At 48.1% G+C, this 69,558-nt stretch overlaps 2 protein-coding genes across 7 annotated transcripts; one reads left to right on the forward strand and one right to left on the reverse strand.

The window, feature by feature from the left end:
• The first annotated feature begins 928 nt into the window (after positions 1-928).
• LOC128809662 (NADH dehydrogenase [ubiquinone] 1 alpha subcomplex subunit 10, mitochondrial-like) lies at positions 929-27,769 on the forward strand. Of its 6 annotated transcripts, none has more exons than XM_053981794.1 (11): positions 930-1,067; positions 1,855-2,023; positions 2,431-2,646; positions 2,730-2,816; positions 3,770-3,891; positions 5,363-5,442; positions 8,511-8,565; positions 11,590-11,739; positions 12,476-12,561; positions 17,744-17,852; positions 27,332-27,769. In XM_053981794.1, the coding sequence occupies exons 1-11, from the start codon at positions 963-965 to the stop codon at positions 27,398-27,400; spliced, it is 1,248 nt and encodes a 415-aa protein (XP_053837769.1). In that variant the 5' UTR covers positions 930-962; the 3' UTR covers positions 27,401-27,769. The 6 variants fall into 6 exon arrangements, with proteins under 6 accessions (XP_053837774.1, XP_053837775.1, XP_053837769.1 ...); XM_053981797.1 differs by lacking the exon at positions 930-1,067 and adding an exon at positions 1,663-1,733; XM_053981795.1 differs by lacking the exon at positions 11,590-11,739.
• A 30,265-nt stretch (positions 27,770-58,034) lies between these two features.
• On the reverse strand, positions 58,035-63,009 carry LOC128809945 (maestro heat-like repeat-containing protein family member 6). Its single transcript, XM_053982377.1, has 13 exons — positions 62,527-63,009; positions 62,194-62,342; positions 61,789-61,936; positions 61,401-61,585; positions 61,181-61,318; positions 60,797-60,911; positions 60,488-60,625; positions 60,079-60,255; positions 59,804-59,959; positions 59,555-59,656; positions 59,091-59,193; positions 58,759-58,815; positions 58,035-58,453 (listed from the first exon to the last, which is right to left on the reverse strand). Exons 1-13 carry the CDS (start codon positions 63,007-63,009, stop codon positions 58,317-58,319), a joined length of 2,088 nt encoding a protein of 695 aa, XP_053838352.1. The 3' UTR covers positions 58,035-58,316.
• Positions 63,010-69,558: the final 6,549 nt, after the last annotated feature.

A 69,558-nucleotide genomic window follows, 5' to 3' on the forward strand; every position in this document is an offset into this window, starting at 1 on the left:
GCTCCCTCCTGTGGGGACCTGCGGGCAGACATAGTGCAGGCATCCTGTCCGTCCCTTATCCCGTCTGATGCCTAACCCGGCTGTTCATTGTCCCCGCTTGGTCCTGGCCCCACCTGTTCCCTAACCGGGCTGTTCCCTATTCCCACCCGTTCCTAACCCGGCTGTTCCCTATTCCCAGCTGTTCCCTAACCGGGCTGTTCCCTATTCCCACCCGTTCCTAACCCGGCTGTTCCCTATTCCCAGCTGTTCCCTAACCCAGCTGTTCCCTATTCCCACCTGTTCCCTAACCCGGCTGTCCGTTATCGCGCCCGCTCCCAATCCAGGCTGTTCCCTGTCCCACCGGGCTGTCGCCGGTCCCGCCTGTTCCCTAGCCCACTGTTCCCTAACTCGGTTGGGCCCGGTCCCGCCTACTGCCTGTTCCTGTTCCGACTGCCATTCCCCAGCCAGACTGTTCCCTGTCCCGCCTAGTCCCCATTCCTAACCTGGCTGTTCCCTGTTCCACCTGCTCACTGATTCGGCTGCTCCTAGTCCCGCCTGACCCCTGTTCTTAACCAGGCTGTTCCTGTCCCCCCTAGTCCCTAACCCGGGCCGTTCCCTATCCCGGCCGTTCCCGGTGCCGCCTGTCGCTGTCCCCGCTGTTCCCTGTCCCCCCTAGTCCCTAACCCGGGCCGTTCCCTATCCCGGCCGTTCCCGGTGCCGCCTGTCGCTGTCCCCGCTGTTCCCTGTCCCCCCTAGTCCCTAACCCGGGCCGTTCCCTATCCCGGCCGTTCCCGGTGCCGCCTGTCGCTGTCCCCATTGTCCCCTGTCCCCGCTCCCGCCAGAGCCCACACGGACCGTGGGCGTGGCCTCTGGCGAGGGGCGTGTCCGGGGGCGTGGCCTCGTAGGGCCTTCCTCCCCGGGGCGCAGTGCCTCTCCCGCCTGACGTCATCACCGCGCGCCGCCGCTCTCCGCCCGGCGCCGCCATGTCCTTGTGGGTGTCCCGGCTCGGCCGGGCCGCGGCCGCCCGGGGTCGGCGGGGGAGCTCCGGGCCGGGCAGCGCCGCGCTGGGCTCCGCCCTGCCGGGGGAGGTGAGTGGAGGTGGCTGGGCAGGGCTGTGTCCGGAGCTCCGTCCTGCTGGGGGAGGGGGTGAGCAGAGACAGCTGGGGGCCGGAGATGCCTCTCCCCGGGGCCGGGCTGTTCCTTGGGAAGGGACATTGCCGGCAGGGAGCTGGGAGAGGCGGCGAAATGCGAGGCAGACTGGAGCAAGTGCAGGAGAGTGCAGTGACCTTCGGTTGCGGCTGTGGGCAGTAGTGCTGCGAGGAAAGGAGTGTTCGATAGAAATGACCGCCCCTGTGTGAGGGAGGGCACTGCAGTGCTCAGAATGAGGTTTGTACAATGTTTATCGGGGCCTGGGGGAGGCTCTGAGCGGGGTCAGAAAGGCCCTGCCTTCAGCCCCATAGCCTAGGTGGGTCCCTCTTGCCACCGCTCAGAAATGGTGCATTGAAAGCTGTATTGAAATGAAGCTGTAACTCTCCTGCGAGTGGGTTTAGTGTTATTATGTGCCCAGAACCACAGAAAGTACGAGCAAAAGTCTAATGTGTGGTCTCTCTTGGGAACTCTGGGTGTGTTGTGTGTCTGGCCTTCAGACTGAAAATTGTTCCATGTTTTTTTCTGTCTTCTCAGCCTTTAATTTGATGAACAGCTTTCCTGCCTAACCACTGCTGCAGTTGCTAAGCTGAAATGACGGTGCTAAGGTTACTGAGTGAAAACTTGTATTAGATGCATAAGAGTGTGTCCTGTGTGTGTGTCTGAAGAAACAGTGTTTGAGCTGAAAAATCCCTCCAAAGCTGCTGATTTCCATGTGTTTTTCTCCAGGCAAGAATCCACGCCAGCCCTGAGCAGAGCCTGCAGTATGGGTGGCTGGCCTATATGTTGGGAGAAAGGACCAGCAAGAAGTTCACAGAGCACAGCAAAGTCTTTACAGTAGAGGGGAATCTGTCTTCTGGGAAGGGCCAGCTGGCCCAGCAAATAGCAGACAAACTGGGTATGTCTCACTCTGTCTGTTTCCCCGAGAGCTGACAGAGTTTAGTCGTGGTTCTTGTGCAGAGGAAGTTCATCAGAGCAGCAGTTCCTGACTGGGAAATGCTGGAGGGAGTGGGGAGGCTCTGTGGGTGATGTTGGTGAGGTTTGGGATGGGGATTTGTTGTGAGTGAAGCTGCAGTTCTAATGGAGTCTGTGTGCTCCCCGGGAGCTTGGCTTTTCCACGTGGATGTGCTTGGAACAGCTCAGCTCTCCCTGGGCCGTGGCAGAGCTCGGAGTTGGGGTTCGTTGCCCTCTGCTGTGATGGGCAGGGGAGCTGTTGAAGGAGCAGCTGTGTGCTCAGTAGCTGAAGAGGTGTTTGCTGCACATGAGCACAGCTTATTTCTGCTGTGGGTTTCTTCTCTTTCTCAGGGATGAAGTACTTCCCCGAGGCAGACATCCACTACCAGGACAGGATCTCGGGGGAGGGCAAGCTGCTGCCTGAGAAGTTCAATGGCTTCTGTAGCCTGGAGAAGTTCTACATGGACCCCGAGTCTCCCGACGGGCACTCGTACCGCCTGCAGTCCTGGATCTTCGGGAGCCGAGTCCTGCAGTACGCCGACGCCTTGGAGCACCTGCTCAGCACAGGTTGGGGAATCATGGAATGGTTTGGGCTGGAAGGGACCTTGCAGCTCCTTTTGTTCCAACCTGGAGCCTGCTCTCCCTTGCAGGTCAAGGCGTGGTGCTGGAGCGCTCTCCCTACAGTGACTTCGTGTTCCTGGATGCCATGTTAAAGCAGGGATATGTCCACAAGAGATGTGAGTTCCTGCCAGCAAAAGGAAGCTGTTTGGCCATAATCTCTCAGGAGTCTGGTAGTTAACTTTACTTTAAAAAAGAAACAAAACATTCCTGCTTGGAAGGAGGGATTCCTTTAAAGGTTCAGTGTTCATGTGTTGTACGTTGCTGGGTGGAGCTAGTCTGGTTTCAGTGGCAGCGAGGAGACAAAAGATAAAGGGCAGGGATTGAAATGCAAAGCGTTTCATTTGTAAGGAAAAACCCTTTTTCGCTGTGAAGAGAGTCAAACCCTGGAGCAAATCACCTGGGATCTCCCCCCTGGAGATACTTGGAACGCTGTGGGTGGAGTTCTCAGCAGAGTGCTTGAACCGGGTGATTTGGGGATGTTCCTGCCAACCTGAGTGATTTGGTTTGGGGTTATGGGTGCTGAGCTCCTGAGCTGTTGCTGCATGTTCTTAGCAAATCTGTTCTTTTGGCTGCTCCTGAGGTGGACATAACTGTTTTCTTGACTGCCTCCTGGTTTTGCTGTTGGATTTAAGAGGTGTATATATTTGTTTTTTGCCACCTGCTGTAAGTTACTGGATGGCTTTGAGAGGTGATAATGATGACCTGTGTCTGCATTGCTGAGGCAGCAAAGCCCAGCAATCCACAGTTTAATACAAAATCCCAGTTTGGATTGTACTGGAATCCTTAGGGAACAAAAATCTTGATTACAGCTACTGCTGCTTATTGTCTCTAAATGGTGGAGGAAAAGCTGAGATTCCTGTAAACCCGAGCCAGGAATAAAGTCCCTCTTTGCTACAACTGGGTTTAGATTCTTAGATCTCAGTGCATGGAAGTTTTCTGGAGAAAGTTTTTCTGTAAACTTCCTGAATTCTGTTAGAGGAGAGGCATACCCTGAACTTGCTCTGTGAGCCCAGAAGAAGAGACTCCAAATACAGAGGTGGGGAATGTGATTTGTTTGTGTTTTACACAGGCCTTGATCACTACAAAGAGGTCAAGGAGATCAGCATTTCTGAGTTGCTGCCACCTCACTTGGTCATTTATGTAGACGTGCCTGTCCCAGAAGTGCAGAAGAGGATTCAAGAGAAAGGCAAGGTAATTTGATCTCTAATTATTGCCTAGTTCTTTCTTATCTTTATTATTACTTGTCTCTCACAATTGCTGCCTGCTAATGTCTGTTGTAATCACACCTTATGTGGAGTCCTGTGGGGTTTGCTGCTGAATGCTGCTTCTGAGGAGCTGCTTGTCCTCTGAGGTGTGAGATCTGTGTGGTGGTGGTGACTCTGTGGGTATTCTTGTATGCTTGCTTTAAAAAGGCAAAAAAAAAAAGCAAAAATCAACTTTTTGTGTGACTGCATCAATATGCTGTCATTTGTGGAATGAGAAATTGTTTTAAGAGCAGGTGAATTTTTGTAGCTGCCACTTCAGGAGCTGTGGGCAGGTGATGTGCTGCTTGCAATGCACTTAGAGATGATATATTTCTTATTCCTGAGTGCCAGGAGGCCAGCTGGGGTCCCTGGCTCCTGCTTCCCAGTTGACTGCTGCCTCAGTCCTGTGCTGGGGTTCATGTGTGAGTCACCTGGGATCAGCAGGTTCACTTAACTCCCTGGATTCCAGCAAATCACTGCTGGATGACTGCATTACTGAGCTAGTCTTGGCTCAGGAAAGCTGTAGGGTGCTTTTGGGGAATGACTAATGTAAGTAAGGTTTGTAATTTGGGGTTTATTTCCCCTCTTTCTTTGATACTTAGATGTGTACTTGTAACTGTTTGCAGATGTGTTACGAGGATTCAAGGATGTTTGTCTTGCCTTGTTGAAAGGCTATGGGAAATGCAGTTTAACTCTGGGAGACCTGATAGATTAAAAGAAGGCTTTGATTTATTAGAAAAAAGTTCTCAGTTAAGAAGTTCTTCATGTACTGGGGGAACCTGTGAGTTCTTGGCCCTTCCGAGCATGAAAATCAGTGGCATTTCTTTGAACAGAAACTGCTGATGTAGCTTGTGACTTTTTGGGTGCTGGGCTGTGGCAGTGCTGAGCTCTGTAGGATTTATTTGGGGAACACATGGTAGATGAGAGAAATTCCTGGTGTTTTGTAAATGTGGCATTGAAAGTACACTGTGTGGAAAGCAAACTGGTTAACAGCAGGGATGATATCCATGAAATTTCTCAGGAGTTTGGAGTGGGTGTTTGCCCATGCACTTGTCTGAAACTGTGGAAATAGGTGCAAATTTGGCCTCCCTATAGAAAAGGTGGACTCGGACAGTCTTCTCCTGTTTTCTGGCTGGCTATTACAGCTCCCTGGAACGTGTAGTTAGCAAGGATCAGTCGGTCCTTGGATAGCTGGGGGCTGCTCTAGATATTTTACGGCATGTAAGGAATTCCAAACACTCCAAATAAAACTCTTAATTCTTTGAAACTTTCACTCGTGTGCATGTGGTTCACTTGGATGTTTGACTGTTTATCCCAGAGTGAGCCCTTGGCAGGTGGTGGAGCAGACCTTGGAGTCTGTGCTGGTGGGAAAAGAAAGTAAGCTAATTCCACAGCTTTTTCTGTTTATTTGTTTGTAGCCATATGAGAAAAAGGTGTCTCCTTCCTATCTCCAGAGCATTGAGGATGCTTACAAGAAGACCTTCCTACCAGAGATCAGGTTAGCAAAGCAAAATGTTTTACTTCTTAGATCTTTGAGCAAAAACGTGCGCAAACCTTAAAATCTCTGCCAATATCAACAAATCATGTGAAAAAATCCTCCTTGTGCTGCAGGGTACAGTATTGTGCCCTCGTGAAGGGGTGCTGCACTCACAGCATAAGAACTGTGTGAGTGTAGTTACTTCTGCCATCCCAGAAGCCCGATGCCAGTGTTGCAAGATGAAAAGGGGCTCAGGAATGGTGTGCTGAATGCCACAGCTATGGCTGTGTGTGTTTGCACGACCTGAGGAGAGAGTGATGCAATACAAGCTTTTCACAGGCCTTTTTGGAAGGCTTTAGGGCTTTTCTCTCCTCAAGAAGTGCTTTCAGTTGTCCCAGAATCCCAGAATGGTTTGGGTTGGAGGGACCTTAAAGCTCATCCAGTACCACCCCCTGCCATGGGCAGGGACACCTTCCACTATCCCAGGTTGCTCCAAGCCCTCTAGGACCTGGCCTCTTCCCTGGACACTTCCAGGGATCCAGGGGCAGCCACAGCTGCTCTGGGCACCCTGTGCCAGGGCCTCAATGGTTCCTCCCTGGTTCCTTCCCAATATCCCCTCTAACCCTGCCCTCTGGCAGTTGGAAGCCATTCCCTGTGTCCTGTCTCTTGCTGGGCTCCCCTGGCTTCCTCTAGCTGGGAAGCAAAAACGTGTGCCCTGTAAACCTCGGATGAAACAGAGCTTGCCAGCTCTCCCAGCTCTTATAAAAGAGCTCTAGGAAAATTAAAATTGTCCTAAAAATCTGAGAGCAGAATTATGGTCCCTCATAATTCTGGAAGGGAAACTCTCAAAGGGTATCAGATGAATTAACTGTGTAAGTTCTGGTGCGTGCAGGATAGAAATCAGAGTAGATTCCCAGGTGTTTTGTAGCCTGCCTGTGTCCCCCTGGGGCTTGCTGCATCTCCCAAGGTGGATCAGTGTGGTGGCTCTGCCAGCTCCTGAAGCGGGTAACTCGATATTGAGCTTGTCACTCGTGCAGGCAGGGGTTGTTGGTGTCACGTGTGGTCAGCGGCCTCCCCGTGTGTCCCCACAGCCAGCACGTGGCTCTTGGAAGGGAATGGGAAGCCTTGGGAATGTCATCTCCCTGAGAGCAAAGTGCTGCAGTCACTGGTGGGGAGAAAACTGCTGCTTGTTCTCTGGAGCAGATCAAGCCCCAGGTGCATCTTGTGGTGCTCAGTGAGGCTAAATCCTAAATCCTGCTGTGATTTCACCTCCTTGCCCTCTGTGCATACATGGTCAGTGCCCCTGTTGGGCAAACCCCCTCTGCTCGGCATCCTGGCAGCAGATGGGCTCCCAGCAGCCTGTCACACTGATCTGTGCCTCTGTCCCCTGGCTGTGGGGGAGCTGGGAGTGTGTGAATCCAGCTCTGTGCGCCTCAGGGTGGCTCCGATCTGGGGTAAATGCAGAAGCCACAGCTGCCTGAGCTGTTTGTTTGCTGGCAGTGGCGCAGAGGGCTGTGTTCATGCTACCTGTTACCTCTTAGTCTGCCTAGTTTGATTCCCTGACTCCTGGTAATGCCCAAAATCTGGTCCAAACAGGCTAACAAGAGTTGCTATAGACTGCTGAGCAAACTCCTGCCTGCTTTCCACGTTGGCGTTTGTTTGCTTGTTCCTTGAAAAGCAGTTTGTTACTGGGCAAAACTCCTGTTACCTTGTGCTGTTTCACTGGAGCGGCCTGATGCTGCCTGAAGTGGTTTATAGTGGATTTTTGCCTTAAAACTGATGCTTTCTTTCTAGTTGACTTGTTACGAATGTCTTTAATGTTTTTATTGGTAGTGAGATTTGTGAGCTGGGTGCTGTGGCAGGTACTGCCTGGTGATTTGGAACAGTGTTTGGGTTCTGTTTGATTTTTCTCTTTTCCTGGAGCAGAGCCTTAAGATTGGTAATGTTCTCTTTCATATCCAGCACTGCTTCCACTGAGCAGCTGTTTTTTCTTAAGGAAAGCTCTGATAATCTGCAGAGTCACTGAGCAGCTGCTTTCTCTTAATGAAGCCCTGATAATCTGCAGAGTCAAATCAAGAGATGGGATGAAGTGATTTGATCGGTGTCCTTAATGCAGTTGCTGGTGTCAGGCTCTGTTGAAGGCTGACCTCTCCCTTGGGCTGATATTGAGGAGAATCTCTCATTCCAGGTGCCTGCCCCATGCCTGCAAGTGTCCAAGGCCAGGTCCTACAGCACCTGGAGCAACCTGGTGTAGTGGAAGGTGTCCCTGCCCATGGCAGGAGATATGGAACAGGGTGAGCTTTAAGGTCCTGTCCCACCCAAACCATTCTGGGATTCTACCAATTTTTCTCCACACTCCTAAACTTTGTTGTGTGATGTTTGGTATAACGTCCACATTGGGCATCTATTCCAGGACCTTCCAGCTTCTCCAGCTGGAAACAGCTATTGCTGAATGTGGCTGAACATGTGTGGTTTGAAAGGTTCGTGTAGGAGCTCCTGTTGTGGCTCTGCTCTGCAAGTGCCTTTTCTCTGAAGGCTGCTGGCTGATGAAAAAAAGCAATCTTCTAACCAGGAAACATTACCTTTTAAGAAAGTTTTTGCACTTACAGATCATGCTGCCTACACTTGTACTCATTCAGCTAGCTCAGCCTGAGTAAATAGTGACAAATGAATGCATTCTTCTCTTGAAATGACTCACAGCTAGTCATGCACTTGGAAAAAAGGAAAATCTACCACAGTTTTGGGTTAGACTGAAAATTTCACTTATTTTCAAGTAGATTGGGCAGTTGTAATAGGGGCAAGTATCCACACGAAGTAAATGAAAATAAAATCACATGTGTGGTTTAAAAAAAATTTTTCCAGCTGAAGTTACGTAGATATCCAGGCCATTTGCCCTTTAAAAGCAACTTTCCACCAGCAAAGAAGCAGCTGACAGGTGCAACAGGAATTCTAGGAGCAGTCTAAAAAATGGCAATGATTCTGGTTTGGTGTTTATGCCTTTTAACTTCATTTCTGTCCCTTTTGGAGCAGCAGGGGAGGATGGGTACAGCAGTTTTATCAGGGGAATTCAATTTCTGTGTTCTTTGCAGTGAGAGCAGTGAAGTTCTGCAGTACACAGCAACTGCAGCTGAGGATGTGGAGAAGGTAAGTTTTGCTTTTCTGGGAGTAAGTTTAATAGATTTCCCTTAGTTCAGTGAACTTTCCCCCTCAAGGAGGGTTATTAGCAGGGTAAGAGAAGCCTTTTGCTTCACCATTGTTAACTGTCCTGTCTAGCTGCTGTTCCCTGAGGGAAAGAGCACCAAGGTTTTTGAGACTCTGACCAGGTTTTGGGCCCATTTTGGTTCTAGGGATAGATGTCTGTTAATAACAGTAATATGATGTTAACTGGATGATAATAATAATCCTACGTGGAAGCTTGGCAAGGAATCATCCCCACTTGGGAGGAAGGAGAGGAGAATTACCCATGGGCTGTCTCCAAGGGCTTTTTGGGTCTTCATCCTGATGAGATGAAATTTTTACCCTACTTATACACAGCCCAAACCCCCTCTCCTCCTATGTTATGTGCAGTGTGATCTTGGCAGAGAGTTGAGTAATGTATACATATGTGTGGTAGCCTGTACCTGATTAAGCTTATTAGCATACTCAGAGCGTGTATTTTAATATTTCACTGCCCTAATCAGACTAAAATTACATTTTTGCCTGAGGTGTCCTTCAACGTTCTGGTTATATGACTGTGTGAAGCAGAAAAGATTGATAAGGACTTCCCTGGTCCTAAAATTAAGACTCCATTTGCCCCCACAGGTGCACTGCTGTTTGTCTCTAGGCCTTTGGGTTGCCTTTATAAGAACAGGGTTGTGTGCCACATTCTGGGTCCTCTGCTGTTGTGGATGGATTTTTGGGTGCTCCTGCACTTGATAATAAAGGTTATCATTAATAACCAGTAGACCTGTGGGATGGTGTGGGTTTATACCCCTAAAAAATGGCTGGTGGCTTCAGTGTGACAGCAGATAATAAATACAAAAATGCACAAAAAATCAGGCTGAAATGAACAAAAAAGCTGAGGTTGTGATGTGAATATAGAGAATAATATGACTATATTGTTAATATTATTATATTTTATTAATGAATATATTATTATAATAATATATGAATATATTAATAATATTAATATCTTTTAACATATCAAAATAAAATAATATATAAAAGATGTATTAATAATATTAACATATTAATGATATTCAAAATAGATTATTAATATGATTAATTTATCAATTTATTAATAGTATTGACAATATTAATATAACAATATATATTTTATTAATATATAAAATAAATTATATTTAATTTATATATTAATATATAATATATATTAATATTAATATATTAATATTAATAAATTATTATTTCATGATATATTTTAATATTGTTTCTTGATATATTTTAATAAATATTAATGTATTTTAATTGTAATAAGTTATATAAATAATATATTTTTCTGGATAGCGATATAGAAGCAAGGATAGGAGTTGAGAGCTGTGGTGTTTCAAGATGGGTTCTTGGTGAATTAAAGGAAAGTTGGGATGGGGGTTAAATGCCTGATTTTTTTCCCGTTTCCTTCTCTCTGGACACATCTCCAAGTGGTCAGAATAAAGCAGGTTGTTTGGTCCCTAGATTTTTTTGTAGGAAACCCCATTATTAGAGATTTGATTTTAATCCTTTAAATCAGGGTTTAAAGTCAGTCTGAAGCTCTTAGTGTTCAAGGAGGGACTCTCCTGAGCTCAGCAATCTTGTCATTGCTCTAAATAGGGTCATCAGATGCACCAGTGCAGTCTTTGATTTGCTTGGACAAATCTGGACTAGGGGAAGAATTATTATTTGGAAGTTAAAGTATAATGCCACAGAATGGTTAAGGTTGGAAAAGACCCTGTAAGATTATCCAGCCCATGATGTTGTCATTGTCAGTGACAATGGGTATTGCTGGTAGATACTGATACTTGAAAGAATTTGGTTGTTTTTTCCCCCTTTTCTGTTCAGATTCAGTTTCCCTCTGGGATGACACAGAAGAAATTTGGAAATAAGGATTGGCAGGAGAGCTTTGGCTTGTAAGGTGTGTATTTACACAGGTGTATCCTCTTGACAGACAGCAGTGTTCATTAGCCCACTCCAATCTGTTTGCTTAGGGATTTGGGAGCTGAATTTTTATGGCCTTACAGTTTAATAACTTTTGGGTTGTTCAGAGCACACATACACAGCTTAGAAACGATTTTTAAAGTGTCCTAAAAAGGTCAGTTGGGGTTTCCTGTTGTAATTCACTTTGCTTCTAGTGGCTGAAGGAGTAATGAGTGCTGAAATGAGCTTCATTAGGATGTTTCACACTTGTTTAGCTTGAGGGTGAAACTGGGAATACAAAGTTAGCTCTATGTTTAATTTCTTTTAAAGCCTTGGATATTTGCTCTTAATTCCTGGGGGGTGCCAGGGCATTCCGTATAAATTAAGAAGTTCTTCTGTCCTGGTTGTGAAACTGATGCCATTGTTAAGGAGCTGCTGGGAGAGAGACCTTCTCATGTGATGATAGCAGTGAGCAAAACTAATTTGAATGCAGATTCCTTTCCCCCTGTAGCACATTTTGAGCCCATTGTAGCAACTCTGTGATTAGTGCTGTTACCAGGTTCAGAGAGTTTCCAAAGCTTTGCTGTGGAGTGGAGAAGGAATTGCTTGTGTTCAGCTTGTCAGTTAAATAAGTCAAAGAAATAATGGCTGTTTGAACTAACTTAACTTACACCTCTCTTCCTCTTATCTTGGAGTTATGTTGCAGCAGTTTGTGCCTCAAAAGTGTTTATTCAGTCATGTCCAAATCATTATTTCTTACCAATTCTGGTAGGAGTGGATCTTTATAGTTAAGGCTACTTTGTAATAGCACTTGGTTATAATTTTTTAAGTGGTAATATCTGGGATTTAGTGTTTGCAGGGAATAATTACAGTGTATTTAAAGAACACAAGGATTTTTCTTTTCTCATCCTGTCACTTCATCGCTGACATGGGCTCACCTGTCAATGGGGTGACAGTGTGCCATCAGGAATTTGGTCATGACCTCAGCTTTATCCTTTCCCTATGGAAAAGGTCTCTGGAAAGGGATGTTTGGAGCTGTAACAATCTGCTCCTTCCCAGGTTGCTCCTAGGTGCTGTCTCCATCTCATCAGGCACCTGAAGTGCATTTTCCTGACACCAGGGCAGGTTTCTCTCAGCTCCAGGCAGCCAGGTGTGATAAGCAATTACCTCCTGGAGCAGCAAAGATCTGTTTTCTGGTGGATCCAGGCTGTAAGTGAAGCTCAAACCAGGGATTGATAAGTTTGGGGATGGTGAAGGAATGGATTGCTGAGGTGGCATTGCTTATTTGAAGGGTTCTGAGCTGTGAGTTACCTTTCCTTTCATGCATGGGTGGGTTGTGGTGGATGGTGAAATCCTGAGCCCTTGGACTCATCGCTGCAGCTCCTGTAGGCCTGAGTTTTCCAGCCTGAAATGTGCCTTTGTTTCTGTGCTGTGAAGCACACAGCACTGAGGCAGATGCCACACCTGCTCCCCTGCCTATCTCTGAGGATGTGTTACTGAGCCTCTCTGGGAATAAAACTGACCAAACCTTATTTTTGTAACACAAAGGAGTTAAATTTAGACTTATCTCCATTTCCTCCTCCTTCTTCCTCAGGGGTGAGGTTGTATCTTCTTGGCTTTTCAGCCCCAGTGGCAGGTTAAAGAAGAATGTCTTGGATCTGGTAAGAATTTGGCAACAAGGCACCTCTCGGCCAGTTTATTCCCTGCCGTCCAAAGCTGAAAGCACGGGATGTTAGGAGATCCCCCACGTGTGTGCCCAGTACTCCTGGCAGGGCCACAGCCTCCAGAAGTAGACCTGGGAGATGATCATGTTATCTCTAGACATTTATCTTATTACTACAGCTTTAGCAGTGAAGCCTCTCTCATTTGTTTAATGAACTGTTTTGATTCTTTCATTGAGTTTTGGATCAAACCACCCTTAGAGAGCTTTCTTTTCTGATTCCAGGTAATTGAAGACATTGAGTACCTGAAGTTTGACAAGGGGCCATGGGTGGAGCAAGATGATGTTTCTTTCCATCACTTGAGACTTTAGTAAGTGTGATATCATCCAGCCACTGAGCAATTCTTGGCATTAAATCCCAGGGAAAATGGTCAAAGCCATGAGTTTTTGAAGGTGGGGTTATATTTTGTGATATTGATGCTTGGCACTGGAACGTGGTGTAGCATTTTTGCTGCTGATTGTTGAGACAAGAGGCTCCAGACAAGTTTAAGAGTGGTTTTTATCGAAGATCCTTGTCTGCCCAGTTGGAAGAGATCAGACTCAGACACTGGAAAATAACTTGTTGGAATAGAATTTAATTTGATTTTAATAATTCTTTGCAAATGCATCATGTTTAATTTGTCAGTTTCTTTATATAAAATACAAAGATGTATATAAAGAATATAGCTGCACTTGTAAGGCTGTTAATACCAGAAGTGAGACAGGCTCCCCATTTTGCTGCAACTTCATCTTCATATTGAACGTGCAGCTGGAAATTTCAGTATAGTTACATTTCTAAAACAAAACGTAAGACTTATATTATTTTCATTATTTCATTATTTCATTATCTCACAGGTTAATAGAAACACAGATTTTTAAATTGAGTATGTGTCCCTAAGTTTGTCTTTGTGACAGGCATTGGAGAAGCAAGTTAAACTTTTTTTGCAGAATTGTGACATTTCTTGCATTTTACTTTTCTGTGCTGTTACTTTAAATACCTCCTAAAGATAGAGATAATGCTCCTAATTGTATGGTTTTTCTATCAAGGAGTGAAGATAAATTGCAGAAGAGCAGTGCTGGGTGGTGTCTGAGAGGATCAAGTCATGATTTGGGTGCATTTTCTGTGTCAAAGATGAGGTTTCTTTGTGTAGTGATTGGATGATAAAATCTGGTGACTTAGGCCCTAAAAAATGATCACAGTCAGACTTCCTTTGAAAGAGGAAATAAGTTGCTTGTTTTCCTATAGCTCCACACTACTAATGCAGTATTAGGAAAGGATTATTAATTGTGATGAGTAGGAGGGAGTTGAAGGAAACCTTACAATTACAGAAGTGTGTGAAGATACTGTATGAAAATTCTATTTCACAGTTTTAGAAGGGAACAAATTGCTTTAAGGACTGAAGTTTTCATTGAACCTTGGAGGGGGGTGAGTCTACTGCACGAGGCTCTTGTCACCGTAGGTAATAAGAAATTTTTCTTTTGGCAAAAACACGGGGTTGTTTGAAGATCCTAGAATGCAATAAGCTGCTTATTTAAACCACAGAATCATAAAATATCCTGTGTGGAAGGGACCTGCATTGAGCCCAGCTCCTGGGGTTTGCTTTTGATTTTTTTTTTTTTTTGTGCTGGGTTGTCAGAGCATCGATAAAGGGGTGACAACACATCCTGCGCCAGCCTTGAGCTCATGTTTTGCTCAGCAGAGTGAGGGAATCCTGGGCAATGTCTCGGGCAGCATGGGAAGAGACTCTTTGTAAAAGTGTGTGTTTGGACATGATTTTTCCCCATGGTAACTCCAGAAAGGCAGGGAGCCTGCTGCAGGTTGGCCGTGTTGGAATTGCATGCTGGATTCAATGCCCAGCTCAGGTGTGAGTCCATGAAGCCTAAAGCTGATGCTTTTCTCCCTTTTTCCAATGCCCGAGTAGCAAAGAGCCTGTGGTCCCCACAGTTGTGCAGGTGTCCCGTGCCTATGGGAATTTTTCCTTTGGAAAGTGGTTTTCCTGCTTTCCTGGCACAGGTTCCCAGTGCCTGCCTCGTGTGCAGGCACCTGCTGCCCTCTCCTGGCTGTTCCTGGCAGGCTCCAGCAGCTATTTAGGATCGTTTAGGTTGGAAAAGCCCTCTGAGATCATGGAGTTCACCATTCTCCCAGCACTGCCGAGCCCACCGAGAGCCCATGTCCCCAAGTGCCTCATCCACGTGGCTCTGGAATGCTTCCAAGGACAGTGATTCCAGCACTGCCTGTTCCAATGCCTGACCACCCTTCCAGTGAGGAAATTTCCCCTCACATCTAATCGAAGTTCTGCCCTGTTGGGTTTTCCATCTGCAGTTGCTTCCTTTGTTGACCTCCCAGCTCTTGGGGCTGTCAGCCCTGCTGTTTTCTTCCACCCTCAGCTTGTACCACTGTGTCTGGGGGACCGGGATGGGTGAGCAGGACCGAGGAGAACTTTTTATTGCACATGGATAGGATCTAATGCATGGAAACCCCAGCAGGGCCTCTGAGTGATTAATGCAGCTCATCAAACCGCTGAGCCCAACCCATGGGCAGTCAGTTGCATAATGATCTCTTTTCTCTCCCTGCCTGCCCTTAAGTGCTCTCCCTTGCCCTGACAGCTTGGTTGTGGGGTCTTGGTAAAAGATTAAAAAATGCTGCATTTGTGGCTTGGAAGCTGGAGGTGTTTTCCAGAGGATGTTCTTCACATCTTCCCTTCCTCTCCAACAGAAACCGTTCTGGCTTTTTAAATGTCTTAGGGAGCTCCTCTGCTGCCACTGCACTGTTTCAGGCATGTTTTTATCTGGGCCCTTCCTAGTGCCATTTGTCTGTCTACATGTATTGCAAAATAAATTGCATTTGCGAGGAGGAGCTGCAGGCTGTGTAGCCTTGCCTGTGTTATTTATCAGCTCGGGGAACTTGCTGTGCTTGTTGCATCAGACAACTGCACAACTAAATCTGATCTGTCCCTGCAGCTCCTTCAGAACCTGGCAGAGAGGGACAGAGACCCTGCAGCTCTGCTTCCCAGTGTAGCTTTGCCTAGCAAGGGGAAGAAGTGTCCCTGTTTAAATGTCTGATTGCAAACAGCAGGACTAGAAGGGCTGGCAAGAGATGGGTTGGACCTGGCTTTGAAACTTCTGTCATGGAGACTCCAAAAATCTCATGAACTATTAACTGTAAAACTTCTGGCACTAGAAGCTATTTTCTTTAGCACCTTGGTTCTCTCTTCATCATAAAATAATAGAATCCCAGAATGGTTTGGGTTGAAAGGGACCTTAAAAGCCCATTTCATCCCTCCCCTTGCCGTGGGCAGGGACACCTTCCACTATCCCAGGTTGCTCCAAGCCCTGTCCACCCCGTCTTTTTGCTGCAGTTGAAACACTTCTTTTGTGATTTCTTCTTTGCAGTGGCTTTTCTAGGTTTGAAGAGCTGTTGTTGCACCTTCTTCCCTTTTCTTGCAGACCTGCTTTTTTTTGGAATTTTTTTTTTTTGTTCTTGATGCTGATGTTGAGTGTTTGCTCACCAAGGGAGTTGGCTGTGCCTCACCTTGGCCATGCCGTACCTGTTCTGCCTGGCTAAATGAGGGAACTGGAGTCCCTTTGGCAGAAGGAAGGATATTAATTTCCTTTATCAACATAGAACTTATCTGGAATGGTTTTGTGGCGTTGGCTTTTAGGTCTCTCTTGTCACTTGAGGTTTTGTGAGTATGCCAACATCAGGTGTTGAGAAATCCCAGCCCAGACTATGCAAACTCAGGTGGTTTTTGTTGGGTTGCTTCATTAATTTGTTTTTTTCTAACCTGTTTCCTTCCCTTACCCCACCTTGCACCTTTAGCAAGGTGCTGCATGCTGAGAGCTCCTTCAGGAAAGTCTGGTAAAGGGTCAGAAAAGAATAAACAGTGACAGTTTTCTGCTGGGGGAGAGAAAGAAAACGAAAGAAAGATAAAAGAGGTCTGTAAATGCTTCCTGCTGAGCAAGGAATTAGTCCTGGCAAGTGGCTGTGGGTTTGTGGTTAGACATTGTTGTGGCAATGGGTGTGCTTTTGCTTAGTATTCCAAATTATTTCTGAAGGTGCAGAGAACATGGAGAAGCCATCAGTAGCTTTCATTATTTTCTTGTGCAAATAGCTTTTAGAAGCAGCAAGTTTGTCATTTGGCCCTTAAATAAATGAATTGTGCCTGGGAATTGTCCTTTCCAAATGGCCACTTGGCCGAGATTCGGAAAGGAGTGGATTCACTGCAGCATGGGTGACCACAAAACCTTATTTCCATGTGTGATGTTATGCTTTATATCTGCCCGGACTCCCTTTTGTGCCTTCCAGCACGTGAAATGCACCTTTAATGTTGTTGAAGTTAAACATTGTTGTAGTTTATAGGAAGCATCTTTGCTGTTGATCCTCATCTTGGAAAAGAGCATTTATCCTCACCTCCTTCCATCTGAACTTCGACTGGATTATTATATTTCCTTACAAATCTGTCTGTAGTGGGATAATTTAAAGAGTGAATATCAGGGTATGTTACTGGTTCACTTTTTGGAGCTCTTCACTGCTGGGAGGAAAGGTCCCAAAATTTATGATTTGGGGGTAAAAATAATTGCTTGAAGATGATGAACTTTGCTTTGCTCAGGGCATGTGCTTGATGTGCACGTCAGTATTTGCTGAGAAATGCAATTCACTGAAAACAACCCAATTTGCAGAGTTTCTGGTGCTGGATTTAGGGTTTGGTCAGTGCTGCCTGGAAAGGGATGTGTTTTTGCCAGCCACGTGCAGGTGGCACTGGCAGCCTGTGGATAACCACAGGCAGCAGGAGGCTTTCTAGCAGTTTCTCAGGCATTTTAAATTTGGGATATCTGAAGTGCTGGTGTTGTGCAGAGTGGTGGATCCCGAGATCCATCACCAGAGCTGCTGCAGCTTCCTCCAGGTATTCCAAGGCAGGGTGCTGGAGGTTCTGCCTCCTTCCAGACCCTCTCACTGTCTCAGTACTGGTCCATTTAGGATGGGAATTTGGCAAGGTAGTGTGTGGCATTCAGTAAAACCACTGGTTTTTACACTGCTTTTATAGAAAGCAAAAAAGCCAGAGGGGATTCATGGAGAAGGGTCCCAGGAATGATGGAGCCATCTCCAAGGAGGATGAACCTGGGAGGGGAAATGGAGAAGCAGAAAACTGGAGCAGGAACAAAGTGGAGGCAAGGATGAGGGGCAATACATCATAGATTTGTAAAGAGAAGGATAAGTGTTTGGAAAATAGCTCAAGTCTTTGGAAGCTGTATTTAACAGAAAAGTAGTTCTTTAATCATAGAATGATGATAATGAGTCCTAGAATGGTTTGGGTTGGCAGGGTCCTTAAAGCCCTGGCAGTTCACCCCCTGCCATGGGCAGGGACACCTTCCACTGGATCAGGTTGCTCCATCCCAGCTCCATCTAGCTGGGCTCAGAATATTTCCAGTGATGGGGCAGCCACAGCTTCCCTGGGTACAATACTTGGCTGTTGCTGGGGCAGGGTGTGAACCGAGTGCTCCTTTTCCCTTCAGCGTGCAGGACAAGGCTGGAGTGCTGGATTCCGTGTCCATCCCGCGCTTCGTCCCCGAGATCACCATTGGCGGCTCTGAGTACGACAAGATCTATTATGAGTACCGGGAGGTGAGTGCTGCTGGGGACACGGCCAGGGGACATGGCCAGGGGGCTCCTCACTGCTGGGGACACGGCCAGGGGGCTCCTCACCATCGAGGACACATCTGAGGACACGGCCAGGGGGCTCCTCACTGCTGGGGACACGGCCAGGGGACACGGCCAGGGAGCCCCTCGCTGCTGGGGACATGGCCGGGGGGCTCCTCACTGCTGGGGACATGGCATGGGGACATGGCTGGAGGCTCCTCACTGCTGGGGATACCTTGCCCATTGCTACTGGGAACTTGTGCATTCTGCCTGAATCCCCACCTTTTTTGAAGTCTATCTTCCCCCCAAGAGGAATAAGGAAGCAAATGTTTTTTTTTCATAATCTGATTTTTTTTTTTCTTTTTGTCTTTAGATGTGGACTAAAGGATAAATGGGTTTTATTTGTTTCTGTTTCTTGTGCCCTGATGGGTCTGTGACCTCTGAAATCTAAGAGGCCCTTAAGTCAGGCAAGAACACTGGAAACCCATGGCCACTCCTTATCGAATGCTGAGGGAGGGAGGGTTTTTTTAGAGGAGGAATTGAATGCTGCCTCGCTTCCCCAAAGTGCTGCTGCTTTAAATAGAGTGTTTCTGCACGTGGGCACACATCCAAAGCCTGTTGTGCCCAGTGCTCTCATACACCTCATGCAGGCTCCCACACAGGGTTTTAATTAGCTCCTGCCTTGCTGCTTCTGGAGACAGCAGCTTCCAATCCCCCTGGAGCTCTGCCCTTGTGCTGCTCAGTGGTTCCCTGGCATGGTGTCCTCACCCCACACGGGGCTTGCCTAAGGCCCAGGTATTGGAAAAGCTCCTTGGAGAAGTTGTGGAGCTGATAATTAATAGTGAGTGGCCAAAGTTACAGGTGAGCCTCTGTTTTCCAGTTGGGCTGAAATCTTCTCTGCCACTGCATCTTATGATTTTCCAGGCAATCCTGAAGAAAAAGGGAGGAATATACAATATAAATGGTTAGAAGCCACGATTTGCATAATCCAAAGCCTATCATTTTTCTTTTCCTGGTAGTATAGAGTCTTTTACTGAGATTAAAATGTAAGCTACAGATTTATGGACTTGTTTGGAAACTGATCTACCAGTGTTTTCTTCTGGAATAGACAGAATATTCCAATAATTTGTTCCTCCTCGGCTGGCTGTGTAGTGGAGAGGCTCCTGGATTCACACTGTTCTGCCTCATTTGAGATGTGACCTTTCCAGCTTGTAAAAGGGGCTAAAGGTTAAAGCAGCAGAAAGCATCTGAGGTTGTCTAATGGATTTGAAAACTCCCTGGTCCAGCTGAGAAATTGCTCTCAGAATTTCCTCTTCCTTGCTGTCACATTCTTAAATACAAAACTTCAAGCTTGGGCTCAGGATTTTTGGAGCCCTTCCCTCCAAGAGCTGCCTGTGTTGTGCAGCACAGACTTGAGGAGGATCTGCTGCATGACTCGTCTCTAGCACACAGCATCCATCTGCACTGCCTGTGCCTTTCTTCCCCAAGATGAGAGGGCTTTTCTGGGGCTGAGATGTCCCTTTGCAGTAGAGCTGGGAATTACTGAGGCTGCCTGACACACAGCTAGATGTGACCTCAGTGCTGTGTGCTGAGAGCCTGGGGTGAGACTTCTGAAAGCCTTTTTTCCTCTGGCTGTACAGCAGCACGTGCCTCTTTGTGCTGGCAGGAAACGGAGAATGTCCTGGCTCATCCAGTGACTGGCTGCCAGGAGAAATTTGTGACTTGCCTTGCAGATGTAGCAAAGGGATGCTTAGGAGAGGGAATATGGTTACCTGGGAAGGAAAGCTGTGCTCTCGGATTGCTCTGCTCCATGCCAGTTAGTTGACAGCTGAAGCTGAACAAAACAAACCATTGCCAAAATATAATCTCCCTTCTGCAGCCTTGTTTGTAGGCCCTGATTCAGGAAAGTGCTGTGGAAAGTGATAATGTCCTTTGGAATCAGGAGGAGTTGCTTGTTTCAGGAAGTATTCTGTTAAAATTAGGCTACATTAATACTAATTTTCTCTCTTCTAAATGCTTGCATACTTGTAATCCTTCAGTAGTGTGGGGGCTGTACAGGGATGGTGCACAATGCAAAAGATGCTGAGTTTTCCTGTTTTCCATCAGCTACTGGAAGGGGAAACACAAAGCCAGCCCCACCTGCTGTTTTATGTTCTGAGAATTGCATTCTTTGTGCTGCAACTTTGAAGATCTGGGTTTTTTTTTTTTACCTTACAACTTTATTTAGCAAATGAAGGGCTGAATTCTTTTCTCAGGCAAGGCTCCTGTGCAGAGGTGATCCAGCAAGAAGCCAGTCAGCACAGGCACAGAGAGCAGATGAGCTTCCAGACACCCAGATTTGGGCTGGGAGGTTGTTGGGTCTGTAAAGAGGGAATCACAGCCCCTGCCTTGCCCGTGGCTGTGCAGGGATGGTCACAGCTGTGCTGCCACTTTGGCATTTGAAGATAAAGGGTTTAGGTTCACTTGTAAGTAAAAGTTTAGGCTGACTTGTAAGTAAAGGCTTAATTATGAGATAATTACAGAAGTTTAACTTTGCCTTGTGGGAAATGTGTGCTTTTAAAGTTGGTGTAATGATGTTTACCACATAAATACAATGATTTGCATAGGGGATTTTTTCCCTCTGTAACTACTCATAAATCCTTGAGCTCTCCAATAGGCAGCAAACTGCTGTGCTTTTCAGAGCTCCATGCACACAATTCATGCTGCCTAACAATGGTGGTTTTCAGGGAGTTACAAATTCCAGGTAGAAGCTGGGTTTTGTTCAAAATATTCATTAGAAGCAACCAAGAAGGAGGAGGAAGGAACACTCTTCAGAGTTCAAGATTTTAGTGCGTGTGCTTTTCCATGAAATAATGAGATGGCCACATACAGTGCTGAATACTCGAAACTCACTTTTTTTTTTAATGTATATCCTCTAAATTATGTAAGGGGTCTTGTCATGTGTGAGGAGGTGGCTTTCTGCAGCCTTTTTATACCATGAAGTCCTCTGGCAGGGTCCAGCAGGTCTGCTCAGGCATTCAGGAACTTCTAAGGATGCTCTTCTGGCAAGGGAAAAGCAACCTTTCAGTCAGGTTCTGTAGATCAGAGATAAGCACGTTCGTTCTTCAGGGAAGCAACATTATTTTAGGAACTGTCAGACTAGTAAAGGCTTGACTACCCTTTTTTTTCCCTTAACAACTGCTGTATCTCTCTGCCTTTCTTCCAAGTGCACACAATCCCCAGGGATAATGCTCCAAACTCCGTGTGCGCCCTGTGAAGCTGGAGAGCTGGAGCACTTAGGCAGATGTGTTTGCAGCGAAGATGAAAACAAATGGCTCTGTTTAATGGAATCAGTGTACTTAAATACTGTGCTGATGTACTTCATGCTCCTGCTGCATCTCCTGGAGTGGGGAAAAACGGCGTCTTTGACGTGCGTGTGCTTTTCTGTGTACATAAAAGTGCAGCTGTTTGCTGGAATTTGGAGAAGCAAAGAATCACAGAATGCTTTGAGTTGAAAGGGACCTTAAAACTCATCTCATTCCCAACCCCCTGCCATGGGCAGGGACACCTTCCAGTGTCCCAGGTTGCTCCAAGCCCTGTCCAACCTGGCCTTGGACACTTCCAGGGATCCAGGGCAGCCACAGCTGCTCTGGGCACCCTGTGCCAGGGCCTCAGCACCCTCATAGAGGAGGAGTTCTTCCCAGTATCCCATCTAACCCTGCCCTCTGGCAGTGTGAGGTGTTTCCTCCTTGTCCTGTGCCATGGAAAGGTGAGACAAGGCTCTCATTTTATTTCCCTCCCTGTTTTCCTTGGTGGAAGACTGCTTTTGGAATATAGGGATGCTGAGCATGAAGCAAGGAAAGCTTGAGCAGATCAAAGTCCTGGCTACTGCTGTGAGGTGCAATTCAGCTCCTTCCACAGCAACTGCACAGCTCGGCTGCCTTGCCTAACTTCATCTTTGTGCCCTGCTCCTCATCCTCCTCCCTCCTGCCCCAGGGCTTGGGAATGTGTGGCTGGCAGGGCCCTGCAGTCCTGGCTAGCAGCAAGCAGAGAAGAGGGAAGAGGATGGAGGGTGGGGAATCCCACACTCTTTTCCCAGGCTTTTCATCACTCTTTTCCATAAGGATGCAGCCTTAGGAGGGAAGATCCTCCAATGTCTGCCATGCCTCCAGGTTGGAGGTGGTTGCAGGACAGTAGCTTTGAGTGGTGGAAGGTGAGCCTGCAGCATGGGTCAGCTCTGTCCCACCACCCAACACTGAGAGTGCTGGAAGAGCTTGTGTTTGCAATGGGAAATCACAGCCAGCCCCAAAGAGAGGGTGTTAAGGGAAGGCTCTGCAGGTCTGAGGGGCCCAAGAGCTGCTCTGGCCCCTCTTTGGCAGCTGTGGGGCTGAAGGTGGCTGCTGGCAAGCAGAAGGTTAGCAGGGCCCTTAGCTCTGCTGAGAGTGCAGGGACCCCTTCACATAAAAATCTCCTGAAAGAGCTACAAAAGGAATACTTGAGCTTTCAGAAAGCCAGAGTCTGGATCAACAACAGGATCAACTCTTGCCTTTGCAAGAGCAAGGAGCTTAGGATGTCTTTCCTTCTCCATGTTTGCGATTGTTGCCATAGCTGCTGCCTTTGACAGAACCTTCTGTTTTCTCTCTCCTGCCATTTTTTTCTTGGCTAGATGAAGCTTTCATTCTTTTTAGGATCAAGATCTCCTTTCCTAACTCTGTTTTAAAGGAGGTATTTGACAGCTGTAATGCCCAGCCCTATCTGCTCTTGAATCCAGGAAGGAATGAAAACAGACACACAATAAATTAGAAGAGGCTTCATTTAAGGTTTTTTTTTTTTTTCTGTTTTATCTCTGCAGAAGTATTTTTAGCCCTTTCTAAAGTAACAAGATGTTGCCTAGCTAGGTATCAGTAAGACCAAAAGAACCTGAGGAATAACAAAAACCTGGGAATGACAGAGCTGTTGCTCAAGGATACCTGGATTTGCTCCTCTTCCCACCTTCCCACTTCTCCTCTGCTCTCACTAATCCTGTCCATATGGGGAGAGTGTGAGAGCATCCCCTCTTAAGGAACAGGCAGCTTTTCCACCCTGCTCACCCTGAAAAGTATCATGGACAGTTGGCAGGGATATCTATCCCAGAAACAGTAGGGAAGGAGCCTGACAGACCTTGTAACTGTCTCAAATCTTGGGTTTGGTGGTTGTGTCTGTTTTATTTTAGGTGATGGTCCCTGCTGTCCCAGGCACGGGGTGCCTCTGTGAATCAAAAAGACAGTCAAATCTCACTGGCATTAAAGTAATCCATTTTCATCTTGATAGTCTGTCCCTGTGAAAGGAAACGCTTTTTTGTGTGGGAGCACATCCCCCTTTCCCAAACCCCTCTTAATCCCGTACCTGTGGAGGGATGTGATCCCCAGGGTAGATCTCTGTTAAATTAAAATTAATTGGAATCGAATTTAATAGAGGGGTAGCATCTCCATGGATCTTACACTGTGAAGTAGAGTCAGTTTGAGGTGTTTAACTGTGCTGTGTGGCTTGGATTAGTTCCTTGGCTTTTCCCTGCACTCTCTAGTGGATAACTGATCCTCTTATGGGCACTTCTCTTTCCAAAGGATTTTTGTCTTGTTTTTTCAGTGAATGAATGAAGGGCAGGACAGCAGTCATTGAACAGTTCCAGCAAACTGGAATTATTTTAGCCTCAGTTCAGCAAAACTTCTGGGTGCTCTTGTTTTTTGGGCTGCGATGGATGTTAACAGCATTGAGGGCTTTATTTGAGTAAGGGATGGCAGGAGTAAGGCTGTAACAAACATCTGTCTGTGCCAGGCCTTTGGGAACCAAGCCACGCGCACCTCAGATGTGCGTGTGGAGGGCAAATTGTTCCCCTTCCTTGCTTTAAGTGCTCTGGAGCACAAGATCAGTGGTGCTGGAGAAGATCATTGAGTCCAACTTAAACCCAGCAGTGCCAAGGCCACCACCAGCCCATGTCCCTAGGTGCCACATCCACATGGCTTTTAAATCCCTCTAGGGATGGGGACTCCTGGGCAGCCTTTGCCAAGGGTGACAACCCTTTCCATGAAGAATTTTTTCCCTAATACCCGATTTCAATGTCCCCTGATGCATTTTGAGGCTGTTTCCTCTTGTCGCTTGGGAGGAGAGACTTGACCCCGCCTGGCTACATCCTCCTTTGGTGTAGCTGTAGAGAGGAACCAGAGGAGGAATCATATGGAGCGATCAGGAACCAAACCCTCCCAGAATCCAGCCAATATCTGCAGCTCCATGTTCCTAGATTCTCTCAGCTTTTAGCTGTGTGCCTACAACACTGACAACCCTTTGGAAGCAAGGATTTCTCCTGTAGGAAGCAGTCATCTGCTCCCAGCAGTGGTGGAAGGGGCTATTACTGGGCTGTTCTAAACAGCCTCGGGGTATTGATGAATGAGCCTGAGCTCCCAGAGCAATGACTCTGCTTTTAAGTGCTCTTTGATCAGTGCTGCTCTGAGCAGGCTGTTTATAGAGCTCTTGGAGCTGTGGAGCCCAGCCATCAGCACAGAGTAGAGCAGGAATAGAAGGCAGTAATGGCAATTCTGTTTGTTCCCCAAAGGCTGGAAAACAAGGCAGGCTCCTCCTCAACAACCTTTCCAGGTGGTTGGAGCTCTCCAGAGCTCTAGCTGCACGTGCCTGGTGTGGAATGATCTGGAGCAAGCAGCTGGCTGGAGCTGCTTGTTGCTCTTCCACAGCCTCTGCTACTTTATAGGGCTTTTCATCATGTTTATAGTTTTGACAGGCACTTCTGTGGCAGGTTCTTAATTTAACTGATGAGACGGTCTTGTTTTCATCTCTTTTCCTAATGCTCTTTTAAAGTTGAGCAGTTTGATGCCTTTGAGCTGGCTCTGCCTTTGGGTTCAGCTCATTTCAGGAGTTTTGTGCTATGTGTGATGGATTTTATCCCATCCCTCTGGAAATAATCCTCACTGCCAACTTTTGGGCTCTGTGGAGCGTAATGCAGCAGGGCAAGGCTTCATTCTCACTCAGTTTCCATGGAGTGGAAAAATTTGTTCCTTGGTGACCTGGCAGGAGTTGCAGGAATGTGGGGGAGCTCTTGGGGCTGCCTGGTGGAATCTCTGTGATCATAAAATTGTGGAATGGGTTGGGTTGGAAGGGACTTTAAATCTCATCTCAGCCCCGCTGCCATGGGCAGGGACACTTTCCATCACCACCCCGTGGTGCTCCAGCCTGGCCTGGGACACTTCCAGGGAACTTGTACTGCAAGAGAAAGTGAATATTCAGTCCCTCTCTGTTGTCTCAGCTGCTGGCAAGTCCCATAGAGCTTTCTCCTGTCTCCTTTCCATCATCTCTTACAGCTGGGCTGCCCAGCCTAGACAAACCCAGCAGCCTCAGGGCTGGTCCCTGATTTCCATCCCTGGCCTTGTGCTGGCCAAGAGCAGCCTGGGAATTTCAGCTGGGTGCACTTTGGAACATCAGCCTAACCAGAACCAGCCCATCTTACCCCTTGCCCTGCATCCCCACATCTTCCCTGGTGCTCCTACCACACCTCTCTGCAGAATCCTACCCTGTTCCAGCCATGCAGCTCCTTTACTGCAGTCACAGCTGGAAAATGTGGGATTTGAAGAGCAAAGTTTGGCAAAGTGGCCGGTGTCACTTGTGCATCTTGTGCACAGAGCATCAATTCCCATCATCCTGCTTCCTAGGTAATATGGGAATTGTTTACTCTGCTTCCCTCTTCCCTTTTTTTCCCTTTTTTTTTTCTTTTCTTTCTGATTATTTTGAAAGTTTAGCTGTAACAAATCCCCAAACTCTCCTGCCTTTGCCAAGGCCCACTGTGAATGATGGAGTTATGGATGAATACTTATAACACTTGCTTTGATGTCTTGCATGTCTTTAACCAAAGGCACACAGGGAATTTGTTTTGGACAATGAACGCGAATTCTGTCGGGGTTGATATTGTAGCTTTTTTAAGAGGGCAGATGTACCCAGAAACAAAACTGTAAACTGCTGTATTTTCCCAGAGATCTCCTGTTGCTTTAATAATCTACTTCTCTGGGAATCTCTTCAAGTATCAAAGGGCCAATTATGTGCTGCCTGGAGAGGACCAGGGAGGGCTGTTTTTGTGTCACAGGCTGGTCACAGTTCCTCCCTGGCTCACTGCTGGGAATCCGTGGGGCAGAGATAGTAATCATTTCTGTTCATCTCCCATCTCCTCTTTGCTCAGTGGGGGGAACCTCTCAACAGGACTGTGTGGTTTCTGCTGATGTTTAGACAAGACATTAATTGAAAAACCTCAGAAAAACTGATCACAACTGGTTTGTGACAAGGTAGGGTGGGAAGTGTCTCGTGGAGGAGGTCAGGTCTTCTGTCAGCTTGATTTTTAGGGAAAGAAGTGTCTTGGTTTTTAACATTCAAGTGAATAGAAACGCAAGTCCCCTTCCTCAAAACAACAGGCTTCATCTTTTAATAAATGGTTCATTTTTGTGGCCTGACTACAGACTTTATCAAGACTGCATCTTGCTTCTCTCTGCAGGGGCAGCTCTCCCCAACTGGATCCTCTTACATGTTTTTTTGGAAAGGGAAAATCCTCAGGACAAGTCTGGGGTCTTGTGTGAAACCAGTGTTTGTTTGGAGACAGAGCAGATGATCTGTGCTTAATTATTTGGAGAGGCTGCCAGCAGATAGCTTATTTCTAAAGGAAGAGTTTTATTACAGCATCTTTGCTGGCTTCAGCCTTTCTCACCAAACTCATGGGCTTTTTTCCAGTATTTGAGCTCAGAGGTGTTCTGTTCTTTCTTTTTGGTTCCTGGAGGTAGGAATAGATGTTCTGGAGATGAGTTCTGCTTTTAGAACCAGGATCTCACCATCTCTGGCATTCCAGGTCGTGGTCAGTACCTTCCAAAGGGCGCTACTTCAGCACTGAGACTCACAGGCTGCTGCTTAGGTCCCAGGGTCCTTGAAATTCGGGTAAAGGCTTCAAAAATCTTTGGGTTTTTCCATCAAAAAGTGGTTCCTGACTTTGCTGATGAAGGCAGGCAGATACTGTTTTTGCTTTAATGAAGAAAAGTTCAGCTCTTGAAGGCTAAAGCTGCAATTTCATTTGAACAGTTTAATTTAACGTGGTATTTAACTCAATATCTCACGCATGAAGTATTTCATATATTTAATAATGTGTGTGCCTATTTTGGAATGAGATTCAGTTCCTCTTCTCCATGATACAGTTAGGGGAGCCATCTCAGGCTGGGAGGAGCTGGATGAATCCAGGTGGAATGTGGTGCTGAGATCACTGGCCTCATTTTCGTATTTATATTTTGGCTTTTGCAGTCCCTCCTTCAGCTGCACAGCTCAGTCTTTTCTGAGAGACTGGTTTTTCTGTAAGTTTTATCATTACAATGTAGAAACAGTATTTCATGTTCTGTAGATCTCACGAGGCACTTCAGAACTTTGAGGGGAGTGACCAGAGTTCTGACCGAGCTTTCTGCTTTCTTTAGCTCCCTGGGCACAAGTACAAGCCAGGCTACAACGCTGATGTTGGGGACAAGTGGATCTGGCTGAAATGAAATCTGTTCCTGCTGGAGCCCTGGCCAGGATGGACCACAGGACCTGAGGGAAGAGGAGCCACGTTCAGTGCACCTGCTGCACATCACTTGTGTAGCACCAAGGAAACACTGCTGAAATCATTTCCCGTCCCCAGCAGAAGGGAGTAGACTCCCAGAAGGAAAACCACTTCATTCTGGTTTGTTTTTCCCTGAGGAACTCAGGGATGTTGGATAGTCAGTGTGGGATAGCCAAGTGAGCTGGGGCAGGCTGAACATCAGAGCTGAATTTTCTCTTCCTCGAGACTGTGGCACATTATTATCCAGGATTAGTGTTGTTCTGCTGATTCAAGAGGAATTAAACCTGTACCCTCCTGGCTCTCACAAAGTTAATACCTTGTTCTGTCGTGCGTGGTGTTCTATGAGGTTCATTAGAAGCAACAACGTGTTCTGAAAGGCACTGACTGGACCTCAGCAAAGCATAAGAAGTTCTTTGAGAGATGGAAATGAGTTATCTCAATTAATACAGCAAAAATCTCTGCTTAAAATTCTAAAAAACAGTCAAAATAATTGCCAGCAGTTGTACTTACAGCTTCTTGCTTTGATTCTACTATAGAGTGAGATGTTTGTTGGCTATAAAAGACAAGTGAAATTATTATTTTTGCAAGTTCCTGAGAGTCCAAGTTGGAAGGGTTCTTTTAAAAGAAATCATTCAATTTAGTATTAGTCACAGAAATGAGGTACCTTGGCATTGGTTCAAGCACCACCGTCCAGATTTAGGCTGCAGTTAATTTTGCATTTCCAGCATGGGGCTCGCTGCTTCAGCCACTGAGGAAAAGGGCTGCCAGGCATTCCAGAATTTAGGGCAGTGCCTTGGAGTTAAGCAGCCAAGTCTCGCTTGTGCCCCTTCCTGTATCAAAACCAGTATGAAGAGTCCCTTAATGAGAGCCTTGGGGGCCTGGTGAGCTACTGGATGAAGGAGCAGTGGGAAGAACTGTGGCTCTTTTTGCTGATCCTGTGGGGCTTTGCTTCCGTGTTTCATGTCTCATCCATCTGTCCTCTGGGAAGGGATGCCTGAACCCTTCAGGACTCCCAGCCAGTGCAGTGAGATCCTGAGCAGTGTGAGCCTCCCTCCACCTGCCCAGAGCACCATGTCCCAGCTCTGAGGGGTGTGGGGATGAAAAGAGCACCCGCTGTGGTTTTAAGATTCCTCTGGAGAGTGCAGCTCTGTTTGTACATGTCTCCTCCATCCTGGTGTCGCCAACTTCTCTGGGTGCTGGAATTCACTTGGCAGTGTGTGCAGCCCAATGCCAGATCTGGAGAGGTGTTTTGTGCTGTGGGTGGAGCTGGAGAAGCTGCTGTGGGACACTGTGGGGGGCTCACTGGGGTGCAGAGCAGCTTTAGGAGCCTTCCCCACCCACTCCAGCAGCACGGAAGGCTGAGCTTTGGATATAAAAGACTTTAATTCCAGTCAGGAAAAGTAAGGCTGGTGAGCCCTGTGGTATGACAACATGCATCTCAAGCACTTTCAAAAACTTTTGTTCAGGCTTTAACTCTGCTTTAAAACTGTTTATAAGCTAAATCTGTGAAGGAAATAACTTTATCTCCCTTTGCTGTAGGAAGGAGCACTAGCTTTTCTCTTCCCTCCTCTGTGTTTTTCTCTTCCCTCCTTCCCACTCCAACACCTCAAGAAAAATCTCTTAGCAAACCAGGTGTAGAGATTTGGGTTTTGGAGGCTATGCTGTGCCAGTTGGATGAATCTATCTCCAGTTCTTAGTTGGATAGGGAAAAATAATACGGCTCGAATCCTCTCCATGCTTCTGCCTAGGGGCATGTATGAAACCCATCTGCAGTCTGTCCTCTCTCTCCAAATTCCAATTGCCTGGGGTTTGCCACTTGCCTGTCCTGTCCTGTGCTTGGCTCTGCCTGCTTTCCCAGGGCAGATTCTCTGGGGAAGGTCACATTTATGGGCAAAACCACCAGCTTTCCCTGTGGTCACTCCAGCTCAGCAACAACCTTGCCCTTGGCTTCACTTTGCACAGGAGGGGAGAGAGGAGATGAGTGACTGGTGCTTGTCTGTGCTATCCCAGTATGTCTATTAATAGCTTCCCCCTCAGCTGGGGAACCAGGACCTGGATCAATCTGATCGGTCCACAGCCGTGATTTAACACGAGAGAGGTGGTGAACCCTCTTGAAAAGGCGTGTCCGGAGTCCCTGCGAGGGATCGGGAAGACAAGACACCGTTGGGATCCTCTCTAGGACCAGGTGCAGCCCCGAGCAGTTTGCCGTAGCCGGACGCCTCTGCCTTCCTTTGGAAGGTACTGATTTTCTGATAATAGTACTGCCCTGACCTGGGGTGGACTTTAACTTTGGGAAGAGATGTCTGCAGACCTGAGCACTCGTTTTTATTGTGTAGATGGTCTTATGTTTGCCGTCTGGAGAGATCTGGCTCGGAACCATGGAGTCTCTATCTCCGACAATGATTTATTGGAGTTTCTTCAATTTGCAAACAGTCGTGTTTTTTTTCACGAGTCTGGCTTTTTCCCTGGATCCAGAGGCTTGGAGGTCCCTGTATTTCGTCGTCAGGCAACGCGTCAGGCAAGATTTCCGAGTAACTCAGTACATGATAGGTTTTTTAAAGCTTTTTCCGATAGTCCTGGGATGGACCCCAGTGAGCACGTCTGTACGGGGCAGGGGGGTCCCCCGCACCCAGCGGGGGCCTTTCAGCCCCCCCCCATCACGGCCGGATGGAGACCAGTTTGTTCAAGGACAGTCTTCGCTGCTTGGTGCCTGCCGCGCAGGGCGCGGGGCAGAGCCTTTGTGCAGGGCTCAGAAGTTTTTTTTCTGCTTCTGCACAAGAGGAGCCGCCTCCACCGCCGCCTCCTCCGCCTCCTCCTCCTGCAGCGTGCGAGCCCCTCCTCCTCCCCTCGGAGGCTGCGGAACCACTGCCGGCCCCGGCGGAGGCACCGCCTCCCTTGCCGGTCCGCCCGCCAGCAGCCGTGCCGCCTCCTCCTCTGCCCCATTCGGAGCTGAGAGAAACACTCGCCACTGAGAGCCAGCCTGAAGCCGCTCCAGCGAAAGCGGAGACGCCGCCTCCCCGCCGCTTCGCGCCGCCCTGGCCGCGCCCGCGCCGGCCCCGCTCGCCGCGTCAGCTCCTGCCTCGGAGTCGGCGGCCGCGCCTCCGGCAGTGACAGCGGCGCCTCCGGCACCGCCCGTCATGGCTCCGGCGGCGGCGGCCGCGCCCCCTGCCCCGGCGGCCGTTCCCTCCACGGCGGCCGACCCCGCCGCGCCGGAAGCGACTGTTCTCTTCGTGCACCACACCGCGGAGGGCGAACGCCTGCTACCTGCAACCTCCGCTCCGCAACCTGCCTAGGCAGTGGCTTTGAAGTAAATAAGAAACGGCCAGGAGACCTTGCGCTCCTTTCTTGATAAGGCCTTTATTAAAAGATAGCCTAAGGGGGCGGGGGTACAGCATTCGCGAGGCCACCACTACTCCCAGGGAGTCGACGTTCCAGAGGAGGGGGCAGCGTCGGGATCTTTGCCCTCAGAGGATACATCCAGAGACTCAATTATGGCTCATTGGTCTAAGGGGGTTACTCCGTTCGGACTTCTCTCCAGTCATGGCGACCGGCTCCAGGGGTATTGAAGGCTTTCTCGGATACTTTGAGACTTTCCTGTCCCGTAGATGTGGATTGTTGTTCAGTCCCTACTTTGGTTTGTGGTCTGAGTCCAGTTTTAGTCCTCTGCTGGGGTCCGGCAATTAATATGCAGCATATGCTAGGCCTCCTGGGAATCAGGAAGTCACCTCAGGGAGCAGCGGCTGAACTACCCGACGCCATGAAGGGGACAAAGAGGGTTCAACTTACTAGGCATAAAAGGGTTAACACCAGGGGAACATACCAAAACTAGGGGAATACAACCGGAGTGTGAACTGGGCATAGGGGCACATACATCAGGTAGGGAAAATACGGACAGGGTGGAATCAGTGAATACACTCAAGTGAACTTCCAAACTGTGGAATAAGCAGACAAATGACTGAACATACAAACAATCGAACAGCGGAGTAAACATACAAACAAATGGTTAAACCTTAAATTTATTCATAACAATCCCCCCTCTGTTACTTTGACTGGGTGTAAGCCCGCCTCAATTAGCAGTTTCTGGCTCCTGATAGTAAAACTTCCTCAGTCTTTGGTATTTGTCATACACTTCCTTGGCTGTCATTCTCTCTGTACCCTCTAACCTCATTATATTAGTTTTTCTTTTCCCTTTCTTTTTGGAGGCTTCTAGGGAAGTGGGAATCATGCTGCCTGACTGGATTGCAGATATAATTATTTTAATTAAGCATGGTATAAGGCAGGGAAAGAATAGCAGTCCAGCTAACCCTGCTACTGCGATAAATGCTACCTTTTTCCACCAACTAGTCTTCCATGACCAAAAGTTATCCCACCAGTCTGTGTTAACAAGCGGAGTCCACTCTTGGGTTCCGACATAAGCAATTTTCCTGATTTCCTTAGATATGTTACAGATGACTTCACTCCTATTATCTATCTCAAGGCAATGCTCTGTGGTGTTAAACTTCCCACATATTCCTCCCTTGTCTGCTAGCAGGTAGTCAACAGCTAATCATATCTGGTATACAACAGTGCAGGTTTGGGAAAGTTGTTCACTAACGTGGTCTAGGGCTAGGGCAGTCCTATTGGAAATGGTTTCTGTTACTGCTTGGAGTTTAATTATACGTTTTAACATGTATATAGGGGTCCGGTACCCCCGCGAGCCATCTTGTGCCCAGGTGGCAGGTCCATATGTCTTAATGCTTTCCTCAGGAGTCCATGTTTTTCCTTTCCATTTTTGGGTTCCTCCCAATTCCACCAGACTCCTTTTTTCCCTTTTCGAAGATGTTTTCAGATTATCATATAAAGGAACTCCTAACCCTGGACCTGCCTCTTTGGGAAGTAGGAAAAAGGATGGCTTTATGATTCCTATTGTGCAACTGCCTGCCCAATCCCCTGGTAGATGCGTATAAGCTGCTTTCCCACAAATCCAAAAAAGATCTCCCAGAACCTTCCAGAACCCTTCCCCAGTTTCATGAGGGAATTCCCAAAACTTTGATATAGACGTCATTCCCCAAAAGGGGTTAATTCCTTTATCTGCACACTCAAACAAGTCATAACCTTCATTGTATACACACCCCCTTTCTCTTTTACTCATACTCCCAATACCGGTTGGGTTCCTGGGGAACCCAACGCATGATGAATGGTGTTCCTTTTGTTATTAAATATCGCTTACAAGCCGTCCTTCCCACTGGGGTGCAGAACTTGTTTCCTGTTCGTAAAATGCATTCTTCTCCAATCACACTGTTCTTTAATTCCCACCTCTCCTTTCTTCTATACTCTGGTGTCACTTGTCCCTCCTCTGTTTTGATTTCCAAAATTTCTCTTGGTTTGAGGCTCATGCCTTCCCAAGGCCACACATCTGACATTTGTGTGCTCCCACAAACCCAGCATCTGGTGATGTTTAACTCTTTGCTGATCTTTTCTACCAAATCAATGAACAGGTTCTTCCCACCTAGATCTTCCTGTTCTTTGTTACTAGTTTCTATATTCACTTTCTTTTCCTTAATTATATTCACTCCCCCTTCAGTTATATCTTTTTTTCTCCAAGCATAACCAGTTATCTTTCATGGGACAGTCCCCTAGGAGTCTTTGCCTCAAAGAGGCCGTATTCTTCGTGAACCAGTAGACCTTCCCTTCCTCTTTACAAGTTTCCAATTGGGACTGATTGTAACAGGAAGGACTCAAATTGGTATGTACTCTTACTAGAGACTCCCAAGTTCTCCCCGTCATACAAGGGGTGGTAACACTTGATACAGGAGTCCATTCCTCCTGTACTAGAGAGACTCATAATCATGATTATCATCACTTTTATAGAGGGTCGACTCATTTTCCTCAGGAGTCTGGTAGGGGTCATTTTCCCTTGACCTCCCCCGGTCTTGCCTCCTGGGATTATCTTCCGTGTCTCTACTGCACAGGGGAACTGAGTCTTAAGGTCTTTAAACCTTGTCCTTCCTGTCTCCCTCCCCTATTCCCTGTTTTGGACTTTGCTATTCCTGAGGGGCACTTGTCCAAGGGAAGATATATCTTCTAAGGAAGTGGAGCTATCTCTTAAGGGGGTTTTAAGGTAACAGTTTCAATACATTCAGAAAACTTACAACTTATTCACTTGTAACAGAAACTGTGCAGGCAACAACTATTACTGGTGCAGTTTAACAACTGTATTAATTTTTGGGAGTTTTCTTTAATTTCACCTTTAAGGCTCCAGTGGGTATAGCAGTCCAGGCTGGGGTACTGTCCGTTGACCCAGCCTCTTCCCTTGGGGGTTCCACAGGTCCTTTTACTCGTGAAATGTGCGTCCACCCTTTTTCCCTGGTCCTGACGGCTGTGTGTGTAGTAAGTAGGACTTGAAATGGTCCTTCAAATCATGGGCTAAGAGGAGCAGTAGTCCAAGATCTAATTAGAAACCAATCTCCGGGACTGATGTTATGGGTGCTTGTTTCTAAAGGAGGGGTCTGGGGGAGATATCCCTTTTTCCTGAGTTCCCCTAGTGTTTTTATGATTGCTTCTAGATATTTCCGGGATGCTTCTTCTCCCTCTACATATTGCGCAGTACTGTAAGGGGAGATTAGAAATGGGAGACCAAACAACATCTCGTAAGGAGACAATCCCAGGTCTGCTCTAGGTTGAGTTCTGATCCAAAGTAAAGCAAGGGGGAGACACTTCACCCAGTCCAATCCTGTTTCTAAAATCAATTTTGTGAGTACTGTCTTGATGGTCTTGTTCATCCTCTCTACCCTGCCGGAGCTCTGGGGATGCCATGGAGTATGTAACCTCCATTTTATCCCTAGAGCTTGCGTGGTGTCCTGCAGAATGCGAGCTGTGAAATGTGGGCCTTGATCAGAATCAATATTATTGATTCGCCCATACCGGGGGATAATACTTTCTAATAAAATTTTTACTACTGTCCCCGAGGTCTCGTTTCAGGTGGGGAAAGCTTCTGGCCAATGAGTTAGGTGATCTACGATCACCAGGAGATGTTTATATCTCCTCGCTGGGGGCATTTCTGTGAAGTCAATTTGCACATTTTGGAATGGTCGCTCAGCCAATTTTCTTCCTCCCGGTATAGGTTTCCTCATCACCTTTTGGTTTACCTTCTGACATGTTATACAACCTTGTGTGATTGCCCTTGCTATGTCGTATATTCCTACACAGACGTAATCCCTCAAGAATTGGTCACACAGTCCTTGTGTCCCCCAGTGAGTAAGCTGGTGTATCTCGGCTAGAACTCTCCGTGCTAGAGCTTTGCATATAAACTTTCTCCCATCTGGGAGAATCCACTCCCCTTGGGGCCCTTGTTGCAGTTTTAGTTCTTGTATAACTTTTTGTTCTCGCTCTGAGAATACCATGGGTTCCTTAAGGTATCCCCTTCCCCATTTGTGCTAGTAGCATCTGTTAACTTCAGAACTCTGACCGGTTCTTTTGGGTCTTGGGCTGCTTCTTTTGTGGCTAAATCGGCTGCCCGGTTCCCCCGTACTTCTAAGGTATTACCTTTTTGGTGCCCCCTCACATGTACTACTGCAATTTCTTCAGGTTTCAGTCACGCCTCCAAGATGGACTTAATCATCTCCCTATGGGCTAAGCCTTTGCCCTTAGAATTCAGGTAGCCCCTTTCCTCCCAGATTTTACCAAAGGCGTGGACAATACCAAAGGCATACCGAGAATCAGTGTAAATTGTTCCACACTCCTGGTCCAGAAGTTCTAATCCCCGCTTTAGAGCATACACTTCACATAATTGGGCAGACCAATGTGCTGGTAATTTTCCCTTCTCTTGGACTTCTAGATCTTTCTCATCAGATACTTTTATCACTGCATATCCTGACATCCGCTTTCCATTCACTACTCTCGATGACCCGTCACAAAAATATATTTCTCCCTGTCCTAGGGGTGTGTCTCCTAAGTCCAGTCTGACTTCTGTCTGCAAACTAATAGCTTCCACACAACAGTGTTCCAAACCGGGGGCTGGTCCTCCAGATAAAAATTGGGCTGGATTTACTAATCTGGTTGTGACTGATTCCAGGTGGTCTGAACTCATCAACATAATTTCATACTTTAGTACTTGGGCATCGGAGAGCCACTTGTGTGCCCCCTGACTAAGAATGCCCTTAATGTCATGCCGGGTATATACTCTGATTTTTCCTTGAAATGTCAATTTTTGAGCCTCCTCAACTATAAAAGCTGTTGCTGCTGTTGCCTGGAGGCACGTTGGCCATCCTCTGGCTACGGGATCTAGGAGTTTTGATAGATGCGCGATAGGCTTCTTGTGACTGGCCCATTCTTGAGTTAAAACTCCGTGTGCTACCCCTTCTTCTGCATTAACGAATAGATGGAATTCCTTCTTTAAATCTGGCAACCCCAGGACTGGTGCCGAGATAAGTGCTCCCTTGAGTCTCTCTAACCTCTCATCATCTTCTCTTGTCCATTCTATTGGGTCTGGAAGAACCAGCGTTTCATATAGAAATTTGACGTTCTGGGTGTAATTTTCCAACCATAATTTACAATAGTCAAATAAACCTAATAATTTCCTAATGTCTCTTTTTGTTTTTGGGGCTGGAATTGATACAATCCCTGAGATCCTCTCAGGATTCAACTTTTTGTACCCATGTCCAATCATGTGTCCCAGGTATATTACCTGAGGTTCCACAAACTGTAATTTGTCTTTTGATACTTTTAGTCCGATTGTCCCTAAATAGTTTAGTAATTTGATGCTGGTTCTCTGAACTAGCTCCTGGTCCTTCCCTGAAATTAAGAGATCATCTACATACTGGAGTATCTGTACTCCTTCCTCGGGGGTGAAGGCTTCCAATACTTTTTCTAGAGCTTGCCCAAACAGGTTAGGAGACTCACAAAAGCCCTGGGGCAACCGGGTCCACCTTAGCTGCATCCTTCTATTCCCCTCAAGGTTTTCCCACTGAAAGGCAAACCAGTCCCGACATTCCGGAGCTAATGGACAGGCCCAGAACGCATCCTTCAAATCTATGGTTGTGAACCATGCGTGATGATGAGGGATTTTGCTTAGAAGGGTATAGGGATCTGCTACAGTAGGGTGTCTCGCTATTGTTCTTTTGTTGACCTCTCTGAGGTCTTGTACTAAGCGATATTTCCCTTCAGCCTTCCGGATTGCCAAAATCGGGGTATTATGCGGTGACATACACTGTTCCAGAATACCTTTGCTTAGCAGAGATTGAACAATGGGCTCTAAAGCCCTTCTGTTCTCTAAAGACAATGGATATTGTTTGACCTGTATAGGAGGTCCCTCTGTCACCTGTACCTTTAAAGGGGGAATATCTGCCCATATTTTCCCTTTCCAGCCCAAACCTCTTGACTTATTTCCCCTAAATCTATTTCAGTCAACCTCAGCATTTTAACCACCATCCTTCCCCCTTGAGGAATTATTCTTATCCCTAACTGCACCTGGAGGTTTCTGCCTAACAAATTAGTATCTAAATCAGGGAGGTAAACCAAGTCTACCTGACCAGCCCAGGAATTTCCTTTTATTAGTATTTTTTCCAAAACTGGCGCTGGAAAGGGTCTGCCCTCTGCCTCCACAATTTCACAAGTCCTACCTCCCATTGTTACTCCCAGTGGAACTTGATTAATACTAGAACGATCTGCTCCAGTATCAACTAAAAATTCAAACTCTTGAAAGTAGGGACCTACTTCTAAAGTTAGCAAGGGCTCAATAAAATGGTACATGAGGTCCCCCAACACATAGAGCCCCTGACACCCCTAGTCCTGCCCTCTTAATATTCTTTCAAGGGCCTCCTGCTCTCTCATGATGGCTTCATCTCAAGAGGCCTTCTGACAATCTCTCTTAAAATGTCCTACCTCTCCACAATAATAACATTTGAAATCCTCAGGCCACCTGGGCCTCACTCACCAAGCTGCTACAGGAGCTTTATTAAAGGGTGTTCTCCCACTAGGTGGATTGGAATTCTCCTTCCCTTCAGCTATTTCTTTCCCTACCCCTACACTTTCTCTTGCCACTGCAATCATCATTCGTGCTTTGCTCTTGGCTTTCTCTTCTTCTCTGCGCAAGTACACTCTTAAAGCCTCTCTTAGCCAATAATTGATTCCTTTTTCCTGCCAGTCTTCCAGCCTCTCTAGCTTCCTCCTAATGTCTGGCCATGCCTTGGATACAAACTGAACCTTTAGCAAGACTTGGCCCTCTTGGCTCTCCGGATCTATATTGGAGTATTGCTGAAAGTTTTTTTTCAACCAGCCCAACCAAGCAGCGGGGGTCTTATCCTTCTCCTGACAACAAACGCCAGCTTAGAGTTGGTTCCTTTGGGGACTGCCTCTCTTATCCCTCTGATTATCAGAGTCCGGTACTCCTCCATATTCCTCCTATCTTGTGCCTGGTTGGGGTTCCAACTTGGATCTTCTACAGGTAACTTACGGTCTGCAGGAACCCCAGTTTGATTTTCCCTGTCCCAAATTTTTATGGCAGCAGCTCGAACCAACTTTACTTCCTCAGGACTAAATAATATCTTTAAAATGGAGGTGAGCTCCCCCCAAGTATAAATATGAGGGCCAAGAAACTGGTCAAGTTGTTGCGATACCCCTACTAGGTCCTCTACTAGATTACCCATTTCTTTCTTAAAGCCTCTTACCTTTGAGGAGGTAAGGGGTGCGTTTACGTGTCCTACCCCACCAAAAACTCCCCCCATAGGTACCTGTCTTAAGGGGAATAACCGATCTGCCCGCATAGCTCGGGATCTTGTATTACAATATGGACCCTCATCTAATCTCTCCCGTGGGGTCTCATTGTGGGGTTGGGGAGGTTGCAAATCCTCAGCTTCAATGGAATTATCTATTGAGGGCCGGGGTTCTCCCCACTGACGAGGGGGCTTAGGGACCACCTTTAGTGAAGGAGACATGAACATAGGGGTAGCAATTTTTGCTAACGGGTGTTCAGAATAAACTAAAGAACTCAGGGTATATGGGGAAGAAGTAGGGGTAGAGAGGGAGTCAGGGAGTTGAGATGGGGCAGGGATGGGAACCTGGCGCTGGGAGGCTTGAGGCGGGTTACTGGGGGCAGTAGAGACAGGGGTCTGTAGGGATGACTGAAGAGGGGTTAAAGGAGTTATGGACGATGGCGGGGTAGTAAGTGGTGGAGACAAGGGAGAAGACACCTGAGAAGGAGGGGGAAGTACTGGGACAAGAGGTTGTGGAAGGGGAGTTTGAGGAGCGGGGGAAGTTGTTAAGGGTGATGAAGCAGACAAAGAACTGGTAGTTTGGGACAGAGAGGTTTGAGGGTCAGGTGAAGAAGAAGGTAAGGGAAGGAGGGTTGGAGGAGGGGGAAGAGGTATAGGAGTAAAGTTTGGTGGAGGGGGTAATGGAATAGGATTTGGTAGTGGCGGTAAGGGTTCTGGGGAACCTATAGGATGAAGAGGAGGAGGCAGGTGATCTAGGGAATCCCATGGTTTACTCTTTTCTTTCTGTTCTCTGTCTGGCTCCTCCTTGCATTCTTTTAACTTGCAGATCTTAACAGACTTCCTTCCAGACTTTTCCTACCCCCAACAGGCAGCGTATACCAGTTGTTCTTCCTCTGGCTCGGGTTGACTACGTAAACTCTGCATTAATTGAGCACACATCCAGGCGTCCTCTGACCCGAACCACGGCCATTCAGTATCTAGCTTTGGCCATACTTCCATACAAAGATAGATCATCTTAATCTTATCTAAATCCCGGGTTGCCTTATTCATTGCCCAGTCATCTAACCTTCTCCCGAGGGGGCTGTTCGGGGGAATGTTCTTAACTCTCTTGGCCTTTCTACCACGGGAGCTCCTTTTGCTAGTACATTGACCCATCCTGAGGGTATTACAAAAAAAACTCTTAACGTGCCCTACCCAAACACAAAACAACTGACGGACAACACAAATTAGACTAAAACTTACCTCTTTCTCAACAACTGATTCACTCAAAACAAACTTCTACCTCCTGAGACCAATTAAGAATCCACCGAAACAAAACAAAACTGCAGTCCCCCTCAATCCTTACTGCGCTCGACTCACACTTCCCCAGGGTCCTGAGTGCCTGGGTTAGTCTGGGGCCTGCAGGTCAACACCCTAATGCTCTGTCCTCCACCTGCCCGAAGGAACACGCTTCACACACACACTTCCCCAGGAGCCTAAGTGCCTAGACCCTAACCTGAGGTCTGCAGGTCAACACACCACGACTTTCAAAACCCTTCTACCTGCCCAGAGGGTTGGACTGCGCCCGACTCACACTCCCCCAGGATCCCGAGCGCCCGGGTTAGCCTGGGTCTGCAGGTCAACCCACCGCCACTTAAAAACTCTTCTACCTGCCCATAGGGTTGAAACAAACTAAACAAAACACACACCAAAAGACAGGGGAACTACACCAACTCAAATAAAACCTAGGGGTCCCTCCCCACACCTTCTCCTTCAGGTTGGGTTCCAATGGCCAACCCCTAGGGGGGGGAAGTTTTGGAGTGAAGTCCTAGCAGGCTAATCCCTCCCCCAGTCCTTAACTCCCCCTTTCCCAGAAACCCAGAGCCCGGTCCCAACAGGGTAGCGCTATCCTCTTCCAGCATTCCTGGGTCCTGACCTAGAGGCCGGGTCCTAGCGGAGATCTCGGGGGCCCTTTCTGGCCCCTACTCCCTCCCCGTACCTCCCATGAGGCTAGGTCTTAGCGGGGCCTGGGTCCTCCGTCCCTCCACCTCACAACTTAGTCAGGGGAAGCTAATCAGCTAACCCCTGAGGGAGGCGTCTCACTCGCTTCACCGGGCCCAAATCAGGCCTCTTTTGCTTCCCCCGTTCCCAGCCGGCCCCCTCGCGGGAGTCCGGAACCCCAGTACTAGGGGTCCTCACTTGCCATGGGGGTCCAAGCTGCCGGCCCCCGTCTCACTTGCACACACACTCGGTCACCGACTTTCCCCGTAGGCTGTCTTCGCCGTCCAGATGTGGACAGCTGTCCTCCGAAGGTCCGAGGTGGATGGCCAGTCCTCCTGGGCCCTCGTGGGTGTGGTCTATCCCGGACAAGCCCCCAATTGAAGTAAATAATAAATGGCCAGGAGACCTTGCGCTCCTTTCTTGATAAGGCCTTTATTAAAAGATAGCCTAAGGGGGCGGGGGTACGGCGTTTGCGAGGCCACCGCTACTCCCAGGTGAGTCGACGTCCCAGAGGAGGTATAGACGATCCTGTCGATTACGGCAGGGTCGGAGTCTTTGCCCTCAGAGGATACGTCCAGAGACTCAATTATGGCTCATTGGTCTAAGGGGGTTACTCCGTTCGGACTTCTCTCCAGTCATGGCGACGGGCTCCAGGGGTATTGAAGGCTTTCTCGGATACTTTGAGACTTTCCTGTCCCGTAGATGTGGATTGTTGTGCAGTCCCTACTTTGGTTTGTGGTCTGAGTCCAGTTTTAGTCCTCTGCTGGGGTCCGGCAATTAATATGCAGCATACGCTAGGCCTCCTGGGAATCAGGAAGTCACCTCAGGGAGCAGCGGCTGAACTACCCGACGCCATGAAGGGGACAAAGAGGGTTCAACTTACTAGGCATAAAGGGGTTAACACCAGGGGAACATACCAAAACTAGGGGAATACAACCGGAGTGTGAACTGGGCATAGGGGCAATTACATCAGGTAGGGAAAATATGAACAGGGGTGGAATCAGTGAATACACTCAAGTGAACTTCCAAACTGTGGAATAAGCAGACAAATGACTGAACATACAAACAATCGAACAGCAGAGTAAACAGACAAATGGTTAAACATACAAACAAATGGTTAAACCTTAAATTTATTCATAACAGCTTTGCTCTGCCCCCGCCGCCTTTGGAAACCAGCCCCCCTGCGCCGCAGCCGGCAATCGATCCATCAGCGGCAATGCCCGCAGCGCCGGCCAAGGACCTCCCCCCACCAGCTCCGTCACCGGCATCGGCCGTGACACCCGCCTCGCCCCCCTCCCCGCTGATTCTACCGGGTCACCAGGCGCTGCGAACAGCGACAGCAGCGAGCACCAACAGCCTGGCTCCTCGCAGGGGTGTGCACTCCCGTGGCTGTGCACCAGCCTGATCATGCTGTGGAATCTGAAGGTTCCTCTGGGGAACACACCTTCCCTGCTGTGTCCTGGGGCAGCCTGTGCGTCCCGCTTCCGTTCGGGGGGCGGGAGCCGCGGCGTCCCAAGGGGCTGTGGCTTCAGCAGCACCTGGGTGGTGTGGGGGGAAGGCAAAATGCTGGAGGAGTTGCCGTGACGCTGGCCGCGTGGTGAGGGTGGGCTGTGAAGATGAAGAGCCCGTCCCACTGGCCGGGCTTGGGCCGCCCGCCGGGGCTCGGGCCACCACCCTGCCAGCCGGGTCTGGGCTCCTTGGTCCAGCCTCCTGGCCTGGGGCCCCCGTGCCCCCCACGGCCGGGTTTGGGATCCTTGCTCCGCCCACTCGGACCGCGTCCACTGTCCCGCCCAGCACCGCAGGGTCCTAAAACCTGCTGCTGATGGGCATTCTGATTCTGAAAAAAAAAAACCAAAATCATTAAAATTAGTTTTAAGATTAATTAAATAGAGATGGTTGAAAAGACAAAACATGAAAAAGTGGTTGATTTAAGAGCTTTGGCCATAGCATTCCAGGAATTTTCTCAGTTCTTTTGAATTTGGTGATGGTTTTTTTTTGCACGGGAAAGGTATGTTTGCATGGTTGACGATCACCCAGATGTATTTGCATCAAAATCAGGGGAGTTTGGAAAATCATGATCCGGAGATGATTTCCAGCTCTGCTCATTTGAGTTTTATCAGCTGTTGCAGTCTCTGAGACAACATTCAGTGTTCTGGTGTTTGATAATTATATGATGTCACATTTAGTGGTTTTCTATGGTTTTTTAATTGTTTCAGGACTTTCTTCAGTTCTCTGTTTCAGGATTGAGAAGGACTTTTAAGGATGTCAAGATCAACATCTCCAGTCAATGAACACCTTCTCCTGACACTCAGCTGTTTGGACTTTGAAACTTGAGCATTGTTTTCATTGTTATTTGGGTTTTTATATTGTAAGCTTTGTTTTAGAGATTTGATAGAAGTAGGTGTTTGGCAGGTAAAGGATCTCTTTGAACATGCCACATCGGCATCTGATTCGGCTTCTGATTGATAATTAGCAAGTTGATAAGGGAACCTCTTGAGATGTGTTTGCTCTCTCTTTTGCAAGGGCCCTGCAGAAGAATTGCAAATGCAGTTTTTATTTCTTTTTAATTTATTTATACAGAAAAGGGTGATATGTGGCAAGCACATTTCTCTCTCTCTCTCAGGATTTTTCATAGAGGTGCACAGAGATAGAGAAAACAATTTCTATGTCTGCTCCTTGTTTTTCCTATGTGGAATGTGTTTGGAGAATTGTTCAACTGGGGTGATTGCTTGATTGGATTCTGGTGAGGATTGTTTGAGCCTGATGGCCAATCCAATCCATCTGTGTCTGGACTGTTGCGAACAGGGTCACGAGTAGTTAGTGAGTTAGATATGGTAGTTAGAAAAGTAGGTATGTAGTTTTAGTAACTTCCTTTATATAGTATAACAATGTATTATAGTTTAGGTATAATAAAGAAATCATGCAGCCTTCTGAAATGGAGTCGGACATCATTTCTTCCCACCGGGTTCGCATGCATTTTACAATAGAGCACCACGAGGCCTCTGAGAGCCAGGGGACGCCGCTCCCTGCACTCGCTCTGCAGGTGCCTTGACATAATCTCCAGCATGCTGTCACCACATTTAGTCGTGTCCAGGCGCTCGAGGACCTGGAAGGCACAGGGCAGTGACAGGGGACCCGGCCGGCAGGAGCCCAGAAGCGCACAGGGCTGGGCCCAGGCAGCAGCACAGGGCGTGGGCACTGTCCTGGCAGCTGTGGCTACGAGAGGGCAGAGAGCTGGGAGGCAGCTCAGCGAGGCAGCGCTGGCCAACAGGCTCACCTCCACAAGGAATGCCAGGGCAGGTAGATCCCAGCACGGCTCCTCCCTGCTGAGCTGCCGGAGCAAGTGGAGCGTGATGCAGGAACAGAAGGGGACCAAGACATTGCACATCTCCCTGGCAGGAGGAAAAAGGCATCAAGACCCTGAGGTGGGGAGACCAAAGCTCTCCCAGCACTGACTCACAGAGCTCTGGTCTTTCCCCAGCATCCCTGGAGGGGATGTGGACCGTCTGAGAGGCAGCCCATTCTGGGCGCCCTCCTCTCCCAGCCTTTTCCAGTCTTCTTGGCCATCCCTCACTGACGAGGCCCTCTGGCCCATGAGCACAGGGACTGTGTGGGGCACAGGGCACAAATGCTGGGGGCAGTGAGCAGAAGGGGGTCTCACCTGGCCAGCAGACCCACGGCATAGTGCTGGGTGTGAGCACACAGCATCATGTCCCAGCCACCCTTGCGCTCCATAGACACCACCACATGGTCACACTGCAGTCGGCAGCGCTCAGTGCCGAGGTGTCCATGGGGCAGGGCCCAAGGGCAGAGGCAGGGGGAGCAGCGGGCCTGGTGCCCCCTGAGCCTGCCCCTAGGCCAGGTTTCAGCCCAGCGCCTGAGGCGTGGAGAGGATGGTGAGCTGCTGGAGAGGTGACCTGGGGCTGAGCAAAGGCCCAGAAACTCACAGCCAGGGCAAAAAGGTCCTTGTTGTCCCCATCGGAGGTGCACATTCTGTGCAGAGGCCAGTCCTCCATCACACAGAGCAGTGTTGGCAGCGCTTTCTCCAGTGCTGGTCCCGATGAGCCTATGGCTCTCCACATCTTTGCAGCAGCTCTGTGGGATGGCAGCTCTGTGTCAGGGGCATCTCAGTCACAGCACCATGCCCTGTGCAGCTGTGGGGGCCCAGGTGACAGAGGCCTGGTGCCCTGAAGGGCAGGGGGGGAGCATTGGCAGCAGGCTCAGGAAACAGAGGGGCCCGAGGGTCCTGGGCCTCTCTGCCTGTCTGGCAGAGACCATTGGACAGGCTGTGCAGGGCCACGGGCCCTAAAGGCTGCTGAGCCCTGAGCTCTCAAGGCTCGTGGGCCCCGTACCTGTCACACGTTGGGGCACAGCGCAGGAGGGTCAGCACCACGTCAGCAGGGTGTTCTTCTGCCAGCCTCACAATGTCCGTTTGCAGCCTGGCATCCACAGAGACGTGGGACATGAGACTCTGGTGGATGTTCTTCACCTTGGCTGGCACCTGGAGGAGGCATGGGGGAGACTTGGAGCGCTGTCCAAAGGAACAACTTCCCCAGCTTCCCCCAAGAAGTGCTTCTGTTCCCACCACACTGTGCTGGCCTCAAAGGCTGAGGGGGCCCAGAGACCATGGCTTGAGGGGACACACCATCCTGGGAGGCCTCCAGGTGTGGACCCAGGCTGCTTACCTGCTGCTGCTGGTGAGAAGAAACACAAGGCTCCTTGAAATAGTCAAATATGAGTTCCTGACTCAGAGTGGGAGTGGGCGTGGTGTCAGTATTTGCAAGGCCCTGAGTCTCTACACTGTTGGCGTTTGTGATGGCCACATCCTCAGTCACTGCCATGTCAGCCTTTGCCCTGTGATCGTTCATTGCAGCCTCAGAGCTTTCTGAGTGCTCCAGTGAATCTGGGCTGGTGTCAGTAGTTGTGATGCCCTGAGTCTCTTCATTGTCGTTGTTTGTGATGGCCACGTCCTCAGTCATTGATGTGAGAAGAGCCTTTGCCCAGGTTTCAGTCTCTGAGGTCTCAGCGTCTTCTGAGCGCTCAGCCAAGTCTGGGCTGCCATCAGGCTCTGCCTGGAGCCCGGTCAGCCCCGAGTCAGGCTCGGCTGTGCCCTCAGCTGCTGTGCTGCCGGTCTTCCTACGCTGAATGCGCAGGAACTGCCGGAACATCTGCAGGAGAAGAAAGGCCAGGGAAGCCCGGGATGTTCCATGGAGTGCTCCAAGCGTGGTGCTGGGCTGAGCAGTGACAGCAGGCCCAGCCCAGGTGGGGATGGCTGCTGGTACCTTCAGGCTTTTGCGGAAGCGGCCACGGGCGGGTTCCTGCTCTTGTGTCCGGTCCAGGGCTGCATCTGGCAAAGAAGCAATGCAAGGGCTGGCTGGAGGGCATCCCCCCAGAAAATGCTCTGGTCAAAAGAGAACTGGGGGAAAAGATGAGGAAAATGAAATGTCTGGTGAATGCGGGTGCAACACATTCTGTATTATATATAGAGTTGGAAAAAATTGGTCCTGGTAAAGTTTTGAATGTTAGTGGAGCCACAAGTCACCAGCAGAAGTTTTCCCTTTTAAAACCACAATCTTATAAACTGGGAAAAACAGTAGGAATACATCGGTTCCTATATATGGCTACGCCCCCCCAAAACCATTCGTCCCACACAGATGGGAGTGGCTTTGTAGGAGCAGATCAGTGAAAATCACTGATATGATATACAGTTAGCACAGAGCAACAGGGGATAGAAGCCCTACCTCTACGAGTTTTTGTCTCTATAGATTGGTTTTTTTTGGATTATTTCATTAATTTTGTTCATTTTATTAATCTCAATTACAAGAATTCCAATTTGGTATTTTGGATTATTACTAGTTATATTTAGTTTGATCTTTTTATTGTAATCTATTCAGATTGATTTATTTAATTGTTTCTGTTAGATTCATTTGGTGTTCTAATAGTATCATTTTATTTTGATTCTACATTTTAATAATTTTATTACAATTTATCAATTATTTTATTTGATTGTTTTACTCTACAAAGTTTTGTCAAATTTCATTATTTAATTTCAATCATTCAATTTAATTATTTTATTTAAAGTTGACAATTGTGATTCCAATTATTTAATTTCAGTCATTCTGCTTCAAATCTACTAATTATTTCATTTTATTTCAATGATTTGATTTTCAGTTATTTAAACCTGAACTGGATTAGAAATTGTTATTCCAATTGTTTTATTTCAGTTGTTGTATTCCATTTTTTAATTTCAAGTTATTAATTATTGTCATCAGATGACACAAGGAAAAACGACGCACCACAGCTTTGGTCACAATGAAGAGACTAATTTATTTTCTCTGACTCCAATCTTTTATAGTTCTCAAAAGATGCCAATGGATTGGAGGGTGAACGTGCCACCTCTCCAACGACACTGGACAAACTACCTGTGCATCAAATTTCTCCGCCTCTATGAAAGAATGCAAAACAATAGGTTGTTTACAGAAAGTTGTGTGGGAAAGTTCTCTACAAGAATGTAAACTCAGAAGGCTTTAGAAAACTCTTGAAAATCAGGGCGACAAATTATTTTATTCAATTGTTTTAATTTTAAAATTGTGTACAATTGTGATTTTAATTATTAATTTCAATCATTCTGCTTCAAATCTACTAATTATTTCATTCTATTTCAATTATTTGATTTTCAATTACTCTCATTTAAATCTGAACTGGATTGAATGTTGTTATTTCAATTATTTTATTCCAATTGTTTTATTTCAATTTTTTTTCAATATCTTATTTCAATTGTTTTACTTCAATTCACCAATTATTTTATGTAATTGTTTTAATCATTTCATTCTATTTCAATTATTTGTTTTTCAAATATTCTTATTTAAACCTGACCTGCATTAGAAATTGTTAATCCAATTGTTTTATTCCAGTTGTTTTATTCTGGTTGTTTTACTCCAATTGTTTCATTCCAATTGTTTCATTCCAGTTGTTTTATTTCAATTGCTTTATTTCAATTGATTAATTATTTAATTCAATTGTTTTAATCGAAAAAATTGTGAACTCCATTATTTTGTTAGATACAATACTTAAAATTAAATGATCATATTCTAGTCTGATTGTGGATTTCCAATAATTTTATTGAAATTTAATTGTTTTACTCCAACTGTTTCTTTATTGCAATTACACAATTCTCATTTTGTGATTCCAATTAATTTAATTCTGATCATTTTTACTTTAATTCAATTATTTTATTTTAATTATTTATTTCAATGGTCTTAATTAAATGCCAATACATTAATTTTTTGTTTGATTTCAATCACTTGATTATTCAATCTGGTGTTAATTACGTTATTTTAGATTGTTGTATTCAATATTTTGGATAGAATTTATTTTTGACCAATCAAGGTTCCAATTGCTTTATCAGTTTACTTTGTTAAGAGTAATTTCAATTGTCCTATTTCAAATAAGTGTAGATCCTTTCATGGGCTCATTTGAGTTATTGTTTGCTAGGTTAGTTAGTTGTCCAGTTCATTTATAAAATGGGGCTGTGTACTAGTAAGAACTCCCGTAGGGGAAGGACTGAGAAGGGTAAACTGAAAGAAATTCCACCCAGTAGCCCTTTAGGAGAAGTGACTGAAAAATGGGAAAGTGATGAGAAGTTTAAGGAATTAGATAAAATAAAGATGAGACAGTACTGGGTCGAGGTATGGCCAAAGGAAGCTCTTCAAGAAGGGTCAGTTTACTGGCCTTGGTATGGTTCAAAGGACAGGTGGTTGTGTTTAGCTGTAAACAAACATGTGAATTCGAGGGAAAGTGTGAGTAAAGAAGAAACTAAGTATGCAAGTTGTTGGTTAGAAAGTAATACCCTGGAGGAAAAAGCTAAAGCGTACAAAGTGTCCAAGGACATTAAGGACGTGGAAGACGCAAGGGAAGAGCCCATAAGAAGGTGAGACCCTTTAGATTATCTTCCACCCTCTCCCCCTGCTGTTCCTCCAACACCTCCACCTGCCCAACCTGCTCCTCCAGTACCTCCACCTGTCCAACCTACGCCTTCAACCTCTCAAATTCCTCCCCATATTCTCTGCACACCATCAGTAGGAAGTACATTAACAACCTCAAGTCAGCTGGTTATAAGCCCTGACTCCAGTATTAATGTTTTGTCTTACCCTCCAAACCTCCTAATATCGGGTGCTAATCAATCTCCTCCACAGAATGTTGTCTTAACCCCTCCAAGACACATAAGTGAGACAAAGATCGAAGAGAGAGCGGGATCAGTAACAAACAGTGATTGGCAGAATAGTGTGCAAGGTAATAAAGTTCAAGGTTGTAATTGTGGTAAAACTGAAACAGATAGTCCAATATCCCGCCGTTACAACAGTCGATTGAAAACAAAAGAGTGCTGCTCAGGAGGAGAAAGGGCAGAAAGACTATTTCCCCTAAGGGAAGTTCCCATGGGAGGAGCCAATGGGGGAATAGGATTTGTGAATGCCCCATTAAGAGCTTCCGAGGGGAGGAATTTTAAGAAAGAAATAAAGACCTTAGTAGAGGATCCCCTTGGAATCGCAAACCAGCTAGATCAATTCCTAGGTCCTAATATCTATACCTAGGAAGAATTAAATTCAATAATGGGGATTTTATTTTCTCCTGAGAAGATACAGCTGATATGAATTGCAGGAGTAAAAGCATGGGAGAAAGAAAATAGAAGGGGCAACCCTGCAGATGTTCCCCCCGGGGATGTTAAAATGCCTCTAACACCACCGGATTGGAACCCGAATAATGAAGCAGGGCGGAAAAGTATGACGGAATATAGATCTCTGATCATAGAAGGAATCAGGGGCGCAGTTCCCACAGCAAACAATGCAAAGCTAGCATTTGATAGCCATTGGGAAAAGGACGAGGCTCCAAGTGCGTGGTTAGCCCGGTTCAAAAGAAATTTTCAACTTTACTCCAGTGTGGACCCAGAGAGCCAGGAGGGAAAGGTACTCATTAGGGTACACTTTGTGACAAGGGCTTGGGATGATATCAGGAAAAAATTAGAAAAGCTTAAAGATTGGCAGGAAAGGAGTTTAAATGAGTTACTAAAGGAAGCACAAAAGGTGTATCTAAAGAGGGAGGAGGAAAAGGCGAAAATGAAGGCAAAGATCATGATAGCAGTAGCAAGGGAAAGTCAGGGAAAACAGGAAGATACCCAAAAGGAGGTAGAATGGTATAAGAGGGAGAGAAAACCAGACCGAAGAGGAGAATTTGAAAAACGAGAGTGCTTTTACTGCGGTAAAGGGGGTCATGTTAAGAAATATTGTAAGCAGCTCGTAAAGGACCAGAAATTATACAGAGAAACTGAGACAGGAGTTGGAGAAGGAGAAGATTAGGGATGTCAGGGGCTCTATTCTCTGAGGGCAGTAAAAGATTTAAAAGCGGAGCCCTTGATAAATTGAGAAGTAGGCCCTCAGAGAGAAGAATTTGAATTTTTAGTAGATACAGGAGCTGATAGGTCATGCGTTTTTAAGATACCAGAAGGAGCAAACTTAGTAGAGCAACTTGTAAAGTAAGAGGGGCAAGCAACAGTCCATTTGAAGTACCTGTAATTAAACAAGTAATAGTGAGAGGAAATTCAAGGGAAGGATGTGTTGATTCACTATTTATGCCTAAGTTGAACTGTAACTTACTCGGCCGTGATTTACAAGTAAAGATGGGGATGGGGTAGTTCCGAAAGAAGGGAAGATGGTAGCAACAATTATGAGATTAAATAGAGAAGACGAGAAAGAAATAGATTCCCAGGTGTGGGCAGAAGAGGGTGGTCGAGGTTTATTAGACATACCACCGATAGAGATAAAAATGAAACCCGGAACTACAGCCATTCAAGTCCATCAATATCCCATCTCAGCTGAAGGAAAACAGGGGTTAAGTCCCGTAATAAAAGGATTGATTCAAGATGGGATATTAGAGCCGTGCATGTCACCCCAGAATACACCAATTTTACCAGTTAAGAAACCGGATGGAAGATAGCGATTAGTACAGGATCTAAGAGAGGTCAATAAGCAAACTGTAGCCAGATATCCAGTAGTGCCCGACCCTTACACTCTGTTGAATAAAAAACCACCAGAACATTCCTGGTTTAGTGTGATAGCTCTTAAAGATGTGTTTTGGGCGTGCCCATTAACAGAGGAAAGTAGGGGGTGGTTTGCTTTTGAATGGTATGGTGAGAACGCAGGGAGAAAACAACAATATCAATGGATGAGATTGTCCCAAGGGTTTACTGAATCACCAAATTTGTTTGGACAAGCACTGGAAGGGTTATTAGAGCAATTTGAGCCAAAACAGAATACCCAGATTTTACAATACATGGATGATCTATTAATTTCAGGGGAGCAAAAGGAACTAATATGAGAAACTACTGTAGAACTTTTAAATTTTCTGGGAAAAAAAGGGGTTAAAAGCATCAAGGAAAAAAGCTCCAATTTGTAGAGCAAGAAGTAAAATATTTAGGACATTTAATTGGGAAAGGTTATAAGAAATTAGCAATGAGTAGAATTGAGGGAATCCTATCCCTGCCCTCCCCAAAGACAAAAGGGGATGTAAGAAAATTATTGGGTTTGGTTGGGTACTGTAAATCCTGGATTGATGGACACACCAAGTTAGTTAAATTTTCATACCATCAATTGGTTGAGACCAGGACTTTTGAATGGACTGAAGCAGATGAGGGGAAATTAATGGAATTGAAGGAAAGACTGATGAAAGCTCCGGTTTTAAGTTTGCCTAATTTGGAAAAACCTTTTGAACTGTTTGTAAATGTAGATGAAGGAATTGCTTAATGGTGTATTAGTGCAAGAGTGGTGCGGAGAAAGGAAACCAGTTGCGTATCTATCTAAATTGTTAGACCCTGTGGTGAGAGGCTGGCCCACCTGCCTACAGTCAGGGGCCACTACTATGACTCGAGTTGAGGAAAGTTATCAACTAACTTGTGGAGGTAAAATTAAGGTACATATCCCCCATGATATAAAATTAATATTAAGCAAGAAAGCTAGTCAATGGATTACGGACAGTCGATTACTGAAATATGAAATGAAGTACTCACTAATATTGATAACATAGAACTTACAACTACAAAAGTGCAAAACCCTGCACAGTTTTTATATGGGAAATCAGAAGGCCACCTTGAACATTGTTGTGAAGAATTAATTGATCTGCACACTAAAGCAAGATCTACAAGAATTCCCTTTATTAGAAGGGGAAGTGTTATTTGTAGATGGCTCTTCTCGAATTGTCGAAGGGAAAAGGATGTCAGGTTACGCAGTCATAGATGGGGAAACGATGAAAGTAATAGAGAAAGGAAAATTGCCAACGAAATGGTCAGCTCAGTGCTGTGAATTGTATGCCCTAGTAAGAGGTCTAATTTGGTTGAAATACAATAAAGGAACTATCGATACTGATTCTAAGTATGCTTATGGAGTTGTTCACACATTCAGTTAGATTTGAGGGGAAAGAGGGTTCATAAACTCTAAAGGTAAAATGTTAATTCATGAAGAATTGATAAAAGACATATTAAAAGCACTAAAAGATCCATTAGAAGTCGCAGTAGTACATGTTAAAGGACATCAAAGGTGGACATCAATAGAAATACTCGGAAATAATTTAGCGGATCAGACAGCTAAAGGGGCAGCTTTAGGAAAAGAAGAGCGGCTATTTAAAATAGAAAACCTAAGAGTAATAGATGGGGAAGAGATTCCAATATTCACAGAACAAGAGCAAGAAGAATTGCAAAAACAAGGGGGCGTTAAGGATGAATTTGGGAAATGGACAATGCCTGATGGGAGGCAAGTATTGAATAAAAATCTATCTCGGAAAATCCTAGAAATTCTGCATGCCTCTACGCATTGGGGAACTCAAGCACTGTGTGATCACTTCTTAAGAACATATGTGCGGATTGGGTTATTTGGGCTAGGAAAAGCTGTAACAAAGGATTGTATGACTTGTCAGAAAAGAAACAATAAAATAATGGAGGGGGAAGAGAATTAGCTAAAAGGCCTTTTCAGAATATACAAATTGACTTCACTGAATTTCCTCAAGTACAGAGGTTTAAATATTTATTAGTTATCATCGATCACCTTACCCATTGGATAGAGGCTTTTCCAACAGTAAAAGCAACTGCAGAAACTGTTAGTAAAATTCTACTTGAACAAATTATCCCATGTTATGTTATAGTGAATACAATAGATTCAGACAGAGGGCCTCATTTTACTGCTAGAATTTTACAATATGTAATCAAAACCCTTGGTATGACTTGGAAGTTGCATACTCCTTGGAGGCCCCAAAGCTCAGGAAGAGTAGAGCGAGCTAACCAGACCCTGAAAATTACACTTGCCAAGCTAGTAGATGAAACAAAAATTAATTGGATCAAATGCCTCCCATTAGCCCTGATGAGAGTGAGAACAAAGCCTAGATCTGATGTGGGTATTTCCCCTTATGAACTGATGCTTGGACTCCCATTTTTGACCACCTCACATTGCATGGGGACATCCGAAGGAGATAAAGGTGTGAAAATTCACCTAAAAATAATTGCAAAACCATTAGAAGAGTTAAGAAGAAATGGCTATTGTTGCATCCCGGAGTTTGGGTTTAGATTAGGGTTTTTAATTTATGCTAAAATAAGTCAAGTTCTGTAATCCCGTGTTTCCCCTGTGTTGTTCCCCCCCGCGGTTTCTGGCCCCATGTTGCCTGCTGCCGGCTCTTACCCCTGTGCCGCTCCTGTAACCACCCTGCCGTCCGGCCCTGGGAAACCCCGTGCTGGCCACACGATCCCGCTCAGCCCGCTCTGGCTCGGTGCCCGCCCCTGCGGGGTTCTCTGGTTGGTTGCGGTTGCTGGCGTCACTGCCACGGCAGCCGCCCCTATTGGGCGGCAGGCCGTGGATCCTCTCGCCCCGCCCCTCTATAAAGCCCTATCCCGCCGGCAGTCAGGCGCCATTTTCTCCCATGCGAGTGCCGGGAGCGGTCGTGTCTTTCCATCGAACCGCGCCACGTGACCAATAAACCGTTCCTGCCAAGCACGGAGTAAATGGACAAATTCCTTCCTCTTTGCCGGGTCCCTAGCGCACGGTAACAGCGGTTGGCCAGCCCACGCGCCCGAGACACGGAGCCGTGTCCGGGAACCCGCGGCAGCAAACCCCGGTAGCACGTGGAAGCTACGCCACAGCCAGGCTCCCAAGAGCCGCGTGCAGCCGGGGAGAGCAAAAACCCACGCCGCAGCTATCTCCCGCAAAGTACTCCTATTGATTTTAAAATCCATAAATATCAAGCAGGAGATTGGGTATTAAATAGATCGTGGAAAGAACAGCCGTTAACCCCCAGATGGGAAGGCCCGTACCAAGTTTCATTGACTACCAAAACTGCAAAAAGAACACAAGAGAAAGGGTGGACCCATGTTACCAGGGTCAAAAGTCCAGTTCCGGCTCCCACAGAATAGACTATGGGAAATTCGACTAACGTCAAGCAGCACCTCTTGTTTTTATAAGTGTTGTTCTAATGTTGTAATTTGTGAACTGTTATTTAAAGATATTGTTTATCAACCTGTTGTTTAATATCCTATTTAAATCCAGTATTAGTGTAAAAGTTAAGATAAAGAGTTATATGAATATTTATTGTCATATTTATTCAAGTGTTACTATTGAAAATATTTGTTGAAGTTAGAAAAGCATCTCTTTGATTTTAAGAAGTAAAAGTAAAACATTCAACTAATGGCAACTAATTACAATTTCTGGTATTTCTCATTACAGAATCAGTGACAAGAAGTCCCCATAAGATAGAGCATTCGCCCACCATAGTAGTGATCTGACCCTAAAACGGAAAAAATAACAAGTCGACACAGGGAAAGAGTGGAGTGAGACGTGGATACCGGTAAGAACGTAAGCACAGGGGGCAAGCCCAGATCAGGTGACAGCACTCTTACCATCCGAAGCTGACTAAGGACCATGAGAATCAAGAGAGTAACCTGTACTGGACCCCTATGGGGGTTGATAGCAATAATGACTGTGAGTCTCCAGGAGAGCTCACCAAACTCCTGTGATAAGTGCTATCATGCTGTCTATACCGGAAATGCGCGAAGCGCAGTTCTCAGATTCCACACTAATCTTAACCCTGAGTGTGTTGACTTGTCACAATTACAAACCTGTGTAGAAGATGGAAAAACCTATTGGCTATTTGAAAATGAATGGACCCCTAAACAGAAACTAGTGGGGGAATGCCCTACAAGGGAGAAATGGTTATGCACTGACAAGAAACCAGGGAATAAGGTCATTAAAGGATTGGACTTAATAAAAGAAAAAGAAATTAAAAGGGTGAATAAACCAGGGGTAGAAACAAAATTACCGAATGGAAAGAATTTGTTTTCAGATCTAGTAGAAAGAATCAGCCATGAGTTCAACGTATCGAATATACGCTGGATATGTGGGGATACCGGGAGGTCAGAAATATGGCCCTGGGAAGGAATCGCACTCAGCCCTCAAGAAACTCTAAAAGCGATGAAAAACCTAGATAGAGATCGAAAACCAGACATCTGGAATGCAGAAGAAGTTTGGAACTTAAAGTCCGAGGTAATCAGGGAAGAATGTATATGGAGAAAAGGACTGAAATTTCTTTCCTATGTAGGTGAACTGTCTTGTAAAAGGTATCTAACTACTAATGATACCCATGAGTGGTGGATTCCCCAGAGTAAACATCTGTATTGGGCACAAAAACAAAAGCCAGGCTCAAACTGTTCATATATACAAAGAGAATAGTTGTAGGAGTGTCTAGCTAAAGAACCGAATCTAGTTCAAGACGAACCCTGGTTGTCTAAATTTTGGAACAAAAATGAAGTTAGAAATACCAGATCACTAAAATTCTGGAAAGGCCCGAAAGGATTGTTTTGGATTTGTGGAAAGATGGCATATGTGATGCTACCAAAAGACTGGAAGGGCAGTTGTACATTAGGTGTAATAAGAGTGTCATTCTTTTTACTTCCAAAAGATGACCATCCAGATTTAGGGGTACCCCTCTATGATGAATTAAAATGTCAAAAGAGATATCTAATTGGAGGAACCCAGAGCTGGGGAGACGAAGAGTGGCCCCCAGAGAGAATTATTGAAACCTATGGCCCTGCCACCTGGGCCCAGGACAGTTCATGGGGGTATAGAACCCCCATTTATATGTTGAACAGAATTATAAGGTTACAAGCACTTCTAGGAATAGTTTCTAATGAGACAGCTTTAGTTTTAGCCTTGTTATCAGTACAGAGCCGCCAGATGAGGACTGCCATATATCAGAACCGGCTAGCCTTGGACTACCTGCTGGCCGAAGAAGGAGGGGTATGTGGAAAGTTTAATTCATCTGAATGTTGTCTAGAAATTGATGATCATGGGGACCTAATTAAAAATATAGCCACCAGGATTAGAAAACTTGCACATGTACCAGTACAACGATGGACCCCATTGATAAAAGCTAATTGGTGGGATAACATCTGGAATGGAGAATGGTGGAAAAAGATACTGCTTATAGTGGGGGGGGGGGGGGGGCACTCATAAATTTAATTTTCCTTCCTTGTTTAATACCTTGTCTTATCAGAATGATTAATAACATTGTCCAGACTTCTCTTGAAAGGTCAACAGATGAGAAAATTATGATGATGAAAGAAAACCAAGACGGAAAAGGAACAGAGAGCGCAAAAGAGATGTATGAGAAATACCAGAAGTTAAGAGAATTTTACTGAAAGTATGAAAGTCCAGTTTGATAAGTTAAGGCTGATGCGGGCCAAGCCCGATCAAAGAATTAGAGGGAGGATTGTTATGAACAAAAATAAAATTTAAACCTTTGGGGAACTTAGTTGACAATGGTTAAATGTTGTTACAAAGTTAAATGTTGTTAATACCAGTAACAAAGTGTGATTAGTTCTATGAAAACCCAGTAGTGTGGTTCATGTATAAAGGGGGAGTGGAACCAGGGAGGAGATGGGGTGCCAATCTTTGTGCAGGGGCAGAGAAACTTCCAGGAGTATTCCATCATAGAACACAACCACAACTTGGATCAAGATTGGAAGAGAGACCAACCAATGGGAGGTGAGAATTCCAAAATGATTGGCCAAGACTGCACCAACTTATAAGTCAATCAGCAACGGAGAAATAGACCTGTCACAGCACGGATCCTGAACGCCCCAATCAGGAGACAAGAGAGAGACTTGAAAAGGCCTGGGGTGTCTAACTCCCGCGTCTTTCCTGGGAGCCGCTTTCCCTGGAAACACCCCTAGGTTACAATTACTAAGCTGTTGAAACAGTATCTGGACCAGCCCGAGGTTTTTGCTTCCAGTTGTTCATTTTGTAATAAACAAGCTTACTTTTTTAATCAACATGCCTCCTTTTTGTTAGTTTAAAGTTTCTTTCTAAGCCTGTTTGCAACATGTACTGTGGACTATGGAGAGGATCTTGCAAAAGAATTTGCATCAGGATAAAGAGAAGGGGAGAATGAAACAAGGTCTTTGCTTGACATAAGCACAAGCAATTCACAGAAGTAAACGAGTACTTAGCACAGATATACATAACTACTTAGCACCAGTTAGCATAAGGAAAAGCTGGAGGGCCAAACCTGACAGGAGAGTGACTTGACAAAAAGCTTTAGACATAGTCTACCAGAAGAACTAAGGGCAAGTACGGAATCAGCCCTGTGCAGGGAAACCATGAGGAGGAAGTGCTGCTTTAGGGCATGAACACTGCTCCTGGACAGCGCCTGGGCATTAGCTTCGAGGACAGGAATCTGACAGAATGTATTTCTAACCTCCTGCCTATCGAATCACCACAGCAGGGTAAAGATGGATGGTATTTTTGATACAATTCCTACATAAACGCACTGAAATTGATACATGGCAGAGAAGCGTGTTAGTGGGGTGCAGCCCCCTGCCCTCCCGCCAGATCAATAAAAGGGCTTTTAGGGGACAATGCATTTGTCTGCTGATTACTTTGAATTAGGGAGGCCCCTCAGGACTGCAGTATCCTGAGGGAACACCATTGGCCTTGACCTGTAGGCACCTGCAAAAGCTAAAAGTCAGCTGCCTCAGCTTTCAGAGCCTCTCTGGGCCAGCATCCTGACGTGGATGCAGGACTGCTGCCAGGCACTGCTGGGACCCAGCGGGACAGGACCGGCTGTCTCGTGTCCACGTAGCACCCCTGACACAGCCAGGGCTGTCCTGAAAGCAGACAGACGCTCCCATGTCAGCAGAGAGGAGCAAGGAGCACTGGGCTCCTCTCAGCTGGGCTCACCACTGTGCTCCAGTGGGAGGGGCAGACAGGCCACCCACCTTCAGGGCATCCCCTGCATCAAAAGGACGTGCATTTTGGCCTTTTCGTCCCTTCACCCCAGAAGCAGGCCTGACATCTCCTCCTCTGGAGTGGAGTTTTTCCAGTTCTGATGTCATCTCACGCTTGGCCAGCGCCTGAGATGAGCTGCAATGGCTTGTGATACCACTTCCACGCCAAGCACAGCTCCATTGTCTATTGTTCCTCTTTCACAGGTTAACTTCCCTTCGATTGACCAACCCATTGTTTCTTTTAAGGGTCAAATTCACAGTAATTTCACAATAAGGTTTCCTTCATTGTCTGTTCTTCATTACCTGCCTGATGTGCACAACAGCAGACCAAATACGGCAGGGCCTTAGACACGATTTCAGTCCCTGACACACAGGCTCCTTGTCCCACTGCCGGCCTTCCGTGTGCTCGGCAAGATCTGCAACTCCACAGTGTTGTGGAACTGCACCTTCAGCACAGGCACCTTTCCAGCCTGATCTGCCCTCGTTGCTCTGTGCGTGTGCACAAAACACGGCGTGGAAGAGAACGGCAGCAGGGGCCTGTGTGTCCAAGGGCTCGGGATTTGTGTCACTTCATCTCCACAGAGATGCAGGCAAAGTGAAAAAGCCAAACTGTTTATTAATAGAAGACAAACCAAAGGGATGGGGTGGGAGGGAAAAATGGGATGGGCAGGATCTGAGGGCTAGAGGGAAAGAGCTGTCAACAGGGAGGGAGAGTGGAAGGGAAAAAAGGGGATGGGCAGTGTCTGAGGGCTGGAGGGAAGGAGCTATCTATAAGCAGGGAGAGGGCTGAAGCCCTGCAGGTTTCCCACAGGGTCAGCTGTGCCAATCATCAGCTGTGCCTGGAGCTCCAGCTGGTCTCTTCTGGTCTCAAGGTAGTCTCATCTTCCATGGCATTTGGAGGCCTGATGCAGACACTGGTTCCTCTGAGCCACTTCTGCAGCTCTTTCACTGAATGTATCATGAACTACTATGTTTGTCTGGGAAGGACTGTAATCTCTCCACAGGGCCTGAAGGGCTGGAAGAGAGAGGGACAGAGCCCCGGTTAGAGCCAGGATCTGTGGGAATCCTAGCAGACCTTCCTGCGAGGTCCATCCCACCCAGCTCTAGCCATGGCCACAAGAAAAAGGGGGTGTCAACTGGATCAGCCTCCCATGAGTCTGACCCTCCGAGATCCTGAAATCTCTCTGTGCTCTGCCCATGCCAACTCTCATCCACACAAGGAGCAAAGCCCACCACAGCAAAAACAGGGATTGCAGCTCCCTGCCCAAGCATCGCACCTCCCCTGCCAGCCCCCGCTGTCAGTCCGCAGCCCTCACTCACCCTGACTGAGGGCATGGAGCTTTCCCTGCTGCCCCCTCGAGCTGCGCTCGGCCATCCCTGCGAACACAGAGCCTGTCACGGCCCAGCGGCACAGCTCCCTGCCAGCGGCGCTGCCAGCCCAGTGGCCACACGGCCTCGTGGCCCGGCAGGGCTCAGCCCGGGCCCTTGCCGCACGCTGCCGCCCAAGGGCACGGCTGCCGGAGGGTGACAGCAGCGCCCAGGCCAGGCGGGGCTCCGTGGCGCCGGGCCCGGATGGCGCTGCCGGGGCAGAAGGCGGGGCTGGGGCCGAGCTGCCCGGCGGGGCGGGGAGGGAGCCCGGGCTCCTGGCTCACCCATGAACCTGACGGCCGCCTCTCGCAGGGGCCCCTGTGGGCTCTGCAGGTAGGGCCGGGCCCGGCGCAGGTGCTCGGCCGCTCGGCTCCTGTCCTCTGCCAGCTGGAGAGAGCGGCAGGAGGGAAGGGTTGGCGTGGGCTCAGCCCCTGGGCCGGGCACTCCCTGCGCCCAGCCCCGGCCTCCCCTGCCCGCACAGCCCTGAGGCCCGGCCAGCAGCCGCTGGCGCCGGGCTCTGGAGGGGGCAGAGGGCCGGCTGCTGCCCGGGGAGCCGCGGTGCCACCCCGCAGCCCCGCTGGGCCGGGGCTCCATCGGCACCCGGCTGGGACCCACGGGAGCCTGGAGAAGAGCCCGCGCGGCCTCTGGCTGCAGCAGCGGGCAGGGGCACAGCTGCCAGCCCACACACTGAGCACTGTGCCCATGGGGCTTCTCCAGCCTGAGCCTGGGCCTTCCAGGCCATCCTTACCAGGACCTCAGCAAACTTCCACAGATGCTCCTTCTCCAGCAGCTGTTCGAGATTTCTCCTCTTCAGAAACTTGGCTGCACAATGCAGCGTTTCCCGAGAGGCCTGGAGAGCAGCAGAGACCCCGAGATGGCCCCACAGCCCAGGGCACAAGACCTTTGTCCCTGTGCCAAGGCCTGGAGGAGGCTGCAGCCCGCCAGGCGCCAGGGAGGAGGCAGCCGAGCCCCCTCCCAGCATCATAGAAATGCTCACCTTTGCCACGTGCCAGTTCTCATCATGACAGTAGATGAAAAGTGTGTCCAGGCTCTTGTTCACAATTGTCTTCAGGGACTTTTTTCCCTCATCCACTACCAAGTCCATCACCTTACAGAAGAGTTGAATGGAGAGCAACTGCACATGGCTGTTGTCCTAGAGGAAAGGAAAAGACCTACACCAGCTACTCCAGGCCCACCTGGGCAAAGGCCTGAAAATCCACAGGGCACAAACTTTCTGGGAAGCACCCAATGCCTGTGGATGCAGAACCTTACGTGGTCAAAGAGCAGCAGGAGAGCCTCAGCCAGCTTCGGGGCAGTGGTGCTGGATACCAGGATGTCTTTGTGCTGGAGCACATTTGTGAACACACGGAGGCTCATGCTGACCACCTCTCTATCTTCATCCCCCAGCAGCTGCAGAAGGCTTTGAGACACGCTGCACATTCTTCTGGCCTGGGTGGAACACAAGGCTGTGCTGGGAAGCCATGGACGGCTGCACGGCCAGCAGCGCCCTGGCACTGCAACCCCACCCTGCTGCTGCAGGGCCCACAGGCCAAAGGCCTGTCCCAAAGCACTGGGGCAGGTGAGGCAGGAGAGCTGGGAGCAGCTGCCTCAGCTCCTGAAGCCCTGCCAGCCCAAGGGGCTGCTTTGCCCGGCGCAGCTTCAGCCGCTGCCCCCTTCTCACCATCGAGGGATCCTTGCTGAGCACCACGAGGCCTCTGAGCGCCAGGTGACGCCTCTGACTGCATTCACTCCGGAGGTACCTTGACATGATCTTCAGGACGCTGCCACCACATTTACTCATGTCCAGGTGCTCGAGGACCTGAAAGGCACAGGGCAGTGACAGGGGACCCAGCCACCAGGAACCCAGAAGCGCACAGGGCTGGGCCCAGGCAGCAGCACAGGGCGTGGGCACTGTCCTGGCAGCTGTGGCTACGAGAGGGCAGAGAGCTGGGAGGCAGCTCAGCGAGGCAGCGCTGGCCAACAGGCTCACCTCCACAAGGAATGCCAGGAAGGGCAGATCCCAGCACGGCTCCTCCCTGCTGAGCTGCCGGAGCAAGTGGAGCGTGATGCAGGAACAGAAGGGGACCAAGACATTGCACATCTCCCTGGCAGGAGGAAAAAGGCATCAAGACCCTGAGGTGGGGAGACCAAAACTCTCCCAGCACTGACTCGCAGAGGTCTGATCTTTCCCCAGCATCCCTGGAGGGGATGTGGGCCCTCTGAGAGGCAGCCCCTTCTGGGCACCCTCCTCTCCCAGCCTTTTCCAGTCTCCTTGGCCATCCCTCGCTGACGAGGCCCTCTGGCCCATGAGCACAGGGACTGTGTGGGGCACAGGGCACAAATGCTGGGGGCAGTGAGCAGAAGGGGGTCTCACCTGGCCAGCAGACCCACGGCATAGTGCTGGGTGTGAGCACACAGCATCATGTCCCAGCCACCCTTGCGCTCCATAGCCACCACCACATGGTCACACTGCAGTCGGCAGAGCAGATCCTTCATGGCCTGCACTGCAAACCTGTGTGCAGAGCAAAGCCCAGGTCACACTGGGAGCACTGCCGCTGGCCACAAGGGCACGGGAAGGACAGGAGGACTGGGACCTGTTGGGCTCGTAGGGAAGGCGGTGTTTCGCCTGGCATGCACTCCAGAAGTTATCAACTTCCTCTGGTGGCATCTGCTGTGTGGTGATGACAACATGGGAGAGCAGAGCCACAAACAGTTGCCCAGAATAAGGGATCATGGCCTTGTTGCACTCAGGCACAATCACCCAGATCACCAGAGTTGCCTGCAAAAGAAGCAGCCCAAGGCAGCGCTCAGTGCCGAGGTGTCCATGGGGCAGGGCCCAAGGGCAGAGGCAGGGGGAGCAGCGGGCCTGGTGCCCCCTGAGCCTGCCCCTAGGCCAGGTTTCAGCCCAGCGCCTGAGGGGTGGAGAGGATGGTGAGCTGCTGGAGAGGTGACCTGGGGCTGAGCAAAGGCCCAGAAACTCACAGCCAGGGCAAAAAGGTCCTTGTTGTCCCCATCGGAGGTGCACATTCTGTGCAGAGGCCAGTCCTCCATCACACAGAGCAGTGTTGGCAGCGCTTTCTCCAGTGCTGGTCCCGATGAGCCTATGGCTCTCCACATCATTGCAGCAGCTCTGTGGGATGGCAGCTCTGTGTCAGGGGCATCTCAGTCACAGCACCATGCCCTGTGCAGCTGTGGGGGCCCAGGTGACAGAGGCCTGGTGCCCTGAAGGGCAGGGGGGGAGCATTGGCAGCAGGCTCAGGAAACAGAGGGGCCCGAGGGTCCTGGGCCTCTCTGCCTGTCTGGCAGAGACCATTGGACAGGCTGTGCAGGGCCACGGGCCCTAAAGGCTGCTGAGCCCTGAGCTCTCAAGGCTCGTGGGCCCCGTACCTGTCACACGTTGGGGCACAGCGCAGGAGGGTCAGCACCACGTCAGCAGGGTGTTCTTCTGCCAGCCTCACAATGTCCATTTGCAGCCTGGCATCCACAGAGACGTGGGACATGAGACTCTGGTGGATGTTCTTCACCTTGGCTGGCACCTGGAGGAGGCATGGGGGAGACTTGGAGCGCTGTCCAAAGGAACAACTTCCCCAGCTTCCCCCAAGAAGTGCTTCTGTTCCCACCACACTGTGCTGGCCTCAAAGGCTGAGGGGGCCCAGAGACCATGGCTTGAGGGGACACACCATCCTGGGAGGCCTCCAGGTGTGGACCCAGGCTGCTTACCTGCTGCTGCTGGTGAGAAGAAACACAAGGCTCCTTGAAATAGTCAAATATGAGTTCCTGACTCAGAGTGGGAGTGGGCGTGGTGTCAGTATTTGCAAGGCCCTGAGTCTCTACACTGTTGGCGTTTGTGATGGCCACATCCTCAGTCACTGCCATGTCAGCTTTTGCCCTGTGATCGTTCATTGCAGCCTCAGAGTCTTCTGAGTGCTCCAGTGAATCTGGGCTGGTGTCAGTAGTTGTGATGCCCTGAGTCTCTTCATTGTCGTTGTTTGTGATGGCCACGTCCTCAGTCATTGATGTGAGAAGAGCCTTTGCCCAGGTTTCAGTCTCTGAGGTCTCAGCGTCTTCTGAGCGCTCAGCTGAATCTGGGCTGCCATCGGGCTCTGCCTGGAGCTCGGTCAGCCCCGAGTCAGGCTCGGCTGCGCCCTCAGCTGCTGTGCTGCCGGTCTTCCTACGCTGAATGCGCAAGAACTGCCGGAACATCTGCAGGAGAAGAAAGGCCAGGGAAGCCCGGGATGTTCCATGGAGTGCTCCAAGCGTGGTGCTGGGCTGAGCAGTGACAGCAGGCCCAGCCCAGTTGGGGATGGCTGCTGGTACCTTCAGGCTTTTGCGGAAGCGGCCACGGGCGGGTTCCTGCTCTTGTGTCCGGTCCAGGGCTGCATCTGGCAAAGAGCAAGCGCAGCCAGAGCTGAGGGGCTGCGGGAGAGGCCGGAGAACACAGCCCAGCCCTGCACTCCCCAGGCAGGGAGAGCCCCAGAATGCCCCAGGGGATGGAGCACGGCCACGGCGGGGTGTCTGCCCGGCCCCTCCTCCATCCTGTCCATGGGCCTGTCCCCAGGGGATGGGATGGGATGGGATGGGATGGGATGGGATGGGATGGGATGGGATGGGATGGGGCCAAGCTGACTGCAGCCATCAGCCCTGTGGCTCAGCTCTGCCACTCACCATCCTGCAGTGTCTGGAACTGCTTCGCTTCTTCATGCTGTTGTGCTGGGTCAGCTCCAGGGTGTTTCTTTTTTTTCCCCCTAATAACTTTGAACACACTGAGAAATCTGTCTGCCATGCCAGAGTCTGGACTTGAGGGCACCTTGAAGGAAGATGGAAGGGTGAAGTTCTGAGTCAACAAGTCGTGTAGTTGTGCCTTGAAGGCATCTGAGGCAGAGAAACCTCAGGACGGCTGCAGGACAGCAAGTCCTGCACTCTGGTCTTGAGGGCTCCTGCCACAATGACAGGAGACTCCTCGTAAGGCTTGTGGTCACCAATTCCCTCAGTCTGGCCTCGCAGGCACCTGCAAAAGAAAAGCCTCGGGAAGGCCACGGGCTGCCAAGTCCCACAGTCCTGCCACGAGGTCACCTGCAGGAATAACGCCTCGGAAAAGCTCCGGGTCAGACACGAACGAGCGCGCTGTGCGAGGGCTCCTCACGGCACCGCTCTGTCCTGTCCCGTCCCGTCGCCTGCTCCGAGCACTGTGGCGTGCTCTTGTCACCGCCAGCTCCTATGTCACCACGTGTCACAAAGGGAGGGCCCTTGGACACCCTGGCCTGTTCCATGACACGGTGACCGTGCTGCAGCGTGTCACAAAGGGCCCTTGCACACACTGCCACCTGCCCTGGGGCCACCCCCAGCCCCACCCAAAGTGGCCCAGGCTGGAAGGAATCCCTGGCCCCAAGTGTCTAAGAATGCCCAACAGGATCTTTAGGAACAACTCAAACCATCAGCAAACCCTGCCGTGTTCTGTGGGATCAAGTAGCTCCAAAATTTGCAAACTTCTCAAATTAATAGCGATTGCCGGAGAATGTGAATGATTTGGAAGTTTGTTCCTACCTAAAAGCAGCAACTCATTTGCCTTAACACATTCCATTGGAAGTCCCTTTTGAAACATAGCACTATACAGAGGCAAAAAGAAGGCCATTCTTTGGTGTGCAAATGGTTTTCGATGAAGGGATGATAATATCGTAATTCTCTTAAGGAATAAAAGCTCTCAAGGAATGAAAGTCCACTCAGTGGTACAAAAGTAGCCCAGACAAATGAGTAGATGGACAAAGGGCTCGTCCTCCCCCAGTACAGATATCTAAGTGGCCAATAAAGTACATCTCTCCCATCTTGTTCCTTGCAGGAGAATCAGGACCATGAAGAGAAATAGTCACAGATATTCCTTCTGGCCTCCATAAGCAAAGCTGTGCCAAACCACAGATGCTGCCTTCAAGCTGACTCAAATTCCAGCCTAGACCTCTCACCTTGCAGACAACTCCTTCCCCAACACGCTCCCCAACACCAACCCCCTGCAAACACCCGCAGAGAAGCCCTCAACAGCCTGCCAGGACTGTCCCCACTCCTCTGAAGAGCTTTCCCACCCTCCAGCAGACCCCCTGGTTCCCTGTACGTGCTGTGGGATGGCACTCGGGAGCATCCGCTCCAACGCCTTCCCTGGCAGCAAGCTCAGGCTGCCAGGCCTATGGATCCTGGCTCATCCTTCCCACCGAGCCTTCCTGTGCACGGCTGCTCCATTGGCACATCTGCGCTCAACTCGGACTTCTCCACTCAGCCAGGGCTGCTGGGAAAGGATGGAGAGCAGCCTGGCAAGCTCTTTCTCCAGCTCCCTCTTCCCTCTCGGGGGAGGTAGAACATTCCAGAGGAAAGCAACTGGTGCCGCAAGGAGTGGGCGGCATCAGGCAGCTCTGGGGAGGCCCCTCAGGACTGCAGTATCCTGAGGGAACACTGTTGGCCATCCCCTGCGTGTATCTGCAAAAGCTTAAAGTCAGCTGCCTCAGCTTCCAGGGCCTCTCTTGGCCAGCATCCTGACGTGGATTCAGAACTGCTGCCAGGCACTGCTGGGACCCAGCGGGACAGGACCGGCTGTCTCGTGTCCACGTAGCACCCCTGACACAGCCAGGGCCGTCCCGAAAGCAGACAGACGCTCCCGTGTCAGCAGAGAGGAGCAAGGAGCACTGGGCTCCTCTCAGGGTATCTCAGCTGGGCTCGCTCCACAACACGCCCCCATTTTAAGGCCTGCTGATGCCCAGCTGCCAGAAATGCCTACCTTGTGCTCTCCAAGATGCACAGGGAGAGTCAATGAGCAGGACACATGGGGAGGCAAACCTTCCAAGCCTTTCTGAGGCCAGGAGCACACCAAGATCAGCCAAGACTCTCCACGCTGCCTGGCCCACCCAGCCCAGCTCTGGGCTGGCCCTGGGCCACAGCAGCTCCCACCAAGCAGGAGGCAAATGCGTATTGCTGAGAGTCGAAACACAGCTGTCTTGGTTTGGAAAGACAGGTGTCTGCTAAGGAAGGTGGGAGCCTCCCCTGAAATGGAAAAATGTAGACCTCTTCCCTCTGAATTGTTAGAAGTTTGAAATTAAGGGGGGCTCTTGGGCAAAAATATGGGAGCAGGAATAACAGTTCTTTACTAGGGAAGAAATTAAAAGATAAAATAAACAATGCAGTGAACTAAAACAACAGGAACAGAGTCAGAATACAACCTGACACCCTGTTGGTCAGGTTGTTGGTAGCAGTGCAATTGGAATTGTGGCTGCAGTCCTCCTGGAGTGTCAGGTGTGGTTCTGTTGGAGTAGTGATCTTGTAGAAAAGGGTGCAGTCTTCCTCTGAAGAGGCAGTGGAAGAGGCAGCTGTTCCTCTGGGAAAATCCAGCGCAAAAAAGCTGTGCTCCTGGGCCAGAATTTCAAGCCTATATTTGCAGGTAGGAATGCTTGGCTCCTCCCTCTGGCCAGAGCCTCTCCCAATGGGAAGTTAGAGTTCTTATCAGTCATGCAGTGACACTCAATGGCCCCTTATCAGCAGATGTCTCCCCATAAGGAAGGATTGATTGTGGAAGAGATAAGGAACAAGTGCCCACTTAACACAAGACAACACAAGACAATTTGCCTTACAGATGGCAAATAGAATACATCTTGCTTTTTCCAGTCTGGGACAACAGCAGTCAGGGAAGATGTGAAATGTGAGTGTGTAAAGGCCCTTGAATTCACAGCTCCCAGAGAGAGCTTTGCTGCTCACAGCAGGACAGAGATGGTTCTGCTCACACCTCTGTTCAAAGGGGGGTAACACATCCTGCTGCAGGTGCTTGGGTTGTTCTCTGCAGCTCCAGGTGGATGCCAAAGCTGCTCTTCACAGCCTTCTTCCTGCCCCTCTGCCAAGTGCAATGGGCCTTCAAGGACTGAAAGGAGCACAGAGAGCCAAAGGGGGACACTTGCAGCTGCCTCACTGGGAGCTCCCTGGGGAAGCACTTTCCTTGAGAAGCAAGCCCCCTTCCTCCAAAGGCGTTTCCCTAAATGTGCAGCTTTTCCGGGGAACACCAACACAGCCTTAAGAAACGCTGGCAAGGCTGAAGGAGTTCAGGTCCTTTCAGGACAGGCACTCCAGCTCTAGCTCGTATTCCCCCAAGTGCTTTTCCAGATGAAGGTTCAGACCTGCAGCCCCAGGCCCTCTACCAATAGAAGCTGCTCACTGCCTCTTTGTGCCGGATCAGTCCGTGTCTCACAAACGGGATGGGACCCTGACTGGTTGCAGACTTAGGATTTATTATCTGTCTGTATCATACAAGCAAAAAGTAAGAGACACAGGAAAATAACAACATCCATGCAAACACAGATCAGAGGCAAGATGGCAGCCCATGCAAAGCCTTTTTCTACATATTCTTTGAATCAATAGCAGAAAAGAAAAGGTGTAAATGCATTATACTCTAACCAGTTACAAAAGGACCCATGTGGGTTTAACGTTAACAAAAGGACTTCTATGAACCACAAACAATACACAATTATTCACTCTTTAAGATGGAAACTTTTTCTATCTTTGCAAGGCATATATCTAGGACTTCTCACATCTTGAGCTATCAATAAGTTCTTGTTCTTTCTTGTTCCTCGTGATAAATATCAATGTATTCACTTGGTTCTTAACTTCCTAGCTTTCTCATGAGAAGGTTTATAAATTTCCCAGCCTTTCTCAGCTTTAGAAAGTGTCTTTTACCTTTTTATATTCCTACAGATGTGGACTTGGGGATGCCAGTGCTCCCCAGGGCATTTCTGTGCGCCTTGGAAAACATTGAGTGACTTTTCCAAACAGTTTATAATCTGTGGGTTTGGCATTTGTCTGTTTCACTTGGATGGCATGAGCCTGCTCTGCTTGGCACCGTGCCTTTGTTAAACAGCTGAGGCAAAGGTTAGTGCTAATTTGACAGGGTTTGGGATTGGGTCCAAGACAAAAATGGTTGTGTGTGGCTTGGTGTGACTTGAAGAGTTGGGAGCTCCTGGTTTTTGGATGCCAGGTACCTCTAGAACCTGTTCAAAGAGAAGTGTTTGCCATGCGTGAAGCTTGTCAACTCCCCCCAGCGTAACCCAGTCTGAGAGAGCAGATCTGGCTCTGGGGTTGTTACCAATAACCTTTTATTTTCAGTGCTAAATCTATGCCAGAGGCAAGGGATGTGTTTTTGTCTCCATGGCTGCCTTGCCGTGCTTTTCTTTGGGAATGTGATGGGCAAAAAAGGGAAGAGATTAGATGACTTTGCTCCTTCTCCCTTCTTTCTCCTGCTGGAATTTTTTCCTCCATTGCAGGGCTTAGGAACCTCCTTGCAGAGGCAAGAAAGCCAATCCATAGGGGGGTGCTCTTGGGGATGTATGGGGCACATCCTGATTCATTGATGCTGGAGGCTCTACTGATCCTGTCTGGCATCTTCCCTGGCTGAGTGAAAGCCTTGCAGTCTTTGGGGATCACACCAGCAGCAGGAACCCTGCAGTGCTCTGGCTGGTTCAGGACAGAGCTGGATTTTCCCTTACTGTCTTAAGAATTACACACAGCCTCTGTCCCAGCACTTTGAAAATGTAAGTGACAACCACACCTGCTCCAGCAGATGCCTGGGACTTACCTGGTAATGCAGATGGCTTTTGCCACGGTCTTTTTCATAGAATTACAGAATCATTAAGCTTGGAAAAGACCTCTGCAATCACCAAGTCCAACCATTAACCCAGCACTGTGAAGCCCACCACTAACCCATGTCCCTAAGCACCACATCCACATGTTAATTCCCATTAATTGTGCAAGATGCACTGCAGGAGATTGGAAAAACTGGGCACAAACAGCAAATGTGAATTGTCTTATTAGCCAGTTACTTTTGTTTTGTGGGTATATTATCGATTGGATACATGTTGGACCTGTTTCCTTTAATCCCATTAATTTGTGGTCTCAGCTGCTTTGTGTGGGAGTCTGAACTGCTCCATTAGAAGGAGTGTGTTAAATGGGATGAATTAGCCAGCTTTTAATACAGCTCGTCACCTGCTTTGTCCTGCCTGGCAGCCAGCGGGTCTCTCTTCCTCCTGCCAGCCACTGTTTCCAGTCCATCGTAGCCATTGGCCCCTTGGAGACCTGGCTTCAGCAGGCTGAGGGATCCGTAGCTCCGGGGGGGATTCCAGAGGGTGGCATCTCCCCATCTTGTTTCAAGCAAGGGGATGTTTCAGGAGTGACCCCTCCTTCCCATGAGGTTTCCTGTGTTGTAAATGAGCTGGGATATGGTTAAAATGTTGGGTTTTCCCTTCCAAGTCAAAAAGTGACTGGGAATAGTCTCTGTACCCTTGGTGGTTGCATGGGCCTGGAGTCCTCTACCTGGAAGTGCTTGGGTTTCTCTTGGGATTGCTCCCAGTCCTGATGCCTCTTGGCAGTTTGAGAGAGGATGAGTTCAGAGACCTGTTTGAAGGAGGAGAGCCACAGGAATAACATGGCCCCTGGCTGTGGATGGTGAGGACTGGGCTGGATATGACCACCAGCTGCTCCACACCACCAGTCCTTTGGTGGCAGACAACATCTCTTTGAGTTTCCTCCCCTCTCTCCATGCTCCAGACCTTCTCCCCAGGTCAGGTGTGTCCCATGGGAGACAGCTTCTGGAGGATTTTTGAGCTCAGCTCTGCAAAAATGGACTGCTCTGTGTTTGAGAGAAGGGGAAGTGAGCACCTTTGGTGGGAGATTAAAAGCCCCTTGCTAAGATCAGTGGGAGAGGTGAAGAAATTTTGCTGGAAAGCACAAAATGGG

This window comes from Vidua macroura, chromosome 7, assembly GCF_024509145.1.
Source record: "Vidua macroura isolate BioBank_ID:100142 chromosome 7, ASM2450914v1, whole genome shotgun sequence".
Classification (NCBI taxonomy): Eukaryota; Metazoa; Chordata; class Aves; order Passeriformes; family Viduidae; genus Vidua; species Vidua macroura.

What these genes read in the sequence shown, in the direction of transcription:
- LOC128809945 (XM_053982377.1), bottom strand. Translation starts at nt 63,009, where the DNA reads ATGTTCCGGCAGTTCTTGCGCATTCAGCGTAGGAAGACCGGCAGCACA. An exon ending in TCCTGGCATTCCTTGTGGAG is followed by an intron (nt 60,626 to 60,796) that starts GTGAGCCTGTTG and finishes TGTGCCTTTCAG; the next exon opens with GTCCTCGAGCACCTGGACAT. An exon ending in TCAGCAAGGATCCCTCGATG is followed by an intron (nt 60,256 to 60,487) that starts GTGAGAAGGGGG and finishes TGTTCCACCCAG; the next exon opens with GCCAGAAGAATGTGCAGCGT.
- LOC128809662 (XM_053981794.1), top strand. Translation starts at nt 963, where the DNA reads ATGTCCTTGTGGGTGTCCCGGCTCGGCCGGGCCGCGGCCGCCCGGGGT. An exon ending in GCAAATAGCAGACAAACTGG is followed by an intron (nt 2,024 to 2,430) that starts GTATGTCTCACT and finishes TCTCTTTCTCAG; the next exon opens with GGATGAAGTACTTCCCCGAG. An exon ending in GGAGCACCTGCTCAGCACAG is followed by an intron (nt 2,647 to 2,729) that starts GTTGGGGAATCA and finishes TCTCCCTTGCAG; the next exon opens with GTCAAGGCGTGGTGCTGGAG.